Here is a 72089-nt window from a genome sequence, read left to right as displayed (position 1 = left end):
TTAAGCATACACCTTCAGCTCAAAAGATTTTTAAGATCATGAGAAACATTTCAGTCAAGTGTTTCAAAACTTTTGACCGGTAGTGTGTGTATATATATATATATATTGTCAACCCTGTTACATTCAAAATGTTACAGGATTGAAGTTGGGTTGAAAAGTGAATTACAACTTTAACTAGCAAACATCATCACACCACATTATTTACAGTCATTGGGCTTTATTCATGAAATACGTGAAGAAATTGACAAGTTTTGATATTGGCTTATTAGTCATTAGTTTTTAAATACTTTTTTTTCTAAGTCCTGCAGTCAGAAAGTAAAACATTCAGATAAACAGATGGACAGACAAAAGACAAGAGAGATAGAGAGCAACTTATATGTGCTGTAAGTTATTTTTTCATGGAAAGGTATGCAAAAGATATTTCTACTCCCTGAAAGATATTCATTAAATAAGTGTTGTGAGATATCTCACCGGTCTCTGTGACAGCTCTAGACTCTTTAAACAACAAACAAAAATGTGTCTGCTGGCCACGGACAATGACCCTTTTTGCATGTCAATCATTTTGCACGTTCTCATAGTGTTGTAGTTGCAGCGAATTATTGAGACTTAATGCCATATTTATGCCATGTTGTTTATAAAAGTTGTCAGTTGAGGGCACTATTACGCTGCTGCTGTTGTATTTGACAAATGTTTCTGCTTGATGTCAGTCTCAATAAAGCTAATTTTAGAGTGCGGGTTTTTTGGAAAAAAAGGGGGCCATGGCTAATCCAACTGCTCAGTTTGACAGCTTGTGGAAACAGCACCTTTAAAGCAGATTAAAGGTCTTGTGAGTTTACATTTGAATTTTTAAAAGTTGGAGTTTGAATGGCTCAATTGAACATTCCGTCAATGTAAGTCTATGTGATTTTTCAGATTTTTCCACTGTTCGAAAACTATAAGTCTAATTGGTTAAAAAAGTCATAGCAACCAGAGTCCAAACAGTTTGGTGGATGTAGCTTGATAGCTCTAGTAGAGTTGGAGTTAGACATTTTGCTCTTGCTTAGTTATTTTGAAAAAAACATAATCACCTTAAATAGTATAACAGTATGTTGACTTGATAATGAATGTGTGTGTGTGTGTGTGTGTGTGTGTGTGTGTGTGTGTGTGTGTGTGTGTAAATTAATAAATCCATTTGTACGTAAATTGTCCCATTGAATTTCAAAATACTACACATGAAACACTTAACAATTTTGAGCTTCATGGCCCTGCACGAAAGATTTCTATTGGCTGCTCACCGTATGACTTCAGATTTGAGTCGTGGATCATCATACACTATGAGATTTCCTCTGTAGTTGTGGATACCCTTACAAAAAATATAGAGGTTTGGCAAACTTGTTGCAAACTTGCCGCAAATTTCCCACTCATTATTTTCACATGCAAATTAGCTTGGATAATGGACAATTTGCTGCTACTGGCAAAAACTTCTGTGGTGAACCTGTGGCAGCAATGAAGAGTCTGTGGCAAGTTTGCGGCAAATTGCCAGAACTCTCAATTTTTGTAAGGGTAGTCAGCTCAAAAATATAAAACATGTTTGATATCCTATGACATAGTCGAAGTGTAAGAAATTGGAATCGGTACCCATTATTCACTTTGCAATTTTCTGACAGACTGGAGCCGACTTGAGCCAATCAGGCTTAAATTGACATACTGTAAATGTCATGTAGTGTAATTAAGCCTTTACACAGAAATTTGTTCTGCTCATGTTTCATGAATTAGGCACTAATATCCTTGTACTTTTTGCCAAGAACAATTCTTTCCCTTAAAAAAATGTATCATTATGATTTTTTTTTTCAGTTAAGTAACCGGATTAAAATCATAAAGGAAAGTACACTGAACAAAAATATAAACGCAACATGTAAAGGGTTGGTCCCATGTTTCATGAGCTGAAATAAAAGATCCCAGAAATTTTCCATACGCATTGATTAGATTAGATTAGGGCCTAATGAATTTATTTCAATTGACTGATTTCCTTAAATGAACTGTAACTCTAAAATCTGTAACTGTAAAATCTTTGAAATTGTTGCATGTTGCATTTATATTTTTGTTCAGTATAAATAGAAATGCTCATATGACAATTGCTGAAAATACTTCAATGTATTTGAATAAAATATTTATAAAAGTTTGAATTGAGTGTGATGAGAGAGAACTGATCATTGAGAAATTTTAAATTCCTTATTATTCCCATCCCTAACTACGGCACACATTATATTCAGACTTTAAACACCACATAGACCTTCATCTAATCCTGAGACCTCATTTACAGTCATCTTATGAATGTGCATCACTTTCGTATTTCGACATGCAAGTCATCTGATATTCATAAAAATAAAAAAAAATACAACAAATAAAAAACTTTTATATGCATTCTTTTCAGTCAGCATTTTTCATTTACGTTTCTGTCTTTGCATTATTCTAAACTCACCTTTAACCTTATAAATTGCTTCCCTGGATTTATATGGACAGTTGTATGAGTGCCATTGAGTAATCGGTCACCTTTGAGCAGATTGGTTTATTTACCAGTTAAACAGTTTACAGAACGCTTGACAAATGTTTCGGCATTCTGCCACTGCATCGATTCAATAATGTTAGACTTTTTGCTAAGTCAGACTGTCTGTTCAGAAAGACACAAGTGTGTTTGAGTAATGACACAGTATTTGATTCAAAGATCGAAGAAAATGACCTTCGGAGCGCCACACGGCTCGACCAATCAGCAACTCGGACATCTGGTCATGTGATCACAAGTCTGACTTTGTGTCTGACAAATGTCAGTTTGCCCAGAAGTCAATACAGGATTTGATGTATAAAATGCTTGTGACATTTAAAATGGCAGAGGTCATTTTGAGATCTTTATTTAATACGATTGAACTTCTTCTTGAGCTCTGATACACTAAATTAATAAACATCACAGATGAGTCTGTCAATGGTATTTTTTAACATGTCATGAAGCTTAAAATTCCATACGTGCAAACATCATTTCAGGTCGCACTGTGCACAAACTTAATATAAATAAATGAGTACCAGTAGTTGACATGAAATACTTAATCTAAAACTAGTTTAAATCATTCTGTGAGCTCAGATTGAGAGAATACATAAAATATTTTATTGGAAATAAAAATAAAAACAAAGAATGGGTTTTTAAATTGTAATTTCTTCCTTTTAATTGATCAAATAACATTTAAAACTTAAATGTAAAGGCTTTCTTTACTGTCTGTAAAATAAGAGAAAACTCACACTAAAACTTATGAAACAGTTTTAATATCTGCTGTGTCTTTAATTGTGTTATTTAGATGTTTATATCTCCATACAGAAAATGATGCTACAGAAGTGAGTTATATTGTACAGAAGTGTTCAATATAAAGATCTGCAGCCATACAGGAGTTAAAATGATGCTCTTTAGTGAATATTTATAGTTTGAGATCTCTGTTGTATGATATGATGTGGTCACATGCAGAAGAAAAAAATCCATATGCCTGGCGTCCTCAATGCTTTTAAAGAAATGAGCCGTAGATTCCAGGCAACAAAGATGCATTGATTCATACAGGACTGCAGTCACCGCGCTGTCGCTATATTCCTCTGCCTCGATTTTTCTTTGTCTGTGTCTAACAACTTTATTATCATAATTTCATATCTATTGTGTTTGAGGAGAAACTACATTTTTACATTTTCTTGAGTGAATCTTGAATGGTGTCGCCAGTGCCAAACTCACAGCCATGACACTATAGTGTGTTGCGTTGGGGTTGCTAGGGTGTTACAAATGGTTATTAGATGGTTGCTTACTGGCCCAATTTATAAGAGCCCACCTCCAAGTCTCTGTGATATTCTGCTCTTTAGATATGACTCAAGTCTCCTTCAATATAAGTCTATGGGATTTTCTAAACATTCTGAATGCTTAGATGAGAGAGAGAGAGAGAGAGAGAGAGAGAGAGAGAGAGAGAGAGAGAGAGAGATACTGTATGTGTTTGAGGTGGTAAAGGTCAGTAACATGTCGAGACTGAAAGCAGCCTTTGAAATGCGCCCTTTCACAGTCTCTTTCACTGCAGCACAAACGCATTTCATGACATTTAAAACACTTCCATATGATTTTAACAATCGATTTTTTAACATGTTGTTGTAAATTTAAACACAATGCTCTCATTGTGAATCAAGTTTTTTCATGTAAACTCAAGTTACAGCAGAAATATGGTGGACTTAGAGCTCAAACTGTGCTTCAGCCATGACGCCCTCCTTTATGGACAGCAAGCCAAATTTGTTTAACCTTAACAACCTGTTTACCATTTCTGCTTCAAGAACTAGGTGGACATGCAAACACGTGACACATAGGTTTTTGAAATAGATAAAAGATAGAAAATAATATTTCCTCAGATTTTATGTCTTCTGCAGTCATGGGTTGGATATGGAAGATCATAGAAACAGTGATTCGATAACAGTCACTACATTCATCATTTTATTACAATTTCAATTCATGGGTTTTTCTCAATGGACAGGTTAGGAAATCTAACCTTTTCATTTTAAGAAGTCATATTTTCCCACTTCAGGACCAAAGTAACTGTAATAGACACTGGGGGACAACCACAGGCAGATGTGACATCTATAATCCAAGAAAACCATGACATTTCTGTTTCAAAACATGTTTTTGACAATACTATTACATTCAGAATGTTTAGGGGTTGAATGCTGTATGGTCATTGAAAATATATGAAAAACACATGACATGTCAGTTCCAAAAACAAATGTGACAACTTTGTTACATTCAAAATGTTTTTAGGTTTAATGTTATGTGGTAAATAAATAAAATAAATAAAAACATTACATTTCTGCTTCAAACCATGTTTTTGTCAACCCTGTTACATTCAAAATGTTTGGGGAGTAGAAGGTTATGTGGTAATTCAAAATACAGTATATGAAAAACCCATGACATTTCTGTTTCAAAACATGTTTTTGTCGATAGTGTTACATTCACAATGTTTCAGGGTTGAATGTAATCTGGTCATTGAAAATATCTGAAAAACCCATGACATTTCAGTTCCAAAACATTTTTTTTTTTAAAACCCTGTTACATTCAAAATGTTTTTGATTGTAATGTTGTGAGGTAATTAAAAGAGAGAGAGAGAGAGAGGGAGAAAGATTAAATTTCTGTTTAAAAAATATGTTTTTGTCAACACCATTAGAGTGTTTACTGTTTAACCCAAAAAACTTTCAAAATATTTTTTGTCAACATTGTTACATTCAGAATGTTTCAGGGTTGAATGTCATATGGTCATTGAAAATATATGAAAAACCCATGACATTTCTGCTTCAAACCATGTTTTTGTCAACCCTGTTACATTCCAATTGTTTCGAGAGTTGAAGGTTATGTGGTAATTAAAAAATTTATGAAAAAATAATGACAGTTCAGTTCTATCAGAAAAGACTGTGTATGATTGGAATTATTATGAATGTAGAGAAACTTATAATATTTGGTGTAAGCACCATCCTACGGTTCAGTGATCAGATACTTGCTTAAACCATCAGATCCTACCGAAGGCGATGGCGGCAGGGGAGTGGAGCTTACCTCAAAAGGAATAAGAACCTATTTAACCTATGCCCCCAAAAGAAATATAACACAAAATATTTAGACTCAGGACAACACCCAGGTCTTCAGAAAGTGAGGGATAAATCTGATAAAAGAGGAAATATCAATGAATGATGCAAACATAAGCCTGTATATGACTCAGCGACATGCTACTATTGTGCCAGACCCTGCAGAAGGGTATGCAAGCTTATTAGAATTGTTGAGCCCCTGCTTATGATTGAGCCCTTGCTTGTCATTGAGCCCTTGCAAAAAGGCAGGCATAGTTGTGCAGTGACCCTGCAAAAGGACAAACTCTGTTTGCATTTGAGCCCCACGATAGCGGCGATGTGGTTTGTGCTATACCCCTGCAGGAGAACAAAGAAGTTTGCATTTGAGCCCTGATAAGGGCGATGTTGTTTGTGCAATAATTTTGAAAAAGAATAACACAATTTGCATTTAAACAACATTTTGCGTTTGAGCCCTATGATGGGGGTGAGCATTGTTTGTGCAGAAACCCTGCAAAGATAAACAAAGCTTTGCCATGTGAAGGGAAATTAATGCTTTCTTTATAAACAGCATTTGCAGTGTTGTGGGATGCTTAGAAGCATGGCAATGTCGTACGATCATTGAAAATATATGAAAAACCCATGACATTTCAGTTCTATCAGGAAGACTCGCAGACTAGAGTGAAATTTAAGATGACGTTTATTTGATGAATATAAAACAGAAAAGTAATGTCTCTCTTTGACGTAAGCCCCGTCTGGCGGTCCGAAGAAGTTGTACTCGGAACCGTCATATCCTGCCGGAGATAGGAGGCAGGGGCGAGGAGCCTACCGCCGTGCAGGACGGGACTCAACTGGTGGTGGTGGGTTGGTGGAGGTTGCCGTGTTAGCACACTGAAACAGTAATGTGATAGATTGTGAGCAGACTTATAAAGCATTGGCTTACATGTGATTGGCTAGGAGTTACCTAGCTAATGGTGTGATGATGTACAGCTGCTAGTCTTCCCACTAGAACTATGCTGCGCTTACATTTCTATCAGGAAGACTCACAGACTTGAGTGAAATTTAAGATGACATTTATTTGATGAATATAAAACAGAAATGTAATGTCTCTCTTTAGCGTAAGCACCGTCTGGTGGTCCGAAGTAGTTGTACTCGGAACCATCATATCCTGTGAGGAGCCTACCCCAAAAGAGAGAAAAAGTAGAATACTACCCTCAAAAGAGAAGATCCAGTCAGGTACAAACCAGGTCTTGTGTTAGGTGTTCATTCTGGAGAAGAGGGAAAAAGAAAGGAGAGATGTGAACACCTCGATTTGACATGGTGCACGATATCTCTGGCATGGTTGTGCAGTACCTTTGCAATATTAAAAGCCGTGCTTTTTTTTTTTCCTGCTTGAGTTTGATTTTGTCCTTGTGTGTTTTTTTTTTTTTTTTTTGTCCTTGTCCGGTGTTTTTTCTTTTTTTTTTTAGTTTAATTTTATCCTTGTCCTTGAGTGTGATTTTGGGCTCCAAAATCTCCGTTGAGGAGCCCCTGGTTGTGCAGAATCTTTGCCAAAGATGAGCAACGTGGTATGAGGCCCTACGTAAGGCCAGCGTTGCTGTGCAGTATCTTTGTTGAAAGATAAACAACATTTGATTATGAAAACCCTCCGACGAGGGAAGAGTTGTTTGAGATATATTTGCCGAAAGATGAACAACGTAGCATAAAGCCATACGACAATGGCGATGTTGCATGCAATCCCTCCGTTGAAAGAAAACAATGTTTGATTATGAACCCTCTGATGAGGGCGGACATTGTTTAATGGTTATCTTTGCCAAGGTGAACAGCATACATAAAGCCATACGATAATGGCGATGTTGTCGTGCAATACCCTGTTGAAAGATATCCCTTGATAGTGTGAGCTTTCCAGCGAGGGCGAGCTGGCTTGTGCAATACCTATACAAAGGAAACCATGCTTGAGATTATGGAAGCCCTGGCGAGGAGGGTAGACATAGTTATGCGTTATCCTTGCAAAATTATGGACGTGCTTCAATTGAATCATTGTGTAGGGAAAGATGTGATGAGAGAGAGCCAACAACCACCACCAAATAGGTATGAAAACTTATGGCTGATGGAGAGTTGAGCTTGTTTGATGATTTGGGTTAGGTCAACTATATTTCAGGTAGGATGAGGAAGACCAATGGCCGAGCATCTTGACAGTGGACTCCAGTATACCTCGAAGAGCAGCAGTAGTAGCTGCTCCGATGCGAAAAAGAGTGCCCCGAGAAGACATGAGGGGAGAGACCACAATGTTTTATGGTAGCGGTGCGGTGGCTTCTGAACCAGTAACGCAACATGGGGGCTAGGGATGGAGTGATGAATAGGGGAGGAAATTTGAGATGTCTAATGTGAAAGCAAAAGGAAATTAACACACACACTGAAAGATCAGAACGGAAAATAGAGGAGTACTGTGTGATTAGCAGGAGGAGGAATAGTGGGCCCAGGCGGAGTTGTAGGAAGTAAGTGTGGACTGTGCAAGTCCTTTCTGCATGAGAGTTGGAGCAGAATTTAAATGGGGAAGTAAGGAGGAACTGCTGATTCTTTTTTTTTTTTTTTTTTTTTTTTTTGCTGGTGGGGGGGCATGGTCTGTGGAACTCCTGGAAGCAAAACGAAAGATGGAGTCAGCGATTACATTGAAAAACCCAGGAATGTGTCTGGCTGAGATAATGAAGTTGCAGGAAATACTCTGCCATGTCAGACGTCTCATAAGGGACATGATGGCTAGAGGAGGACCGGCCTAATTGATTATAGTGATGACTGCTGAATTGTCGCAAAACTACGATGTGTTTGCGTGTCCAAAGGGAACCCCATATAATGCTGGCCATGATGATGGGATAAATTTCAAACAGTGGATGAGGGAGCATAGAAAGCTATATTAAAAAATTTGTCTGGCCATTTCCCTGTGAACCATGATCCCCCGAATCTTAAGGAGGGAATTATTATTTCTTTTTGTGAAAAAAGGAAATTAATTAATAGCTGTGACCAGAAGAGGAGGTCCGAGCAGCAGCCGTCATCGACTGATATGTAGGAGAGGTTGTCTACGGAATGGGCTGAGGAGGCAGGAAACGAAGGAGCGGCCTTGAGGAATGATGCGCATTGGCAAAATTGAGGTGGCCTAATAGGGACAGGAGATCGCGTTATGAGACCCAAACTGACCAGAGAACAATGTGCAAATAGACCTGATCCTGTCGAGTTTCTTTAGGCAGGGAAGCTTGCATGTTTAGAGAATCGAGCGTGATGCCAAGAAATTCGAAAAACGTGGCGGGGCCCTTGTTTTTTTTGTGTTTTTTTAATATATATATTTTAGCCCGTAAAACCAGCAGACCATGCATGGTCCATGACATGCAGCTCCATTAAGCTGAATTTCGGTATCTGCTGCGAGAACACCTATCTGGCACTGTGATGTCCAGAGGAGTGAATCCTACTGCCTGTTACTGACAAGAGCTGCCCTGAATGCAAAATGTTTTATTTATTTATTTTATATATATATGCATACATTGAGTGGAGCAAAACGAAAACACTAATAACTTTAAAATCAATAAGGCATTTGGCAACATAGTTGAAGAAATAACGAAAGCATTAGGAGGGAGCTATGACTTGCCAGCAGGAACAGAAATTAACAGTAGCAGGATGATATTAATGAGCTTGATTCTGCACAGGTTTTATCCAATGATTGCCAAACCTACTTACCTGCTACTAAATGTAACGTCCCCGACCACGCACATTAAAAGTTAACAGCATCATACTAAAATGCATTGATACTTAAATGAAAAGTACTGTAGTTAGGCTGACATGACTGTTAAACTCATGAGCTTTGAAGTTTGGAACATTGATAAAGCCCCAATGCTTGAAGATCCCCATAGACTGAAACATGGTCCAACCAAAGATGAAAGTAAATGATTTATGAAGACATACGATACAAATTTCTGCACTTTAATGATGCCTGAATGAGTAATAAATCGTAAATATGCTGTAAAAAAGGAATTACCCCCTGTATGACCTGATCATATAGGCGATATGCATTACGCTGGTAATGAAATTATCTGATGAATAAGGGAATGCAGTGCGGAGCCTACTGCTAAGTGTCAGAGGCGCGCCACAACAGTGGTGCTTCCAAGGGAACGAGGAAGTATGTATAAATTAAGAAAACACTGCCTTTTCCGAAACGGCATTAATGAGCCCTTGAAGGCACTCAGGTAGGGAACAGCGCTCGAAATGTTGAACCCAACGAAATAAGCTAATTATTTCACTAAGGACTCTTTCACGAGACTTTAGGGAAGACTATATTAACTGTGATGTCATGCTCCCTCGGAATGCCCACATCAAGAGCTCTGTCTTTCCTAGTGAGTAGGGCATAGGGATGGTACCTTGTATTGGAAAGCGCCCGCTACATGATTTAGAGCGAAGAGTGATCAACAAAACAGGGATATCTTACTGAATGGAGTGATGAGACCCCGTACAATATGCACTGTACATCATAACATGCCTCAGTATTGATCTTAATCCCCCGATGGGGAACATTCGGGCATGCAACACAGCGAATGACATCTGAGTGAACCTGACCAAGTTACCCTCATGTGATCACGCTATGGACATGTGATTGCCTGCCGTTACTATGAGAGCGAATGCGCTGTTGACATAAAATATTGCCTTTTGATATTGATGCGGATGTGTTATGATGAACAGACAGCATATGCAACAGAAGGCCTAGACCCATGACTAAATCTGAATGCATTTGATGGATATGATGAGAACTTGAGCCGATGATTTTGACAGACTTGGCGAGGAGCGCACACCTTCCCCGCCGGGTTGTGCATTCCAATTGAGGATGTGGTGGCTCAATTGAGGGAGATCTCCTAAGTGAAAGAGATATGGATGAAGATCCAGGTTTGCTGATTGTTTACTCCCCATGGGTTTGATGCGGGCAGAAGATGAAGAGGCGGCATCGTTGGGAAGGGAAGGCAGGCTTCCAGAGATGTTCTGTGCACGGGTTCTCGTGTCGCCTGGAGAGGTCGGAACATGTCTATTATGATTCCGAGAGGGCACGATCCCACTGAGAATACGGATATTTGTGGACGTGTGATGCGCGAGGAACCGCTGATTCTGGATAAGGTAAGGAGCAGTGAATAAGTCCGTGTCCATAGCTGGATGTTAGCTAGTCGGAGAGCAAAATGGACTCGACGTCAGACAGTGCTATAGAATGATGTTGCCGTGTTAGCACACTGAAACAGCAATGTGATATATTGTGAGCAGACTTATAAAGCATTGGCTTACGTGTGATTGGCTAGGAGTTACCTAGCTAATGGCGCAATGATGTACAGCTGCTAGTCTTCCCGCAGAACTATTCTGCGCTTTTCCAAAACATTTATTGACAATCCCGTTACATTTCAAATGTTTTTGGGTTTAATGTTATGTGGTAATTAAAAAAAATGTCTTGGTTACTATTGGGAACGAGGGAACGAGACATTGTGTCGATGTAGTGACACTAGGGGTTGAAATTGGGAGCCCCAAACACCTCTGATATTTGAGAAAAGGCCAATGAGAATTGGCGAGTGGTATTTGCATGCCACTCCCCTGGACATACAGGTATAAAAGGAGCTGGTATGCAACCACTCATTCAGGTTTTATGCTGAGGAGCAGATATAAGGTCCGGCGATTTCAGCGGGTAGTTCAGCGTTGTGGCAGGAGGGACACAACGTCTCGTTCCCTCCATCAGGTAATGGAGGTTACACAAGTAACCATGATGTTCCCTATCTGTCACTCACTCGACGTTGTGTCGATGTAGTGACACTAGGGGTCCCTATACGAAAAGCCACAATTGGCTGAACTGTGTTACGTGAACTGGCAGTGTGTGGTGGGTAGACTACTGTGTGCCTCATAGCCAAGCACACCAGGTCGACACGTAACCTCACCCAACATAGTTATGAGTGTCGAACGGCCCTTTGGGGACAAGTCGACTACCCAAGACATAGAGACAGGCTTAACCCAGTCGTGGCCTCTTTTCTCTTTCTCTTTTTTCCACTCCCTAAAAAAGAAGGGGGATTATCCAACTGGTCCGCCAGGTCTAGTCGGGGGGTGTCCTATACCTCGCCCAAAGAGGGGAGGGGATATTTAAGTGGAAGAATACGTCACATGGTCTTTCCAACTGTGTGGAGAGTCTTCAAGGTAGATCCTACCCAACGGGGGAGGAGTTACTACAAACATGGAGACTGGGGCAGAGGGGCTCTGCCCAAGGTAGACGCAGTTTGCCAACAGGGAAACGAATTAGCGGAAGATATATATTGCATAGGGTTAGCCTTACAGGGAACCGCCACATGCGGAGCACCTACCCCAGAACAGGACTCTTAGTTAGCACGTGTACTGGGCCGGCAGCGAGTCTCTCCAAAAACTCGACTGCCACAGGGCTTGGAGGAAGTCAACCAGGGAACAAAACTTGTGAACACTACTGGGAATTAATGGCGCATGTCTTCAGCTTAAAAGGAGGTGGAAGGCACTATGTGCAAGCGATACACCCGACCGGCTATCCCGGGCCTATCCGCGTGTATTGCGTGCCACTATCTGGGACGAAACTGGTTCCACCCGGAGGTTGTAGAACCTTGCAAATGTGTTGGGTGTTGCCCAGCACGCTGCTCTACAAATGTCTATTAGAGAGGCACCCCTGGCCAGGGCCCAGGAAGCCGCTACACCCCTGGTAGAATGGGCTCGTAGCCCTACCGGGGGCGGCATGTCCTGGGCGTGATATGCCATAGTTATGGCGTCAATGAGCCAGTGGGTGATCCTCTGCTTGGAGACAGCGCTTCCTTTCCGTTGTGCACCAAAGCAGACAAAGAGCTGCTCAGAGATTCTAAAGCTCTGCGTGCGATCCAAATAGATGTGTACAGCGCGCACCGGACACAGCAACGACAGGGCTGGGTCTGCCTCCTCCTGGGGCAGTGCTTGCAGGTTCACCACCTGGTCCCTAAAAGGGGTGGTGGGAACCTTGGGCACATAGCCCGGTCGGGGTCTCAGGATCACGTGAGAGTAACCTGGACCGAACTCCAGGCACGTTTTGCTGACAGAGAACGCTTGCAGGTCTCCTGCGCTCTTGATGGAAGTGAGCGCAGTCAGGAGGGCAGACTTCAAGGAGAGTGCCTTAAGCTCGGCTGACTGCAAAGGCTCAAAGGGGGCTCTCTGTAGACCCTGAAGAACTACAGAGAGGTCCCATGAGGGAACGAGGCGCGGTCTGGAGGGCTTCAGCCTCCTGGCGCTTCTTAGGAACCTGATGATCAGGTCACACTTCCCTAAGGACTTACCGTCGACTGCGTCATGGTGTGCTGCTATGGCGGCAACGTACACCTTCAAGGTGGAAGGGGACAGCCTCCCTTCCAACCTCTCCTGCAGGAAGGAAAGCACTGATCCGACTGCGCATCTCTAGGGGTCTTCCCTTCAGGAAGAACACCACTTAGCAAACAGACGCCACTTAAAGGCATACAGCCGCCTCGTAGAGGGGGCCCTAGCTTGAGTGATCGTGTCTACCACCGTGGGTGGTAGACTGCTTAGGTCTTCCACGTCCCGTTCAGGGGCCAGACATGGAGATTCCAGAGGTCTGGTCGCGGGTGCCAGAAGGTGCCCCGTCCCTGAGAAAGAAGGTCCTTCCTCAGGGAAATTCGCCAGGGGGGCTGTCGCGAGGAGCGTGAGGTCCGAGAACCACGTCTGGGTGGGCCAGTAGGGTGCTACCAGGACAACCTGCTCCTTGTCCTCCCTGACCTTGCACAGGGTCTGTGCAAGTAGGCTCACTGGGGGAAACGCATATTTGCGTAGGCCAGGGGGTCAGCTGTGTGCCAGCACGTCTATGCCGAGGGGAGCATGTCTATGCCGAATTGACTCCAAATCAGCTGGACCACCTGAGGGTGGAGTCTCCACTCTCCCCTGAGGGAAACCTGCTGTGACAGCACATCCGCTGTAGTGTTGAGGTTGCCCAGGATGTGAGTTGCTCGCAGCAACTTGAAGTGCTGCTGACTCCAGAGGAGGAGACGGCGGGCGGGTTGTGACATACAACGAGAGCACAGACCGCCTTGGCGGTTGACATATGCTACCGTTGCCGTGTTGTCTGTCCGAACTAACACGTGCTTGCCCTGGATCAACGGCCGAAACCTCCGCAGGGCGAGCAGAATTGCCAACAACTCGAGGCAGTTGATGTGCCAAAGCAGTCGCGGGCCCGTCCAGAGGCCGCCAGCTGCGTGCCCGTTGCAAACAGTGTCCCAGCCTGTTTGGGAGGCGTCTGTCGTGACCACGACGCGCCTAGAGACCAGTTCTAGAGGAACACCTGCCCGTAGAATGAGAGGTCGGTCCAAGATCTGAAAAGACGGTGACAGACCAGCGTGATGACCACACGATGTGTCCCGTGGCGCCATGCCCATCTCGGGACTCGAGTCTGGAGCCAGTGCTGAAGCGGCCTCATATGCATCAACCCAAGCGGGGTGGCCACCGCCGAGGATGCCATATGCCCCAGGAGCCTCTGAAAATGTTTCAGTGGAACCGCTGTCTTCTGTTTGAACGCCTTCAAACAGGCCAGCACTGACTGGGCGCACTCGTCCATAAGGCGCGCCAACAAGGAGACTGAGAAAAGAGATGCTCTGAACCGGGAGGAGCTTGCTCTTTTCCCAGTTGACCCGAAGCCCTAGTTGGCTGAGGTGTGAGAGCACCAGGTCCCTGTGTGCGCACAACATGTCTCGAGAGTGAGCTAGGATTAGCCAGTTGAGAATGCGAATGCCCACCTACCTTAACGGGGCAAGGGCAGCCTCTGCGACCTTCGTGAAGATGCAAGGAGACAGGGACAGGCCGAAAGGGAGGACTTTGTACTGATACACCTGACCCTCGAATGCAAACCGCAGGAAGGGTCTGTGTCAAGGAAGGATCAAGACGTGGAATCGTACGCATCCTTCAGGTCTACTGCCGCGAACCAATCTTGCTCGCCAGAATGCGTTTTTGCGTCTGCATCTTGAACGGGAGTCTGTGTAAGTCCCGGTTCAGTACTCACAGGTCCAAGATTGGCCGCAACCCACCGCCTTTTTTCGGTACGATGAAGTAGGGGCTGTAAAACCCCTGCTTCATTTCGGCTGGAGGGACAGGTTTTATCGCGCCCATCCGTAGGAGGGTAGCAATCTCCACGCGCAAGGTGATTGATCCACTTCCGGGAAGAATGGCACTGGAGCGGGGCGTGGCTGCTTTGAGCGGTTTCGCAAGCCCAGGAACCAATTATCAAGCCACGAGGGTTCAGGGGAGAGCGGAGGGTTCCACTCTAACCCGACGCTCGTGGCCGCCCGTGAAAGCATGTCCATCATTTCGGCATCAGCCTGTGACTGGGCAATCGTCCCCAAGGGGGGAAGCCCAGCTGAGGCTTCTGCGTCTGACTGGACAAGCCCGCTCTACGATGCTGCGCTCGATCATCTTCATCATCTTCGCGGGCTCCGAACAAGAAACCAGACTCGCCGTGAGATGAGCCGGCGAACACATCAGGAAGCCCGATTGGGGCAGACAAGCATGCTGGGGAATGGGAGGTCCGCGGGGGGATACCCGGCAGAGGCGATCCCATTGGGGTCCCCAAATCGCCCCCAGTACTAGCCGCGCTGGCCTCATACCTGTAGGTAGAAGGACCGAGGCGGGGAGCTGCTGGGGTGGCTTGCTTTCTTACGAAAGCAAGCCGCGACCGCAACATTGCCATGGTCATGTTCTCGCAATGAGAACATGAACCATCCACAAACGCTGCCTCCATGTGGGTCGCGCCCAGACACGAAAGACAGCGATCATGACCATCTGAAGTTGAGAGATAACGACCACAACCAGGAATAACACACAATCGGAAAGGCATCTTTAAAAAGACGTGTCTTTAAAAAGACGTTCCTTGTGTGCCGCTCTTTTAGAGAAATATATACTCTTTTAGAGGAAAAAAGCTCTTTCAGAAAATATACTCTCTTGTTTTCTGCCGAAGCGCCCAGGGGCATTCTCTGCAGTGCACCAGTGCAGACGAGGGAGAAGCCACTGAAATGCGCCGTCAGATCCAGCAGAGGTGAATGAACAGTAGTAGTTCAGCTCAATGAGCATGACCGTTTGGCTCCGAAGAGAAAATCTGAATGAGTGGTTGCATACCAGCTCCTTTTATACCCGTATGTCTGGGGGAGTGGCATGCAAATACCACTCGCCAATTTTCATTGGCCTTTTATCAAAGACCAGAAGTATCTCGGGCTCCCAAGAGTGACCCCTAGTGTCACTACATCGACACATCGAGGGACCCCATCGAGTGAGTGACAGATAGGGAACAGCCAATATCATTGCACCAGGCATGCATTTGCTGATAATCCATTGAAATTTGTCACTGTTTAATAATTATTTTCTGATTTAGTCAAGACAAAGCTTCTAATTGTGTTTCTACAATCAGAGGATTGAGGTGACTAATAGTAACTCATTAACACAACAAATATGTTTAAATTTGACTGCAGTTTGTTTTTGTTTTAGTGTAAATAAGGGTGTCATCACTGTCTGAAGAGCTTCTGCAGAATACCTCCACACCTGTGTGTGTGTATGTGTGTGTGAGTGTTTGTGTGTGTATGTGTGTGTGAGTGTTTGTGTGTGTGTGTGTGTGTGTGTGTGTGTTATAAATAAACACTACCTCCCTCAGGCTGTCATGTATTAGAGGGAGTGAATGTGAGAATTTGGCTTTTCCCACACAAACAGCAACATCTCCAGAGATATCTCTTCCAGAAAAACCTGCAGCTCCTATAGAAATGTTGCTCACAAACTATTTCCATCACTTAAAAATATTGTGCTCGTTATGTATAAACTCCAGAATTCAAACTGTTGACCTTGTTGAGGTTTGCTGCTGTTCTAAAATAAAGTCTGTCATATTGTGTCAGTAAGTGGATTGATTATTATAATTCAAATATGTATCATGTATATACAGTGTTCCAGACAGGCTGTCAGCCTGTGTGTTGCTCATCGACATGAAATGGATGATCCTGCTTTGGCACTGTTTGCAACAAATTTCACTGGCAGAATATATACAAAGTTTTTTTGCTCAATATGATCTTCTTGTTTATAGAACTGTATAGAACCGCTGCCTTGTGCCTACACCCTAATTATACATACACACACACACATACATATATATATATATATATATATATATTATATATATACACACACACACAGTGGCAAGAATTAGCTGGTTTTCTGCATTAACTGGTCGTAAAATGTGATATCATCTTCATCAAAGTCACAAGTATAGACAAACACAATGTGCTTAAGATAACAACACACAAACAATTATAATCTTTCATGTCTTTATTGAACACATCCCATTAAACATTCACAGTGCTGTGTAAAAAGTAAGTGAACCCTTGGATATACTATTGGTCAATCCTCCTTTGGCAACAATAACCTCAACCAAGCATTTCCGGTAGCTGCGGATTAGACCTACACAATTCTCAGAAGGAATTTTAGACCATTCCTTCTTAAAGAGCTGCTTCAGCTCAGCCATATTCTTTTTTATTTATTTTTTTATCCCCTTTTCTCCCAATTTGAAATGTCCAAATCCCACTACTTAGTAGGTCCTCGTGGTGGCACAGTTACTCACCTCAATCGGGGTGGCATAGGACAAGTCTTAGTTGCCTCCGCTTCTGAGACCATCAATCCATGCATCCTATCATATGGCTCGTTGTGCATGACACTGCGGAGACTCCGCATGTGGAAGCTCATGCTACTCTCCGAGATCCACACAGAGGTTACCCCATGTGACTCTACACTCCCTAGCAACCAGGCCAATTTGGTTGCTTAGGAGACCTGGCTGGAGTCACTCAGCACCCCCTGGATTCCAACTCGCAACTCCAGGGGTGGTAGAGACATATTCTTAGGATGTCTGGTCTCTTGAGTTCATTCCACAGCATCACAAAACATTTTCCTAGTAGCATTGTAAAGTGTCGAGGTGGTCTTTGGCAAACTTCAGGTGTGCAGCAATGTTTTTGTTGGAAAGCAGCAGCTTACTTTGCGATGTCCTGCCAGTTTAATGTTTTCTGTATAGTAGACTCATGAACAGAGATGTTAACCAGTTCCAATGATTCCATCAAGTCTTTAGCTGTCACTCTACGGTTCTTTTTTACCTCACTGAGCATTCTGCGGTGTGCCCTTTGAGTCATCTTGGCTGGACGGCCACTTCTAGGGAGAGTGCCCACAGTACTAAATCATCTCCATTTAAAGACAATTTGTCTAACTGTGGACAGATGAATATTTAAGCTCTTCGTGATAACTTTGTAACCCTTTCCAGCTTTATGCAAAGCAACAATTCTTGATCGTTGGTCTTCTGAGTTCTCTTTTTGTGAGTCATAGTCCACATCACCAGATGCTTCTTGTGAATAGCAAACTCAAAATGATTGAGTGTTTTTATAAGTCAAAGTAGTGCTAACCCACACTTCCAATCTAATTTCATTAACTGGATGACAGGTTTGCCAGCTCCTGACTCTAGCTTTTTTTGACATCATAAGCCTAGGGGTTCACTTACTTTTTCCACAGCACTGTGAATCTTTAATTGGATGTGTTCAATAAAGACATGAAAGATTATAATTGTTTGTGTGTTGTTAGCTTAAGCACATTGTTTTGTGTCTATACTTGTGACTTTGATGAAGATGAGATCACATTTTATGACCAATTAATGAAGAAAACCAGCTTATTTCAAAGGGTTGAAATACTGTGTGTGTGTGTGTGTGTATATATATGTAGAGCCGAGGAGGGCGGGGCCGGGCTGGAATGAGACACACCCAGTCCCAATCAGCCTGATTGGGGATCGGGTGTGTCTCATTCCAGCCCGGCCCCGCCCTCCTCAGCTCTACAATATATATATACCCCCTCCTGCTTCTCAACCTTCACTTATGGTCTGTGAGGAGAATGTGTGCAGGGTATTCAATAAACAGAAGACTAGGAAAGCTTCAGGCCCAGACGGTGTTTCACCTGCCTTACTGAAAGTCTGTGCTGACCAACTGGCCCCCATCTTCACACAGATCTTCAATTGATCATTGGAGCAGTGTGAAGTTCCCTGTGGCTTCAAACACTCCATCATTCCAGTCCCCAAAAAACCCAAAATCACAGGACTTAATGACTACAGACCTGTCACTTTCATGTCTGTGGTCATGAAGTAATTTGAGAGACTGGTTTTGGCCTACCTGAAGGACATCACTGGACCCCTGCTAGACCCCTTTCAGTTTGTTTACCGAGAAAATAGGTCTGTGGATGATGCTGGCAACATGAGAATGTGTTATATCCTGCAACACCTCGACAGACCTTGGGCTTATGCAAGGATTATATTTGTGGACTTCAGTTCAGCCTTCAATATCATCAAGCCTGATCTTCTCTCAACCAAACTGACTCAGCTCTCCATGCCAACCAAAATCTGTCGATGGATCAACAGCTCACTGAAAGATAGGCAGCAGCTAGTGAGACTGAGGAAAATCACATCCGGGACACTCACTATCAGCACTGGTGGAGCAACATGCGCTAAAGTGTCTTTGCTCAAGACACATTGTCTTCACTCTGTCACACAATTACACACTCCTCTATAAACACACACACACACACACACACACACACACACACACACACGCAAGTCAAGTAATTTAACTCAGTTGAGCAGGACATCCATTTATAGTGCGTAAAAGAAATGTTCACACACACAGGAATCTCTCTGACACCTGCAGATTCATAAGCGCTCTAAAACCAGCGCGCTCACTGCATTTGTACAAACCCGTTTAAAGGGGTCAAATATAACCATCCATCATTCCTCAAACATCATACTGAAACTGAAAAATTGCTCTTCGGTGTTCGTTTATACTCTATAATGTTCCATGGAAGAAGAAGGGGTAGAGTTATTGCGTCCTGGAAAATTTCTATCTCACCCAACCAGTTATGCATTATAAAGCAGATCCACTCAACGAAACAAGATGTAAAGCATAACTAAGCATCTACATATTTACACCAACAATATCGCTGTCGCATATTCTGTTCAGATACATGCTGTGGATTCTGCTAAATGAATCAACAGATCATGTCTGACCCATTTTGTTAAAGAGTGACTAATTTAAGTCATAAATAAAATTAATTTGTTTACCATCTCAGAAACTTTGTGGAGCTTAATTTGCCGGGTTATTCTTGGCCATCCTTTTACAATCTGATGAGGTGATTCCTTATCTTAATTACCGTAAAACTTTAAACAGTCTATCACATAATGTGCTCAAGTGTTAATAAATTGCATTGTACCATTTCAAGCTAATTAATACATTTATATACAGTGTATATATTGGGACATAATTATGTCTGCTGAAAGGGTAAGAGGGTTGACAGTTTCACAGTTTAGTTTGACAAGGTCTTGAAACTATAAGCTACTTTTTAGAAAGAGAATCTAATGTTGATATTTCTAAAAATATTTTTTTTTTATTATCAGATGCTTACTATATAAAATAATTAAATAATGGTAACAGGGTAGACATTATCTGATTGTCCCCTACTGACAACCATAACATGCATAATATAAAATTATAATAAAAGTAAAGACTATCATTTGTTCTTGAAGTGATCACTTCTTGAAAGCATTATCGTGGCATTATGACAAAGTTTTTTTTTTTTTTTTTAATAGACTAGTTCATTACTTTAAGATGATTGTAACAGGGTTGACAGAGCTCAAGGTCATGAAACTTCAAGGTGCTTCTTAAATAGCAATATTTTACAAATTAAAAATAATGGTAACAGGATTGACATCAGATTGTCCCTTTTAAAGTGGTGACAATAACTTGTTCTTGAGAGATCACTTTTTGAAAGGTTGATCATGTTGTTATAACAAAGTTGTTTTCATTATTATTACAGACTATCATTACTTTCAAATGAAGGTAATAGGGTTATGTCACGTCAGGGTTGCCAACTTTTTGTCACACGAATACAGGACGTTTGAGCCCCTTTGAACATATTGTTGATTCAATACAGGACATTTCACCATCTGATCGGGGTCCCGCTCAAGCATCTTCCTGCTGAAATACAGGACAATAGGCTTCCCATATGGGACATAATTTCCGTCGAAATACGGGATGTCCCGGCTAATACGGTACAGTTGGCAACCTTATGTCACGTGTTGTGGTAGTGAAGATGATGATGGAGGCGAGAGGCGATGGATCTATTTGCAGACTTTAATGAAGATGATGGAGATATATAATAACGTGGAGTACCATAAACTAAATAAACAGTCCATCACAACTATTACATGGACAAGAACTGACAAACAAAGAACAAAACTGAAGGGTATTTATACACAAAGGGACTAAATGAGGGACTTGAAGACAGGTGAGGGTAATCAGGAACAGATCAGGAACACATTTTTTTTTTGGCCAACATTTACAATGTTTTAGGGTTAAATGTTATATGGCAATGAGAAAAACAAAAACATTTAGAAAAACCATGACATTTCTTTTTCAAAACATGTTTTTTGTGTGTGTGTGTGTGTGTGTGTGTGTGTGTGTGTGTGTATGTATATATATATATATATATATATATATATATATATATATATATGTCTGACGAACTCTTTTGGAGCGTCACACTTTGGTTGCGTCATGTCTAACTAAAATGCTGTGTTTTTAGCATACTGTGTCAAGTTAAACATAGTTTGAAACAAGTCTCGATAGTGCTGCATTCTGTTGTTCTCGGTCCAGCTGTCTTTAAACACAAGATCCGAGGCTGTGTTGCTCTCGTTGGTTTGATGAGGCATGTTGTCTGTACAGCTGGAGTCATGCTGTCTGCCCCCTAATGACACAGATTCACCAAAACATCAAGGTGGTACATCCAGCTTGAATTGTTCTGATGGTAGGAACATTCTTCATAAGAAGAGAGAGAATAAAATCAAAATGTTAGCATTTATTTCCATATATTTGCTATATTGACAAGCAGAAATTGGTAACACAGGGTTGTGGACAGAATTCTTATGACAAAAGAAAAAATGTTCTTTAAATGTAATAAAGTTATTTAGTTTTGGTTTATGTATTTAGACAAATGTCTATATTAACACTTAGTAAATGTTTGTGTAACCGGTCCTGCTCGACTCGCTCCGAGCTGGATTTGGACAGGAGTCTCCGGCATGGAAGGCGGGCGTGCTAATGAGGAGGCTAAAGGCTACAGCCTCTAGCGTCAGTTGCTAGTGCACCTCTTGAGGCCATGGGATTGAGGTTTACACACTGCACAGCTACCTTACCAGCTGGCTAACGTTAGACTCACCCCCCTAAACCTCACTTCCATCCAGGTCATGGCACCACTGTAACTGGTCCTGCTAATACCTGCTCTGAGCGGGATTCGAACTGGGGTCTTCAGCATGGGAGGTGGGCGCACTAACGAGGCTAAAGGCTACAACCTCTAGCGTCAGATGCTAGTGTGCCTCTTGAAGCCAGGGGAGTTAGGTTTACACACTGCACAGCTACCTACCAGCTGGCTACTGTTACATTAGCATCAGCTATTCATTGTTAAAGTATTTTTTAGTAGCCCCAAAAAGTATTTTGACACTTAAGGCTTTTAAAAATGCCTGAATGATGTCAAGATTTCTAAGATAATAAGCAGATCATTTTCAACAAATCATTATGTGGCTCTTTCGCTGTGAAATATTTGTATGCTAATTGTCTGTTTTCATGCAGCAGGCTAATTAGCAGTGTGCTTGTGACATTCTGCTGTGTAAATGACCCATACCGAGGGCCCTACTGGAAACCAGGTGAAATAGAGACATGGATCTAACACAGTGTGAAAAGCCTTTAACCTTTAAGCCTTCCTTCTTTTTATAGCACAGAAACCCTGTTAGCAAAGGTTAGTGTCACTGATGTTTAGCGGCTGGACTAACTACCAGATGACTGTATCAGAGGCTCGCAATTCGAGCTGGAGTTGAGTTACAGTTACTACTGTGTCGTAAATGCAAAGTTTAAAGGTGAAGTGTGTAATTATTATCATCCCAGTTTATTGTTCTGAGTCAACTACCAGTAATCATTGTTACTTTCTGGAGAGTGTAAACACCGTGACTCTGCAGTGCTTTAAAAACAAGCTCTTTTTATCTGAGTGGTCGGACATATCAACTTCTGTGTTTGCACTGTTTGTCTATGAATAATACCTCAAATCATGTAGTTTTTGAACTGAGATGTGATATCACTTTACTAAGTAATCAAACTAACAATTTTAGAAAATATCCCATAGGCTTACATTGATCTAAATAGTGGTTTCAAGTTCTCGGCAGTCAATCATTCACAGAACAAAGTGACACAAACCATGTTTATCATCACTGCAAGTTAATCTGTTTTTAATGTACCCTAGGCTGTATTTTTTATTTACTTATGTTTTTAACTTGCATACACTGTACAAACAATAACATAATAGTTACCTTCCCTTACGAAAATTGAGAGTTCATGGCAAATTTGCTGCAAACTTGCTGCAAATTCACCACTGATCATTTTCACATGCAAATGAGCAAATTGTCCATTGTTGCCAAAGGTTTGCTGGAGGTTCACCACTACCGGTGAAGAGCTGCAAACTTCTGGCAAACATTTGCGCTGAATCAAAAGCTCATGTAGTGAAAACGCCGGGGCAGTAATGTTAAGATCCATATGCAGTTTAATAAAAATATAAACAGTACAACAAAGTAGCAAATCAAAGGGTAAACAAAAAGCAGGCAAGGGTTCGTACACAGGAAGACGGTCCAAGAAAGGCAAACCAAGTAAATCTGAGAGACAGGGGGTAATCCAGTAAACAGGCAATAGGTCCAAAAACACACAAGCAGGCTGGGAAATATGATGAACAGGCAGGAGTCAAAACACAGGGAAAACAGTAATGGTAAATAACGCTCAGAATTGCAGACTAGGCAGAACAAGACTTCATACAGAATGCGTGTAAACAGGGAACTTAAATAGACAGAGATAATGTGAAACAGGTGGGTGAGTAATCAGTCTGAGTAGAGGGTTATGGGAAATGTAGTTCATGAAGGAAGGGTTAGCACTCTGGAGATGGTGACCTCTGGCGGCATTCAGGAGAGATAGCAGGTGCTGCCGGTGTAACAGAGCCCCCCCCCCCCGTGAGCGGCTCCTGACGCGAGGAGGTTGTCTGCATCGGGGTCTACCATGACCTCTGGGAGCGGGATGATTAGGGAAATCGTGGTAGAATTCAGAGATGAGAGCAGGGTCCAGAATGTCCTCTGAGTTCATCCAGGAATGCTCTTCAGGACCGTAGCCCTCCCAGTCAACCAAGTATTGGAGAGTCCGACCCCAGCGTCGAGAATCCAGGAGCTTGTGTACCCGAAAGGCCTCCTCTCCATCAATGAGGAATGGGAGGGGTCTCTGGGGGTCTTGAGAGCCCTCCTCTCTCGGATGCACCATGGGTTTGAGCAAGGAAACATGAAAGGTGGGGGAAACATGGTAATTAGCTGGGAGCTGAAGCTTGAAGGACACAGGATTGATTTGACGAAGGATTTTGAAAGGACCAACATACTTGGGACTTAATTTCTTGCACGGGAGCCGAAGACGAAGATCTCGGGTGGATAGCCATACCCACTGCCCTGGAACATAGTTGAGGCCAGGCCACCGATGGAGATTGGCCTGCTCCCTCTGTCGGCGAATAGCATGTTGTAAGTGAATGTGAGCTTGATCCCAGATAGCCTCACTGCGCTGCATCCAGTCGTCGACTGCAGGTACATCGGAGCGGCGGTACAAACAAATTGAATAATTTCAGATTGGATAGGGGCACCCGGCAGGGTTGCCCTCTTTCCCCATTATTGTTCTGTCTTGCCCTGGAACCATTAGCAGCCACAATAAGAAGAGAAGATGATTTTCCAGGGGTGGTGGTGGGAGGTGTGGCGCATAAGCTTTTGCTTTACGCAGATAATATTTTATTATTCGTCTCTGACTCCATTAGATCTATGCCTTGCCATCATAGAATTATTCATTCCTTTTCTAGTGATGTTCTAGTTTTCGAGTTATGTGGGCAGGTGGGCTTCATTACATTTATCTATGATTGGGAAGGTTGATGTTATTAAAATGAATTGTATTCCAAAATTCAACTACCTGTTACAATCTCTCCCTGTAGATGTCCCCCTCTCTTATTTCAAGCAATTTGATAGCATAGTGAAGTCCTTCATTTGGAATGGTAAGCGTCCTAGATTACATTTTAATAAGTTACATAGGCCAATTGACAAAGATGGGCTAGGCCTACCCAAGATTTTGTTTTATTATTATACATTCGGTCTCAGACATTTGGCTCATTGGTCCCTTCCACCTGAGAGAGCCCCTCCCTGGTTTTGTATTGAACAGGAAGTTCTTGCCCCTATTTTGCCATTGAAAAGCCTTTCTATCAAACTAATTGGAGAAGTTAAGCTACACCCCGTTATCTTGCATATGCACTCGGTATGGACAAAGGTGTCCAGAATGTTTAATTCGGACATTTGTTTAAATGTTGCCTCAAGCATATGGCTGAACCCTATATTATGTATTAATAAGTCCCCTTTCTGCTGGACAGAGTGGATTGTGAGAGGGGTTACTACACTCTGTGACCTATATGAGAGTGGAGTGTTGAGATCTTTTGAAAATTTGGTTCAACATTTTGGGATTCCCAGATCTCAGTTCTATAGCTGTGCCACCTGCTCTGTATTGTTTTTGGGAGTAGCATACACCCCCCTAAAGCGGCAGATACCATGGGAGAGGTGATTACTGCTTTTGGAAAAGGTCATGAGGCATCAGTGTATTACTCCCTGCTAATTCAGAGTCTGGGGGATGGAGCTTTAACTTCTATCAAGAGATTTTGGGAGTTAGATTTAAACTTAGTATTTTAGAAAGGAGTGTGGGCTAGGATTCTAAAAAATGTCAAGTCTGTATCTAGAATCTAAAATTTTACATAGACTCTACTGGACCCTCTCTAGATTGTATAGGCTTGGTCTTAAAGACACACCCACCTGCTGGCGATGCCAATCAGAAGATGGAGACACAATCTATGTTTTTTGGGTGTGTTAAGATCCAAGAATTTTGGTTGAAGGTTCAGAGTTTTATATGTGACATTTTAGGCACATATAGGGGGAGGGGGAGGGGTTGTAGTGGGAATTAAATGTTGATTCTGTGTGTTTATATTTTGCTTTTCTGTTTTCGATGTAGGAATCAATAAAAATGTTAATAAAAAAATCATATTCACCTTGTGATTCTTTTGAAAATCTTTCGAACTGTGGTATTAGGGTAACAAAATTAAAAGTACAGCCACATTCCTGAGAGTGAGAGATTTCATTTGATATTTGACTTGTCCACTTGTCCATGTGAAGGACTTTTATATTCATATAAATATTTCTACCACAATACCTCTAGGGGACACTAATTTTCAATGGGAATATTTTGAGGCCTTGTTTTGTTATTTAAAGAAGTGATGGTTATCTCTGAAAACTTCAGATTCTAAGCTTTCAAATGATACCTCATATGCCTGACTTTTGTATACGGAGACTTTAAAGTTTTAAGCGTAAACTTTTTCGTGATATAGCACCCCTCTTTATATATAAAGTTTATATATATATATATATATATATATATATAACAAATTGGCCTACGTAACTTGTTTCACGCACATGGAAACGGAAGAGTTAAGCCTGATTTCCCTTATTAAAATCGAGTGTTCATGGCAAACAGTTTTGAGAATTTAGAGGAATTCTGACCACTACTGGGGGCGTCTCCCTCCTTGGTCTTTCATCTGAGTTATCTCCTGTATGCAGGTAAAGTGTGAACCTGGGAATGTAAAACCTATACACCCCCAAATTATTATTGTTAAACCATTTGGTCTTTGATGTTTGGGTATTTAAGGAAGGTTGACAAAGACACCAGGGAATCTATAATTAAGATCTCCTGCACAATCGCTGTGTCGTTTTGCTGTCAGGTATGCTTTTGATTCTCTTACTTACATTTTTAGATGATGTTGTATTTCATTGATCATTGATTAAATTGATTTGATTGATTCTAATTGGATTGAAATGTATGTTTTACCTACCTGGCTAATAAATTGTTAAACTTGGTTTTATTCTGACTTATTCTGAAATTCTTGGCTTTAGTAGATTATGTTTAATTCCTGTTACCGCAAATCTGTGATCAGGGTTAATACATACTAAGACCCAGCATTTGATGGGATTTTTAGCTTTCTGATTAACCATTTGGCTTTAGTTAAGTGTAATAGACTGTAAAGGCTACAGAAAGTACTATCTGGCACAATGTAATATTGATCGACCAGTCAAGATAGCACTAGTCATGACCCCTGTTTAATGCTAATTTTATTCTAGTCAAGTGTAATAGGACACTACTGAACTAAAGAAAACTACTATTTGGGTAATGGAATGTTGGTCAGCCTTATACAACTAGTATTAGTCATTTATATCTGTCTAGATATATTATATTAATTAAGTGTATACAGATCTATAGAAACTAAGCAAAACTACTAATTAGATATAGATAAGCTGCGGTAGTAATCAGTCTTTTTAGGATTAGTCATTTACCTCTGGCTAAAGATCAAACTGACAAGTTTGTGACCGTGGGATCCATGTACACGGCCGGCATGAGTCCATAAGCAACATAACTCTCCTTTGTATGTGAAAATAATCAGTGGCAAATTTGCAGCATCTTTGCCATGAACTAAGTGTTATACTATGGAAGAAGCCGAACTTTATTCTCTAAACTACACTAAATGACTGGTGGTGGTTGAGGAGAGTCCCCTGTTCACTGTGTAAAGTGCTTTGAGTGTAGTGTCAGAAAAGCGCTATATAAATGTGACGTTCATTCATTCATGACTTCATACTAATTTATCCGTAGACATCCTTATTTATTGAGTAAACAGATGTTGTGGACACATATAACACAGAAAGCTCAAGCGTGCAGGCTACGCTCGGTTTCCAGAGCATTCCAGAGTTTCTGTAAACTCCAAGCCCTCTCATTTTTCTTCAGCCCAATTGCCTGATTTTTCTCTACCTAGGGACAAACTGCTTGTATTTATTTCCGGGGAGGTGATAAAATATCCATGCTGCTCACTGTGGGCCTGGTGGCCAGCAGTCAAGCTGAAATTACATATCTATAATTCAGCTCATACTTCAGATGGCCGCCACACTCAATTTTCCACAGTTTCCTCTCAAACAAGTAGTGCATGAAATGCTCATCAGAAACCTGAGGGTGAAAAAAATGAATCGCATGATTAAAACAGATTAAACCACAATGAAGTGCAGTTTGACACAGGAACTTTGAATTCACATGGCAAAAGATGATTTTCTTTGTCTTGTTTCCAAGGAAAAATATTGAAACATCCTCTCATCACTTGAGAGCAAAACTGTCTAAGATAATAAGACTTGTTTTCAGGGTTAGTTTGTACTTACTTTGAACTCTATTGAATATTCGGTAACACTTTATTTAAACGGTCCACAATAATACACTAGTTAAGCATGAATAAGACAGTAATTAATGCATAACTGAATGTAGAGTAAGGCTATATATTTACAACATAAATGTCTTATATTTGTGTAGAAAGTACTGCAATTAATGCTATTTCAGTTATCAATATGTATCATAAATTAAGTTTACTAAACAATATTAAGCCAGTAATTAAGACTAATTAGAATTGGATTTACAAATTTGTTACAAGCAAATTGCTTAAATCTTGTATTAAAGTGTAACACTTGGGACATTTGCCCTAGCGGCCATTAGAGGTCGCTAGGTGAATTTAAGACTCTTAGTTTTAAGTTCTATGTTTTCCTCATCTAGTCATGTGATATCCTGTTTCCCTCATGTGTCTTGTTCTCATTGGTTTATTGTCTTGTTAACTTGTTATCAGTCTTGTCTTTTCATTGGGTCATGTTTTAGTAGTCTTGTTATCTTGTTATTAGTTTAGTCTTGTCATTGGTTGTCTTTGTCATGTGTTTCCCTTGTCAGTGTATTTAAGCCTTCCTGTTTGCTATAGTCCCTTGTTGAATATTGTTGGTTGTAACTCTGTTTCCATGTCCAGTCAAGTCGATTCCTAGTTAAAAAGTTTATAGTCAAATCACGTCCTCGTTCTTGTTTGTGTTTATATTCGGTTTCACCTACTGGATATGCTGTTTCATGTTTGGATACCAGCACTGTCAATAAAACTGCACATGGGTTCTACACTTCATTGTCTTGTCTTCATATTGTCTTCAGCCTGCCAGTATGTTACAGAATACTTGACCCAAAATGAACCCAGCAGTGGCACTTATTCGCCTACGTCAGGGGGATCGTCCCATAGAGGAATTTGTGGTGGAATTCTGTGGACTCTGCGACCGGGTGTGTTTCAAAGAGGTCTCCCTGAAGCTGTTTTTCCACACAGGACTAAATGAGCCCATCTATTCCTTGATTCCACCAGGGGGAATAGATTGGACTCTGCAAATATATATTGACTTTGCCCTGCTCCTGAGTAGTTCGACCTTCACTGTGGGAGTGGCTGATGAGGAACTAAGCATTCCTCCTACAGTAACCACCAAGTCAGAGTTCTCCATCATGACCCCCATTCTGACATGCCTAGTCAAGCTGCTGCACATGCCACGATCAATGAGCCAGTGCCCATGCTGCCACGGTCAACGAGTCAGCACCCATGCCTGCCATGGTCAACAAACCAGCGCCCACGCCTGCCGCGGTCAATGAGCCAATTCCTGAAGCATTGACCACGGAGGTCGTTCCCCTGTCTCTGCTGGTGCTCACGGCCACAGAGGTCGTTCCCCTGTCTCTGCCGGTGCTCACGGGCACGGAGGCCGTTCCCCTGTCACTGCCAGTGCACATGGCCACGGAGGTCATTTCCCTGTCACTGCCTGTTCTCACAGCCACGGAGGCCGTTACCGAGTCGCTGCCAGCGCTCCCGACCACAGTGGTCATCGACGAGCCTGTCCTGTGCCCCGAGGCTGTCGATGAGCCTGTCCTATGCCCCAAGAGGCTGTCGACGAGCTTGTCCAGTTCCCCAAGATTCTGCCTCCCACGGCTCCACCCCTTGAGCCTCCTACGGCTCTGCCCCTTGAGTTCCTAATGGCTCCGCCCCTTGAATCCTCAGCTTCCCTGGCCTCTGAGCTCTCCGAGTCCCCTAGTGCCCTGCTCTCCGAGTTCCCTAGAGTCTTGCTCTCCCCTGCTGCTCTTGTGTTGATACGACAAAGCAAACAAAAGTTATAGCATACAAAAATTATTTATAAAAGTGTACATAAATGTATCCACGTGTCCAAAACTCTCTCCAAACAAATAAAACATAATAATTGTACATAAGAACTAATTACACATGCAAACACATCAATGACTTAAGGTCTGCATATCATGCAGACATGATTTTAGTAATGATATTTCACAGAATGAGTTTCACTCTGTTCCATTTGAGTCATCATTTAGTTAGTCTCAGCCTCAAGCGGCATGCTCACAGTCTGTGTACTAACCGTCTGATGCTTATAGCACACATAATTGGAACTGCTTGTTCAGTCCAGTCAGGCCAAATCTGACTGGCTGACTAGTACAGGATTTCTGAGATCTTCATTTGCGCTGGTCCGGGTGGAAGAACAAGTCCAGTTCACAAGGCTGATACAATGAGCGCATCTGAGGACTAAATAATCACAGAATTTGCCCAAGTTTTCCATGTTAGTCACATCAACTCTTTTAAAGATATTCAGCATTTGGTTTGAGGCACGTAGCTGAAAGTAAAGCAGATATCTATGAGCAGCTATATATATTATATATGTATATATACAGGGTTGGGAGGGTTACTTTTGAAATGTATTCCACTACAGATTACAGAATACATGCTGTAAAATGTCATTTGTAACATATTTCGTTAGATTACTCAAGGTTAGTAACATATTCTAAATACTTTGGATTACTTCTTCAGCACTGGTAGATTTTTTCAATTGTTTTGATTATAAAACGCGACATATAAGCAACACAAATATAATTGTCAAAGACATATACTTAGCTATTACTCTGTGAGTAAAACAAATAGGCTGGTTGTATTTTACTCTTTGAGAGCTTTCCAACAACATATGACACATGGCAATTTGATCAGACTGATGTTTTTACTGATTACAATAATATGTACAGTGTAATATATATATATATATATATATATATATATATATATATATATATATAAATGATCAAAACGGAACACTTCTGATTTGTCTGCAAATTACAAAACACTTGTTCAGTTTAGGTCATAATGCCTACATGCATTGTAAAGTAGAGCTTCTAAGCTTTCAAATGAAACCTATTTTGTGTTTGTTTAGACTGTAGTTAGTAATATTTTAACGATTGTTTTTGGCAGGCCCATCTGAGCTTAAAGGGTTAAGTTTATCCTCCTGATCTGAGCATGACTGCTGTGTGCATTTTACTTTTTGATTTTTAACTAGTAGCACCAAATAAACAAGCAAAAAAAAAAAAAAAAAAGCAAATAGTTTTCCTAAACATGTATGTCCTCATATGTGGACAGTGGTGAAATGCACCTTATTTTCATCCTAACTCCATATAACTCTGTTTATGCTATAATGTGAAGCACTTTGGTCAACATGTGTTGTTTTTAAATGTGCTATAGAAATACAATTGATTGATTGATTGTTTGATTGATATAAAGCCTCTGAAAGCAAAATTATTCAGCTTTTGAATGAACCCACTGATTCTCAATGTGAAAATGCACGGTAAATATATAGGAATGTATTTACTAATGTTAATGAATAGAATCGTATTGTACAGTGACAACAGAATATAACCAAATTTATATTAAAATGAAGCGAAATTACCCACAGATGTGTTAATGCTGAAAGTTATTTAAAATAAGTAATTATGACTTAGTATTGGTTTTACTAATTTGTTATTTAAGAATCTTAAAGACAGTTTGACTCCTTGTTCTGAAGTGAAACATTTCTTACACAAGTTTTTTTTAGTTGACATTTATTAAGTGATTGCAGTATTTGCAGTAAACTTCATCTATTGTAATTGAAACGTGCAAAACAAACCCATAATTTGAGTTGGTTAAACTTTCACTTTAGAACAAGAGGTTCTAAAAGCTTTAAAGAAGTTATTAAAGAGCACCTATTATGGTTTTTAAATGTGCCTAATTTTGTTTTAAAGGTCTCACACAATAGATTTACATGCATCCAAGGTCAAAAAACACTTTAATTTGCTCATAATTTAAATTGCAGCATTACCTTTTTTTCCCAGTGTCAAAAACGACTCGTTCAATAATCCGTTCTAAAGGATTCATTCTAAACTCCTCCTTTCAGAGAGCCTACTCTGCTCTGATTGGTCAGATGTCCCAGTCTGTTGTGATTGGTCTACCGCTTAGTGTAGTGTTTGAGGGCGGGTCAAAGCTGTTCACGAGCAGCCAATGAAGACCAGAGGCGGGTTTTTGCCGCAAACTACCCTGCCCGGGCACGGTAAGTCCAGTCGTCCCCCTGGTGCTGATGTCACGGAGACTGGATGCCTGGTTAGAGCTCTCCAGCCCCTCACGGTGGCTCATCAGGACAATTTGCCTCGGCTACGCAATCCAGTTCGCCAAACGCCTGCCCCGGTTCAGTGGCATCCTCTCCACTACGGTGTAGGGCGAGGGTGCCTCCATCCTCCTGGTTGAAGTTGCCACCCTTCTGGCGAAGGGAGCAATAGAGCTGTCCCCGTAGCCGAGTTGTGCAAGGGCTTCTACAGTCCTTAATTTATCCTGCCCAAGAGAGGGGGAGGGTCGCGCCCAATCTTGGAACTGCGTGCCCTGAACAAGGCCTTACACAGGCTTCCATTCAGGATGTTAATGCAGAAGCGCATCCTGGTCAGTACGACATCAGGATTGGTTCACGGCCATCGACCTGAAGGACGCGTATTTTCACGTATCGATCCTTCCTTGATACAGATCCTTTCTTCAGTTTGCCTTCGAGGGACAAGCATACCAGTACAAGGTCCTCCCCTTCGGTCTGTCCCTGTCTCCTCGCATCTTTACTAAGGTCGCAGAGGCTGCCCTGGCCCTGCTGAGGGAGAAGGGCATTCGCATTCTCAATTATCTCGACGACTGGCTAATCTTAGCTCACTCGCAAGATCTATTGTGTGCGCACAGGGACCTTGTGCTTCAGCACCTCAACCGACTCGGGCTTCAGGTCAACTGGGAGAAGAGCAAGCTCTCCCCTGTGCAGAGCATCACTTTTCTCGGTATGGAGTTGGACTCGGTCACTCTCAGGGCCCATCTTATGACCGATGGGCATGAGACATGCTCAGTCAGTGCTGACCTGCCCGAAGACCTTCAGGCAGAAGGTAGCAGTGCCAGTGAAACAATTTCATAGGCTCCTGGGGCATATGGCATCCTCGGCGGCGGTTCTCCCCCTCGGGTTGATGCATATGAGACCACTTCAGAACTGGCTACAGACTCGAGTCCCGAGGTGGGCATGGCGCCACGGCACCTGGCGTGTGACCATCACACCAGAGTGCCATCAGACTTTCAGCCCTTGGTCGGACCTGGCATTTCTACGGGCAAGTGTTCCCCTAGAGCAGGTCTCAAGGTGCATTGTGGTCATGACGGACACCTCTAACTCAGGCTGGGGTGCCGTGTGCAACGGGCTGGCAGTGTCAGGGCTCTGGACGGGGCCCCGACTCCAATGGCACATCAACTGCTTAGAGTTGCTGGCAGTATTTCTGGCCCTGAGGAGGCTCCGTCCATTGATTCAGGGCAAGCATGTGTTGGTCTGAACCGACAACACAGCGACCGTAGCATACATAAACTGCAAAGGCGGCATACGCTCGCATCGCATGTCGCAACTCGCTCGCCACCTCCTCCTTTGGAGTCAGCAGACCTTGAAGTCTCTGCGGGCCACTCACCTTTCGGGTGTCCTCAACCATGCAGCGGACGCGCTCTCACAGCAGGTAATGCTCCGCGGGGAGTGGAGACTCCACCCCCATGTAGTCCAGCTGATTTGGGAGAGATTCGGGGAGGCACAGGTAGACCTGTTCGCCTCCCAAGACTCCTCTCACTGCCCCCTGTCATACTCCCTGTCCGAGGCCCCCCTCAGCATGGATGCCTTGGCGCACAGCTGGCCTCAGGGGCTACGCAAGTATGCGTTTCCTCCTGTGAGCCTCATTGCACAGACTCTGCAAAGTCAGGGAGGACAAGCAGCAAGTCCTGTTCATTGCGCCGTACTGGCCCAACCGGACTTGGTTCTCGGATCTGATGCTCCTGACAGTAGCACCTCCCTGGCGCATTCCCCTGAGGCAGGACCTTCTCACTCAGGGGCAGGGCACGCTCCAGCACCCATGGCCGGACCTCTGGAATCTCCAAATCTGGCTCCAAGACGAGATGCGGAAGACCTAGCAGGTCTTCTGCCAGTGGTGGTAGACACAATCACTCAGGCCAGGTCCCCCTCTACGAGGCGACTGTATGCCTTGAAGTGGTGTCTTTTAGCTAACTGGTGTTCTTCCCATGGGGAAGTGCTGTCTTTCCTTCAGGAAGTGCTGGAGAGACAGCTGTCTCCCTCTACCCTGAAAGTGTATGTGGCTGCCATAGCAGCTAACCACAATACACTGGACGGGAGACCCTCACGACAGCGCAATCTGATCAACAGGTTCCTCAAAGGCACGAGGAGGTTGAACCCTCCTAGACCGCACCTGATCCCCTTTTGGGATCTCTTTGTGGTCCTACTTGCCCTACAGAGAGCCCCCTTTGAGCCCATGGAGCAGGCCGAGCTCAGCACTCTCTCCCTGAATACGGCCCTCCTGGTGGCGCTTACTTCCATCAAGAGGGTGGGGGACCTGCAGACACTCTCTGTTACCAGCGAATGCCTGGATTTCGGGCCAGCACACTCTCACGTGATCTTGAGACCCCGGCCTGGTTATGTGCCCAAAGTTCTCACCACTCCTTTTCGGGACCAGGTGGTGAACCTGCAAGCGCTCCCTTCGGAGGAGGAAGACCCGGCCTTGTCGTTGCTGTGTCCAGTTTGCGCTCTGCGCATCTATCTGGACCGCACACAGAGCTTTAGACGCTCAGAGCAGCTCTTTGTCTGTTTTGGAGGACAGCAGAAGAGGAAAGCTGTCTCCAAGCAGAGATTAGCCCATTGGATTGTGGATGCCATTTTCCTCGCAAGTCTCAGGACTTGCTGTGTCCCTTGGGAGTCCGGGCGCACTCCACTAGAGGTGTTGCGTCCTCCTGGGCACTGGCATGGGGGGCCTCTCTTGCAGACATATGCAGAGCTGAGGGTTGGGCTACACCCAATACCTTTGCAAGGTTTTATAACCTACGCATAGACCCGGTTTCGACCCGAGTGTTATGCGGTAACAGTAGGTAGACCTGGCGGATGGTTGAGTGTACCGCTTGCATTGTGCCTTTCCCCTTTTTCAAAGGTGATAATGTGCGCTTTTTGTCCACAACAGTTGCCCGTTCCGCCGAACTCCGGACACCTCTTTAATTCTTTAGCACCGTTCAGGTGACAAACACGGCGGAGGAGTGATGCCACCAGGCCCAGTACTCGTGGTATTAACCTTTTCAGGTGAGCCCATGTGCTCGAGCTCAGTGCTCCATGCATGGTGATTTCCCCTTGGTAATCCCGTATGATGAGTTTCCACTGTTCGGTTCCCCTTAGGTGAAACCTGTGTTTCCCCTCATCAGAGCTTTCTCTGCCTAGGCCACTGTGCTGCGTACCCTCTCTATAGATAGGGTCCTCCTGTGGTATCATTCCATATGTGAACTTCCCCGTTGGTAAGTCCATGTGAGGTATTCTCCACATGCTAACTCCCTTCGGTAGGATGTGGTCTCCGTAGTGCTCTCCCTCCTGGAGAGGGAAGAGCACTTCCCAGCGCTATTCTAGAAAAGTGCTTGGCGGGACATTGCTTAACAGCAATCAGTTAAGACACCGCCTGTAGCCTCCTTGGGTAAGTGCCTCCACCCCCCTTAACGAGACTAGGGAGATGCCTTACCTTACTCGATGGAAGGTCACGACATGTTTGAGCGCTCGCTGCGAGGCATGCAGCAGCTTGCCAGTGTCTACTCTTCTGTACCTTGTGACATGGTTCAGTGCCTGTGGTGTTTCCTATAGGAACCCCTAGTGTCACTACATCGACACAATGTCGAGTGAGTGACAGACAGTTACTGATGTAACCTCTGTTCCCTGATGGAGGGAACAAGACGTTGTGTCCCTCCTGCCGTGGCGCTGAACCGGCCACTAACGTGGCCGGGACTCTCTATTGGCTCCTCAGCATAAATATGAATGAGTGATGCACGCCATCTCCTTTTATACCCGTATGTCCGGGGCGGAGAGTAGCATGCAAATTCCACTTGCCAATTTTCATTGGCCTTTTCTATTTTAAGCAAAGGTGATTGGGGCTCTCAAAATCGAACCCCTAGTGTCACTACATCGACACAACGTCTCGTTCCCTCCATCAGGGAACAGAGGTTACATCAGTAACCAAAATGTTTTCACACTATATGGGGTAAGTTGTTGTAATGAAAGCCTATTATAAGTTTTTCATTAAAAATTAAAACAGTAAATATAAAGCTATTGTTTTTGCCAACAAATATTAGTCATAGTTTATCTTATAAGGTATATGTGTGGTCATATTTTGAACACCCTTTATATTATTCCTTAATGTTTTATGTAATAACATTTAGAGAGGTTTATGCTTAAAATATGAGAAAGAAAAAGTCAGTGCTATTGTGTTTTACTGGAAACAAAACAATAAAACATTTATGAAATACAAAACAGCTGTATTGTTTTGCCCAAGAGATATGTTTTATTAAAATATTTTTTAAATGCTATTTTTGCAGTGTAGGCAGCACAGAGGAAATGTTTCCACATCACAGGACTTCAAGCGTGAATCAGGCGTGATAATGATCGTGTTCCACCTTCAGTCTTGTTTTTGTAGTTTTCTGATTTGACAAGAGGAAAGGCTTTTATTTTTGGATCAGGACACTAGCAGTTTTGGAAATTGCCTGCTCCACTTCCCCTCTGTGATCATGGCTCCTTCACCTTATTGAATTTTGGTGTCCAATAAAACTGAGCCACTCTCGACAGTCGCTCGCACCAATATTTGTACTTATTGCTCACGGACTTCCTCTGAGGGGGAAATAATGAGTAAATTATCAGCGTGGAGGGTTAGAGATTATGAACGGAGCCGACAGCAACACAGAGGCAGCAATGATTGCATGTTGGGACACTCGTTGTTATGTCAAATGATGGTTGAACCCAAATGCTGAACACAGACTCTGGGGGAGAGAGAGAGAGAGAGTTTAATGAAATAGTTTATTTACAACAGACAGGTAATTTGATGAATGATAACAGACAGATGGAAGTACTGCTGAGGCTGAGGGCTGGGCAGGAAGGAGGTTATGGCAGAGTGGAGCGGTGGGCTGAATGGTTTGGTGTGGCAGGCTTGATGGAGAGTGGATCTGGGGATGACTGAAGAGGCAAGAGGTTGAGCACAGGTAGGCTGGTTGGATAGTGGACCTGAAGCACAGGAGAACACAAATGAGTACAAGGACATATACAGAATGAGATTTGCAGAGTCGCTTGAAACTAATTGGCCTTAGCGTTAGTACCACTCTAGTAGACTGAACAGTCTGGCGATGAATGAACAGTGTGCAAGAATTTCTACACCTCTGCTTTTTCTCCTGCTTTGTTTAAAGTTTTGGCAGGCACTGCAGCGTGAACTGCACAAAGCATGTAATAGTGTCAGGTGCACTCTCAGCTGCGCTTATGTTAACAAAGATGTCTCGCGCCAGTTTCAAATGGGGGAAACAATGAATTAACACTGATATTTTGGTCGGTCCCTCACACAACATTATCGAATGGCTTCAGAAGAATTGATATAAGGCACAAGAGTTAAGGACGACTTGTATGGTGCTTTTGGAACTTGGACTGCCTATCACCATCCTCTCATCCCTCAGTCTTGTCGCTGACAGTAGTACCTGTTATTTTTCTCAGCGCTGGGCCAATCACAGTCGTTTATTCTTACTGGAAGTTTACTGGAGTTTAAAAATACTTTTATAGATACTACTGAGGCGGATTAACTTTCACAGGTATGAATCCTTGCAATTATTATTATTATCTTTTTAAAATAAAATAAAAATAAAAAACTATCCAGTGTAAATGTCTCCATTGAGAGAAAAACATTCTGCTATTTAAATGCAAATTAATGAAGGATTCGGTTTGCCCAGGGGTTGCTCCTGCAGCAGTATCACTTTTATTTATTTATTTTTCCTTCTGTTTTTGTATGGTTTTGAAAGTGTATAGGCATAATTAAAATGTTTTATGTATTTATGTAATACAGAAATTATAGACAAAACAACAGAACAATGTTGGCATTGTGACAAATGTTCATTCAGATTCTTTTTCAGTGAAGTGTAAGTTTTCATTCAGTTTTCATAGTATTTTTAAATAAAACTTTTTTACATGATATGAAGATGAAAGAAACTGCTGTTAATCTTGTACATTTTTTGAAGGGGGGGGGGGGGGGTGTTGTGACCACATAAATTTGAGAACCACTGGGTTATTTAAATAAAATTTAACTGTGTGAAATATGCACCATGTATTACTTCTGGTCTGTTTCTCACACAAAGCTATTATGCTTTTATGACACTTTTTTAGCATATTTAGTAAAAGAAAAGCATTATATATAGTAAACAGTTCTCTAAAGAAAGTCATACAGTTTTGTAGTGTAAATGCTGAGTTTTTATTTTTGAGTGAACTTTTCCCTTAACAGTAGAATAATGGCAGGTGTAATCCATGTTTAATCGGCTCTGACACACACTGAGAATGACGGCTTTGAGATTCTGAAGCATTTATCTGCAGATGAACCATCCTCTGAAGTGACTCGCTCCAGTGTGTGTGTGTTTCACAGAGATCAATATAAAGGCAATCATCGAGTGTTTTTGAGGTGTAGCACTTTTGACCTTCACTGGATAAACGCAATCTGTGAGCCGAGAGAAGATATATCAATGTGTGTGTGTTTGTGTGTGTGTGTGTGTGTGTGTGTGTGTGTGTGTGTGTGTGACTCCGTTTTCCGAACATAACTAAACCAGGGTCAATATATACAGATTGTATTCAAAATGGACCCTGTTTGCTTTCCCATTTCATGTTCCTGGTCTTATTGTTAATAATTCATCAGTGCGCTGAAAATAATAATAATAATCTAAACATCCGTTAAAAAGATAAATTGACCTGAGAAGCAAAATTGTGTAAAATATTACAAAAGGGCTAGGTTTTTCTTGTTTTAAGTATAGGCCTATGTTTTTTTTCCCCCCAAATGCTGTTAGATTTATGGTTAAAACAAAAAGCAAAAAAAATAAATAAATAAATAAATAAATAAATAAATAAAAAAAAAAAAAAAAAAAGAATTTGCCAATGAGATCAGAAAAGTAAACTTGATTCAAGATACTCCATTGAGAAAAATATTTTTTTCTCAAAGCATAAATCAGAAAAAAAAAAAAAAGAAAAAAAAATCTACTTTAAAAAACTACTATTTTTTATTGTTATTGATTTATTTGTATATTTTTGTAGTGTGCATGTTATTCAAAATAAATTAATGTTAGCCTATGTTCAGAACGGGATACTAGCTTACTATTTGTTGTGTACTGCGCAGTGTATACATGCATACTGAACATCTGCTTACTAAGTACAGTATATATACTGCAGAAACAGTAGTATGCCATTCTAAAAACACTGTATCTTGAAATTTTGTATTTGTAATCTTTCATGTGAATGTATTACCCAAAGTTTCCAAAGATATTGTAAAGCCGCCTTTTTACTGCTTATGACGAACAATGTACAAAAGACCAAAAGCCATTCATTTCCAATGGAAATTCATACAGTAATGACATTCTATACAAAATAAACATTATTATTATTATTATTAATAATAATTATATTGATCTACTGACACACAAATCATGGCTAGTATTAAAAGTGATTGATAGCTCTTTGATATCATCTGCTGGTGGAATCCAGTTTAGACTTTGTGCCGAGATTAGAAGAGGTTCTCAAACGTCTTAGTGCAATGACCTATTTCTCAGGAAAATAGCAAACTGCGCTTTGCGCCACTTCATTAACATACAATACACCCCGAGTTTGCGTGCCTACACCCACAGATAGCAGCAACACTCCCACCCACGCCCACTTGTGCTGTCATGAAAATTGCACTTAGAATAGTCCTCTCACGAAAATTGGATAAGATTTATTAAATGGTCATTCCGCCTAGCACGGTCCCAAAATGTCATCAATAACTAATTTAATATAGAAATATTAATATACAGTACAACAAACCAAACTATTGATAGCTTAATTTCCCTAACAAAAAATCTAGAGTTCTGATAAACTTCTGTGATAAAATTTCCCACTCATTATTTTCTCTTGCAAATGAGCTTGCAATTTGCCACAAATGTTTGTCAGAAGTTTGCAACTCTTCACCAGTAGAGGTGAACCTGCAGCAAACCTTTGGCAACAATGAAGGGTTTGCCTAAAAGGCCATTTGCGTGTGAAAATAATAAGTGGTGAATATGTGATAAGTGATAATCTGCGGGAAGTTTGCAGCAATTTTGCCAGAACTCTCGACTTAATTTAGGGTTAGGCTACATGTGCAATTATTTTAGGAACCATTGAAACGTGTATAGTTTTTTTCTTTTCATGTCCTATAAACTTTGTCTGATTCTACCCAAAAATTGGCTCAGATACAGACAGAAATGTGTAATACAGAATTTTGATTTTCGCCTTTATTTAACCACATGCGACCCTGATGAGTTATATTGATTATACTTTTGCAATATTTTTGTCATTATTGGAGCTTGACAATATACTTCACATTTTCCATTATATGGAAATGGGATTTATTTTTATATTTCTCCTTTTGTGTTCTGCAGAAGAAAGTCATACAGGTTTGGAATGACATAAATCATGACTGAATTTTTATTTTATTTGGGTAAACCATTTTTGAAAATATTTTTCTTTACACACTGTGTAACAAAATTTTTTGTTAAATTACCTAAAAAATATTTGTGAATTGTATTATTTAATATGACTGAATACATACACCAACTGAAGTCATTTTTAACCTTGTGCGACCTGGCATCCACATGCATGGACGTTGTATTTTGGCTTTGCTATACGCAACGCATAATTTAATGAATAAAAACCAACTGAATACTGTTCACAAGAATCTAGACTGTCATTTAAGGGTTCAACTTCTGCCGCACCGAATCATGTGACACAACAACATGATGTCGATTTCCTTGAAGTGCTCCTACGAATGCAGTGACAACAAAAGTGCCTCTGGTAAGAAATCTGGTAAGATAAAATGTTTCGATAAATTTCGATGTTCCTTAGCCGACCGCAGGCTTCTAGTGGGCACGTAGCTCTGCATAAATGATTTTAGGTATGCTGGAGCAGACCCAGTGACTGTTCTGTATGCCAGCATCAGAGCCTTGAATTTGATATATGCATCAACCGGCAGCCAGTGGAGAGAGACAAGGAGTGGTGTAACATGCGCACTTTTTGGTTCATTAAAGACCAGACATGCTGCTGCATTCTGGATCATTTGCAGGGGTCTAATTGCACATGCAGGGAGGCCTGCAATGAGAGTGTTACAGTAGTCCAGTCTAGTTATGACAAGTGACTGAACAAGAAGATGTGTGGGATGTTCAGAGAGGAAGGGTCTTATCTTCCTGATATTGTAAAGTGTAAATCTACATGATCTTGCGGTCTTTGAGATGTGGTCTGTGAAATTTAGTCTGTTGTCGATGGTTACCACTAGATTTTTGACCGATTTGGAAAGCGTTACTGTAGTTGCACCCAGCTGCACGGTGATGTTGTGTTCAACAGCAGGGTTGGCTGGAAAGACAAGGAGTTCAGTCTTGGCTGGGTTGAGTTGCAGGTGGTGCTTCTTCATCCAGGCCGAGATGTCTGCCAGACAGGCAGAAATTCGAGCAGTCACTGTGGTGTCGTTGGGCTGGAAAGACAAGTAGAGTTGCGTGTCATCAGCGTAGCAGTGGTAAGAGAAACCATGTGCCTGAATGATGGGTCCCAGTGATGTTGTGTATATAGAGAAGAGAGGTGGGCCAAACACTGATCCCTGAGGTACCCCAGTAAGTAGCTGATGTGGCTTGGATACCTCACCTCTCCAGGCTACCTTGAAGGACCTACCTGAGAGATAGGAGTTAAACCAGTCAAGCACAGTTCCTGTGATGCCCAGCGAGGAGAGGGTAGAGAGTAAGATCTGATGGTTGACTGTGTCAAAGGCTGCAGAAAGGTCCAGCAGAATCAGGACGGATGATCTGGATTCAGCTTTTGCCTGTCTCAGCGACTCAGTGACAGACAGCAGGGCAGTCTCGGTGGAGTGTCCACTTTTGAAGCCTGACTTACTGTCATCCAGCAGCTTGTTCTGTGAGAGATAGGCAGATATTTGATTGAAAACTGCCCTTTCAAGTGTTTTTGCCATGAATGGGATGAGAGAGAGACTGGTCTGTAGTGTTCCATTTGTGTGGGATTAAGTGTGGGTTTCTTCAGCAGCGGGGTTACACGAGCCTGCTTAAATGTAGTGGGAAAATTGCCTGTAAGTAGAGATGTGTTAATTATGTGTGTGAGTGCAGGTAGTATGGACGGAGAAATGGCCTGGAGAAGGTGAGAAGGAATGAGGTCAAGGGAACAGGTAGTGGGGTGGTTGGAGAGTAGGAGTTTAGAGACCTCAGTGTCAGTCAGAGGAGAGAACATAGAGACAGAAGAGTTGCATACAGGAGACAGGTGTTTGACAGGGTGTGGTGCTGAGAATGTATTGCTGATGGTTGTAACCTTATTAGTAATAAATGTGGTGAAGACATCTGCTGTCAGTGATGTGTCAGGTGGTGGAGGGGGAGGGCAGAGAAGTGTGTTGAATGTTCTAAACAAGCTGTGAGTGTCTGTGGTGCTGTTGATCTTGTTCTGGTAATAGGAGGTTTTTGCAGATTTAACGTTATCTGAAAAAGTTGCAAGCAGAGACTGATATTTACCTGGATCTTTAGATTTCCGCCATCTCCTCTCAGCTGCCCTGAGGTCAGTCCGATGTTCACGAAGGACATCAGACAGCCAGGGGCTGGGTGGTGTAGCACGTGCTGGCCTAGAGGAGATCGGACAGATGTTGTCTAGAAGGGTTTTAAAGTAGTGCTTAGTATGTCTGTGGCAGTGTTTACATTAAGCGTGGTAAATACATTTAGTGTGGGAAGAGAGGTAGAGACAGCAGTGGAAAGGCGTGAGGGTGAAAGAGAACGGAGGTTACGGCAAAAGGAAACCAAAGGTGGAGACTGTTTTAATGTAGATGGGAGGGTCATGTTGAATTGATCAAAGTAGTGATCAGAGACATGTAAAGGAGTAACAAGAATATTTGAGTTGGTACAGTTACGTGTAAAAATGAGGTCTAGCTGGTTGTCCGATCTGTGAGTTGCAGTGGTGTGTAGTCTTTCCAAGTCAAATGAGGCCAGGAGAGTATTCAGTTCAGTGGCCTGGGGCTTGTCTTGGTGTATGTTGAAATCACCAAGAACCACAAGTGGCCTACCATCCTCCAGCAAGGAGGACAGCAGGACATCCAACTCCTCAAGGAAGTCTGTCAGCTGACCTGGAGGCCGATAGATGACAACAACATGTATTTTTGTGGGTTGCATTGTAGTAATAGCATGGAATTCAAAAGTAGTATTGTTACATAGTGAAGAGTGTGGTGAAAAAGTCCAGTTGTTATGAATGAGCAAACCTGTTCCCCCACCCCTACTGGTGTGTCGAGGGGTGTGAGAGAAGGAGAAGTTGTTGGAGAGAGCAGCAGGTGTTGCTGTATCCTCTGGACGTATCCATGTTTCTGTCAGTGCCAGGATGCTGAGGGTGGACTGCGTGGCAAAGGCTGGAATGAAGTCAGCTTTGTTCACAGCTGACTGGCAGTTCCAGAGTCCCACTGAGAAAGAGAGCGGAGCAGGTGCTGAAGTGCAAAGTGGCTGAAGGTTGTGTGGGTTGCGTTTGTACTTGCATCGATATCGTGTAAATGGTCTGTAACAGATAACAGGGATGTGCTTGAAGGCATATGTTATACGTGAAGTAGACATGTTAGTATATAGAGGGAAAATAAGAAGCGTCTCTGTACAATACGGTTCTATTCATTAACATTAGTAAATGCATTCCCATATTTACTGTGCATTATCACACTGAGAATCAATTGGTTCATCCAAAAGCTGAAAAATTTTGTTTTCAGAGACTTTATATGGAGTTAGGTTGAAAATAAAGTGCATTTCAAACTGTTCTGAGACCAGTGCAGACAGACAGCACACTGGAAGTTAAGTCATTCACTAAATAGGGAGCAAGGGAGCATCCTATAGCTCTCTATGCAGCTAAGTGCATTCTCTCCTAAAATCCGACCAAAAGTTCTGCTTCAGTCTGCATATGATGTTTGGATCACTCAACATGTTTGGCAGACATGGGACAAAGATAATCAGTACATAGATTCAGAATTTATGATGTATAATTTTAACATGGTTGGGAGTGATCGGATGATGCTGGTCATTACTTTGAATCAGAATTAATTATGCTAATTTCTGATGTAATGTCTGTAACATCTCAAAAGCATGAATAATCAACACTCCTGGAAACATAATAAAACATTTCATGAAAAAAATCTGACTTTCTATAGCTTAGGGTTATTTAAAATTTCATAACTTAGTCCCGCTGTACACATATGAGGACATACATTTTTTAGGAAAACTATTTGCTCTAGAATGTTTTTTATTCTATTTATTTATTTATTTATTTATTTATTGCTTGTTTATTAGGGGCTACTAGTTACAAATCAAAAACGGAAATGGAAAATGCACACAGCAGTCACGCAGGGGTCTCAGGAGGATAATAATGTCAAAAGTGAAACAGAAGTGAGGCTGTATCTCGGCAAAGCTTTGTTCTTTTGAAGTGAAACTTGGTATGCTTCATTAGGGTGATGATCTATGGGTACATGCCAAGTTAGATGACAACACCACTTATAGGACAAAAAATGTCACAAAATTGCTATTTTTTGCATATAGCTTTTGAATAGTTTTGTCTAAAATCATGAGATTCCTTGGGTCATGAGGATTTCGATGATACCAATTTTTCCAAAATCATCCATATTGCTTCTCTGCCTTTTATTTAAAGTGATGTATCTTTTGAATGCTTTGTCGGATTTAAATAAAACTTGGTTTGCATCATCGACATCATGTCTTGGGGGTACCTGAGCAGTTTGGAGACATTGCTACTTATAGCTCAAAAGATAACTAACCAGCACATTTGTGTGCTGACTCTAACCTTGGCGGTTTTCTTTGCCATCGTTGTGATGTGTCATCTGAGGGGCACAGTGTGTAATTTTCTGGACTACAACTTCAAAGGTTGGGTGTTCGAATCCCACAAAGGATAGAATCTGTTAACCTTTGGGTCTTCACATTGGGCTTATTACAATGTATCGCATAATTCCTAATCCAATTAAAAAAAAAACCTTAGCTGTAATAACAACATTTTCTGATATAGATTATGATACATTTTGAGACTCTTAGCCTAAGAAACTGCTGAAAAATCACAAAAGAATTGAGCCAAATATTTAATTTTTTTCCCAAATTTTTCTTATTTGACATTATATAACTCTTGGTGTAAATATTGTGGATTCGAAAAACTGATTTTGTTTTTTTCCCAATCATGTTAATCTGAGAAAAATTTTGTGTTGATATGGCAAAGCAATCAAAAGTTATAGCATTACAAAAATTATTTATCATAGTGTCCAAAAACGTCTTCATGTGTCCAAAAGCCTCTCCAAGCAAATAAAATAATTGTACATAAGAACTAATTACACATGCAAACACAACAATGACTAAAGGTTTGCATAGCATGCAGACATGATTTTAGTAATGAGATTTCACAGAATGAGTTTCATTCTGTGTCATTTGAGTCATCATTGAGTCTGTGTCATGTACTTGGCGCCATCTCCTGGTGGCCATATGTAACATTGTGCTTCGTGTGGTTTATCTAATGAGCTATGCATCTGATTACCTTGTGTGTGGGCTTGTTTGAAAGATAATCACCTCCTTTAAGTAATGATATTTTATGTTCTGTTTATTTTTCAAAAAGTTATAAGTGAAAACACGCCATATAAGCAACATCAACATAACTGTCAATGACATATACTTAGCTATTACTCGCTATATTTATATCTGTATAAAAGTAAAACAAATAGGCTGGTTGTATTCTACTCTTTGAGAGCTTTCCAACAACATATGACACATGACTATTTGATGAGTTTGACGTTTTTACTGATTGCAATACAATCAAATGTACAGTACAATTTTTTTAATAAATTATGAAAACTTCTGATTTGTCTGCAAATTTCAAAGCACTTGTTCAGTTTTGGTCATAATGCCTGCATGCATTGGAAAGTAGAGCTTCTAAGCTTTCAAACAATACCTATTTTTTGTTGGTTAAGACTTTAGTTATTAATATTTAACAATTTTATTTTTTTGTCACAGGCCCAAATTTTTATGTTAATTTAATGTTTAATGCTAAATGTCCCAAATTTTGGTACCACAGAAAATGAATAGAAAATCTAATATAATATTTAGTTTGACCTCTTGAGGTTGATGATTAACATTTTCTGAAGGTTTAGTACCACCTTTCAAAGTCCATTTTTTGAATGGATATACTGTTTTAGGCCCTAATTTGTGTCCTGTTCATAGAAAGTGCCTAATGACTTTATCTTCAAGTCACCTACAGTGTTTAGTGCTCCATACACATTCTGATGTTTCGTGTAAAGGGAATAGAATAATAGAACATTCAGTCTCACATCAAAGCTATTTTGTTTTGTGTTTTTGATAGATGCTCATTAAAGCTAATCTGTCTGACAGAGGGAGCGACAGATCTGCACTCATATCAGTGCTTAAGCTTCATATTATCTGTCACGCACGATTTGAAGAAGCCACTGGTAATTTGTGATGGCACGAAAGAGTTTTTCTCTCTTTTTGGCTGTCACACTGGAAACTGAAGCCAACGCCACTCCCACACACCAGCACAAACTCGCTTAGCATCCACGTAATCTTTTTCAACAAGAGCAGTCTAAAAATACCATCCACTGTGCGATGATTGTGAGATCCTGCCAACAGCGTTTGTTTAAATGCACTGAGAACAAAAGCCACATGCCACACATCAAGAGCTGCATTAATGCAACAGAGATGCACACACGTAACCAAACTATCTGTTATCAATTATTGCTCAAGTAGGAGATGTTTGTGCACTCGACTTTTGCTGTTTGGAAACTTACAGTAAGTGTTAACATTACAACACGTCAAATGTCATAAGAGTCAGTATTCAGTATTTTCTCTGTGAGCTGCATGCAAGTCACTGTTTTATGGGATGGAAATACTCTTTCTCTGTCAGGAAATGTATCCACAACAGTTCAGCTGTTTTTAATTATTCAACATTAACACTGTTTTCTATGGCCATCAGCATTCAGTTCTGTATTGGGTTTCCAAAATATCCCCTAAAATTGATCAGTCTGCAAAAAAACCTGATGTTAGCATAAACTCCAGGAAATGTGAGGCATCACCCACCTGAGGCCCGACGCTGACCTTCAAACACACTGAAAACACCCGATCAGCTCGACTACAACCAAACATCTGTCTGTTGTATCAGTGGCTACATTTACACAAACACCAATAATCTTTTGATAGCCAATAATCACACAGATCTGTTCACCAGTTTATGCTTACATAATCATATATAATATAATATAATATAATATAATATAATATAATATAATATAATATAATGAGACTGAGGTACATGTGTGTGAATGAATCTGGTGAGGCCAGTCAGTGTGAGGCAAGGTATGTATGTGTGTGTGTGTGTGTGTGTGTGTGTGTGTGTTCTGTACCTGCTCCATCTGTTGTGTGCAGCTTCAGCTGACAGATAATTACTGACCCGCTTATGAGCTGCAGGATGAACTCTATAATACACAGCACCCAACACCTCAACATCCCTCGACCCCCGGTCAACCACAAACACACTCACTCTCTCTCTCTCTCTCTCTCTCTCTCACACACACACACACACACACACACACACACACACACACACAAACACACACACACACTCTAAAGCGCTGGAGGGTTTTGATCATTTGGCTCTATTAGAATTATATGTCTCTCTGATTCTCCTGTAGGTCTCACTCTGGTCTCAGCACCGGCTCAGACAAGCCGGGAGATCAAAGTGTGAAGGGTATGGTCATGAAGAAGTGTAATCAGAGGAAGAAGGGTGGAGTCACAGGAAGAAGGTTGCGGTCACATAAAATGGGGTGGAGTCACTGGAAGTAGAGTGGTGATACAGGAATCAAAGGAAGAAGGGTGGAGCCATGGCACAATGGGAGGGGCTTCAGGGAGAAGGGTGGAGTCACAAAACAGGGTGGAGTTGCATGAAGAAGGTTGGAATCACAGGAAAAAGGGTGTAGTCAGAGCATTAAGGGTGGAGTCATATAAAGAAGGGTGGAGTCACAGGAAGAAGGGTGGAAACAGTCACAGGAAGAAGGGTGTAATCAGTAAAAAAGGGTGGAGTCAAAGTCTGAAGGGTGCACTCACAAAAGGTGGAATCAAAGGAAGAAGTGTGGAGTCACAGGAAGAAGAGTGGAATCAGAGGAAGAAGGGTGGGATCAAAGGAAGAAGAGTAAAATCAGTAGAAAAAGGGTGGAGTCACAAGTAAAAGTGTGGACTTAAAGAAAGAAAAGTGGAAACACATGAATCAAAGGAAAAATGGTGGAGTCATGGCACAATGGGAGAGGATACAGGGAGAAGGAGTTGCAGGAGTTACAGCAAGAAGGGTGCGGTCGCAGGAAAAAGGGTAGAGTCACATAAGGAAGGGTGACAATAATCAAAGGAAGAAGGGTGGAGTCACAAAATTATAGAATGATGGGTGTAGTCACATAAAGAAGGATGGAGTCACAGCGTGAAGGGATGAGTCACAGGAAGAAGGGTGGAATCAAAGAAAGAAGGTTGGAGTCACATGTGAAGGGTTATTGCACAATAAGAGGGATCACAGGAAGAAGGGTGGAGTCATGACACAATGGGAGGGGTCACATGGAGAAGAATAGAGTCACGGGGCAAAGAGTGGTGGTCACAGTCAGACCTTATGTGTAGTCAGCTACTTTTACTTACAAGTTTGGCATCTCATTTCAGATTTTATCAAAATGTTATGCTCTGACAAAAGAACTGAATACTGCCAGCATCAGTCCTCCATCCAAACTCCATCTTTTCTCTCCAGAGTTTCAGCTTTGAGCTTCAGTTACGTCTCACATAAAGAACAAACTTGTGTAACTCTACAGAGAAGTACTGTTTTTCCTAGAGATGCTAGCTCTGTACTTACAAAGCTGTAAAAGATGAGGCGAGGAGCAGTTTTTCCTTCTTAAGGTGAGGCTTTATTTTCCCCTCTTGGCGACACCACTTTACAGTTTACCTTTACACACTAAACTGACACTAACACACACTGCGTTCATAAGTAAACTTTCACTACTAGAAAATCCTTGCTCTGGCTCGGCTCTGTCGTATCCAGTCTCTCTCTCGACTGAGTGTTGTGTCGCTCTATTTATGCCGCTCTCCCCGTGCTCACTGAAATTAGAGACAGGGGTTAGACATCATTTAGCTCAGGTGTAAGCGCCCTTTCCGCTTTCTCTCTCCGGAGAGATGCTTGACCACGCCCCTGCTGCCACATATCCCCACCGCCCGATTCAGGCCGGGGCAGCATCCGGCCTGCCTACCACTCCCCTCCCATTCCTGGAAAGGAAGTCGGCGACAGCCATCTGCGCCCCCGGTCTGTGGACCACCTTGAACTTAAACGGCTGAAGAGCCAGATACCAACGGGTGATCCGGGCATTAGTATCTTTCATGCGGTGGAGCCACTGGAGTGGGGCGTGATCTGAGCAGAGGGTGAAGGCCCGCCCCAGCAGGTAGTATCAGAGAGTGAGGACCGCCCACTTGATGGCGAGACACTCCTTTTCCACGGTGCTGTACTTAGTTTCCCTTAACGAGAGCTTATGGCTAATGTACAGCACCGGGCACTCCTCCCCCTCCACCACCTGCGAGAGTACGGCCCCCAGCCCCCTGTCTGAAGCATCTATCTGTAAAACAAAAGGGAGAGAGAAGTCAGGTGAATGTAACAGCGGCCCCCCGCAAAGTGCGGCTTTAACTTGCGTGAACGCCCGTTGACACTGCTCCGTCCACTGGACCGGATCTGGAGCTCCCTTTTTAGTCACCTGCGGACATCGCCACCAATGCCCGGCCAATAGAAACGGGCTATTAGACGGTTCAGTGTTTTCCTTTCTCCTAGATGACCTGCCATGGGATTATAATGAGCCGCCTGGAATACCATTTCCCGACGGCTCCTTGGAATCAAAAGTTGGGTTGTATCCTCTTTGGTCCGAGTGTCCTGTGTCACTCGATACAACCGCTCATTTATAATTGCAAAATAGGGGTATGAAAGTGCGATGTCCGGCTGGAGTCGTTGACCATCGATGACTCTCACTTGGTCAAAGGCGTGTTTGAGGGTTTCGTCTCGCGACTGCTCCAAAGGGAAATCCCCGTCAGGGAATTCCCTGAGAAGGGGAGGGGCTGCAGCCTCTCCCCCTCTCTCGTCATCATGACGTGGAGCTGTCGAGGATGGCCCCGGCTCCGCCTCCCCTGCCAGAGCATCGCACATCACACATCTCCCTATTTTCACACAGGACCCATCCGCGCAAATTCCCTTTAATTAAACTCTAAAATCAGGCCAATCAGTCCCCAAAATCAGCGGATGGGTGAGGCGGGAACTAACCGCAGCCTCCACTCTATGCTTTTTCCCCCGAAATTTAATTGTCAGGGTCACCACCGGATACTTGTGAATATCCCCGTGTACACACTTCACCTTCACCGTTTTGGATGTGACCAATGCCTCGGGTTGAACCAGGCGTTGGTGGATAGTGGTTTGATTACACCCGGTATCCACCAACGCTTGGTGAGTACCCCCCTTGACACTTACCGGTATCCGGTACGCTCCGGCCTGGTCGGGGGCAGCCTGTGGGAGGTCAGAGACCCGCACCACCATCCCTAGCTCCATCAGAGGGCACTGATCTCAGAAGTGGCTCAGGTCTCCGCACCTCCAGCAGGCCGGCCCAGGCGCTACGCCCGCACTTGCGTCGGCAGGCGCCCCCCCCTGAGGGGGAGAGTGGCGGGGCATTGGAGTAGGGGAAGGTGTCGCCTCCCACACCCGGGGAACTGGTCTCAGGGGCTGAGTTCCTCCTCGTCTGCGTGGGGCAGGAACGGGACCTGGAGAGAGCAGATGAGAGAGAGGGGAGGGGGAAGAAACAGAGGGAGGAGAGAAAACGTAGGAGGGATCTTCCGCACTCGGGATCGCCGCCATGTGGTCCTCCGCAAGTCAGATGGCTTCCTCCAACGACGCCGGGCGGTGGCACTGGACCCACTCCGCCGTCCCTTTTGGCAGTCGAACTATAAACTGTTCCAGTACCACCTGGTCGATAATTCCCTGGACGTCGCGATCCCCCGCTAGCAGCCATCTTCGGCAGGCGTTACGGAGCCGCTGGGCAAAGGCAAATGGGCAGTCGGAGCTTTCCAACTTCAAGCTCCGGAAGAGTTGACGACTTTCCTCTGGAGTGCGACCAACCCATTGCAAGATTGCTCTTTTTAGATCTCCGTAGGCCAGGAGGCTCGAAGCTGGCAGTTGTTGAGCCGCGAGCTGGGCTTCCCCGGACAATAGTGGGATCAATCGGGCTGCCCATTGGCCGAGCGGCCAGCCCCAGATCTCGGCGGTCCGCTCAAACAAATCCAGGAAGGCCTCGGGGTCGTCCGCCGCCCCCATTTTCTGTAATGCTGGCGGGGGTAACGGCGTGGGTGTGTCTGGGGTCGCGGCTGAGGATGCCCCCTGGCTGAGGAGGCTCCGGATCGCCTGCCGGTCCTCGGCTTGAGCATGCATGAGCTCGACAAACCGGCGGTCTTGATCTTGTCGGAGCTCAAGCAGCGTTTGTTGGTGGTTCTGATGTAGGCTGGCGAGGGCTTAGAGGATCTCTGCCAACTGGGAGGACCCTACGGGACGACCTCCATCCATCTTCAACCCAAACTTCAATCCCGGGTTTCGGCACCAGTGTAAAAGATGAGGCGAGGAGCAGTTTTTCCTTCTTAAGGTGAGGCTTTATTTTCCCCTCTTGGCGACACCACTTTACAGTTTACCTTTACACACTAAACTGACACTAACACACACTGCGTTCATAAGTAAACTTTCACTACTAGAAAATCCTTGCTCTGGCTCGGCTCTGTCGTATCCAGTCTCTCTCTCAACTGAGTGTTGTGTCGCTCTATTTATGCCGCTCTCCCCGTGCTCACTGAAATTAGAGACAGGGGTTAGACATCATTTAGCTCAGGTGTAAGCGCCCTTACCGCTTTCTCTCTCCGGAGAGATGCTTGACCACGCCCCCGCTGCCACAAAAGCATACTGTAGTTGTAACCAAATAATATATGTTAAGTATTGGCTGATTCCAGTAATCACATTTTTTTTTAAAGCTCACTATGTTGGCCTTTCATCATTGCATAATTTTAAATGTTTCTCTAGTATATCGGATCAAACCATTTAAAAGGAACCCCTGACTAACCCTCTGGTTTTATTTACTTCCAAATGGTGTTAATTATTTATCAGTGATTGAGAGGTGCTTTTAACAGCAATGACTGAGAGAGTCTGGATGCTGGTTAAGTGTTTGCTAGGATTTAATGAACAATTACAGTCAAAGACACAAGTCATTCTATGGAATGGGACTGCCTTTGCCATTTTGGAAGGGTAATTTTTGAAGTAAATTTCTTTTAAACATAGATTTTAAGCATTGTTTCAAACTAAGAATGTCTTAATATTGTTAATAAATTGATTGTGCCCTCTTGACCTAAATTAATAAAATTGTACATGGAGAGATATTCTGAACTTGTGACAGGGTGGAACATTTCAAAGCAAACTGGCTGCTGCTCCCCTGTTATAAAAGTTATGGCCTCTTATCATTAGCAAGTTCACCAATGAGAGTGTTTAAATGCATGGTCTTAAACTGATTGGGCTTAATAAGCCGACAACGTTTGTGGTCATGTAAATGCCTCAAATAGCATTTCTACATCAGGTAAGGTCTTAAAGGCTTAAGAATAAACCCAATGAACAAGATAGATTTTTGTCTATTAACCCTGTTTTTTATGTCTATTTTATTTGACAGGTTGGATATGTTATTCTTGAATGCGTAATCTTGTTAAATGTGAGAACTTGGCTTCTTTAAAAATTATATCACTTCCTCTTTATTATGTCATTTAAAATGACTTTCACTATTATTATAAGATAAACACGTGGTATGGGAGGAAAATACAAAAGTTAATTTCCTCTTAAAATGGTTAAGTTTATCATTTGGGTAAAGAGGTAACACTTTATGGTTAAGTTTATGTTTGGGTTAGGGATTAAACTTTAAATCTGAAAAATCGTTATAACATCGATTGTTGGTTTTCTCTATGGGAGTAAAAGGCATACGTTTTATCAAAGTACAAGCCAACTCCTATGATTTCTTACGATTTCACCATCTATTATTACAACTTTTCAAAATAGCAATGTTTTAGTGTTTTTAGAAAAAATAAAAAAACTGAATTTCTATGCAGATACTCCTTTAAAAATTATTATGAAAAAAAAAAAAAAAACACCATCACAATTTTGTGATTACTACATTTAAGTGTACTGGACAAAACACTTAATAGCAGATATTGTGTTTTATAGACTTCAAAATATGTGAACACAATGGTTCTGCTGACATGGAATGACTCGAATGCAGAAATCATTTAAAATCACTCAGTCCACATATGCATATGGGTCAGAGCCACACAGAACTCAAAGCCGAGAGAAAGAGTTAAACATCTATGGAGCTAAATTTATGACTAAAGTCTTTGAAGCATAAAAGCATGGTGAATTGCTCTAATCGAAAAAATAAATGCATTGTATTATCAGTGCTTGCATTTAAATGCGTTGAATTTACAGTGCTTGCATTTTGGGAGGCTGGACGTCCTGTTCCTTCCTGTTCCTGTTGCTAATGGCACGCTGCACGAGTGTTTGTAGCCTGCTAGCCTGCTTAGCATTGCTTATTCTTATTCTCATGTTCATCATTTTATTCTTTGTCATTTTACTGCGTGTTTCGGGTTTTTTCCACTTTTCTACTGTTTCATCTGTGTGTATTTTACCTATTGCTGCTGGCGCCTAGCTCGAGTCTGTGATTGTAGCCTGCTAGCTTTTTTAGCATCGCTTATCTATCTGTTTTCAGCTTTTAATCCTTAAATGGCATATGTTTTCAGCACGCATCGGATTTCTATTTTTATTGTGATTAAACTGGGTGCATTTTACAGCGCGCACACGTTTTTATCCTCTGTGTAACACGGATTATTGCATCAATCTCAAAGCACCGCTTATCAAGAACAACCATAACAACAAATCAAATCAAATCAAATCAAATCACTTTATTGTCACACAGCCATATACACAAGTGCAATGGTGTGTGAAATTCTTGGGTGCAGTTCTGATCAACATAGCAGTCGTGACAGTGATGAGACAGTACCAATTTACAATAACATCAAATTAACACAACACAATTTAAACATCTGTTATACACATAATTACACTCAACAGTATACAAATAATAACATACACTGTACAGTATACAATACGCACTATATAGATACACATTATTCAATAAAAATAAAAAATACAAATATATAAAAAAGTATATATATATAGAATGTACAGTATTGTACTGTATTGACATTCAGGCTGTCGGTTGATAGTCAGTTGTTAAGAGAGAACATAATATAATAATAATATATTTTATGACAGTCCGGTGTGAGATATAAGAGTAAGGGTAATAAAGTGCAGTGCTGATGTATTTTGATCGTGGGAGATCAAGAGTTCAAAAGTCTGATTGCTTGGGGGAAGAAGCTATCATAGAGTCGGCTGGTGCAGGTCCTGATGCTGCGATAACGCCTACCTGATGGTAGCAGTGAGAACAGCCCATGGCTCGGGTGGCTAGAGTCTCTAATGATCCAAGCTTTTTTCACACACCGCATTGTATATATTTCCTGGAGGGAGGGAAGCTCACCTCCGATGATGTGTCTGGCAGTTCGCACCACCCTTTGCAGTGCTTTGCGGTTGTGGGCTGTGCTATTGCCGTACCAGGCGGAGATACAGCCAGTCAGGATGCTCTCTACAGTGCAGGTGTAGAACCATGTGAGGATGTGGCGGTTCATTCCAAACTTCCTCAGCCATCTCAGGAAGAAGAGGCGCTGATGAGCCTTCTTCACAACGACTTAAGTGTGGATGGACCATGTGAGTTCCTCAGTGATGTGGATACCCAGGAACTTGAAGCTGCTGACTCTCTCCACTGGTGCTCCATTGATGGTGATGGGACTGTGTTCTCTGTCTTTTCTTCTGAAGTCCACCACAAGCTCCTTTGTTTTACTGACGTTGAGGGAGAGATTGTGCTCCTGACACCAGTGTGTCAGAGTGTGCACCTCCTCTCTGTAGGCTGTTTCATCATTGTCAGTGATCAGACCTACCACCGTCGTGTCATCAGCAAACTTAATGATGGCATTGGAGCTATGTGTTGCCACACAGTCATGTGTGTACAAGGAATACAGTAGTGGGCTGAGAACACAGCCCTGCGGGGCTCCAGTGTTGAGGGTCAGTGATGAGGAGATGTTGCTGCCTATTCTAACCACCTGGCGTCTGCTTGACAGGAAGTCCAGGATCCAGCTGCACAGCGAGCTGTTTAAGCCCAGAGCCCGGAGTTTCTCATCTAGCTTGGAGGGCACTATGGTGTTGAATGCTGAGCTGTAGTCTACAAACATCATTCTCACATAAGTGTTCCTTTTTTCCAGGTGGGAGAGAGCAGTGTGTATTGTAGATGCAATGGCATCATCAGTGGAGCAGTTGTTGCGGTAAGCAAACTGCAGCGGGTCAAGAGAGAGTGGCAATACAGAGGAGATGTAATCTCTGATTAGTCTCTCAAAACATTTGCTGATGATGGGGATCAGAGCAACAGGATGCCAGTCATTTAAACAAGTTATTTCTGATTGTTTTGGAACAGGCACAATGGTGGATGTTTTAAAGCATGTGGGCACTACAGACAAAGAGAGGGAAAGGTTGAAAATGTCCGTAAAAACACCAGCCAGCTGGTTCACGCACGCTTTGATGACGCGGCCCGGAATGCCGTCTGGGCCAGCGGCTTTACGGATATTCACCCGTCGGAAGGATCGGGTTACATCCGCTACAGAGACGGAGAGTGAACTTACCTCTGTAGCTTCAGCCGCGAGAGCTCTCTCCGCGAGGGCGGTGTTATTTCCCTCGAAACGAGCATAAAAAGTATTTAGCTCATCCGGTAGAGAGGCAGCGGTGTTCGTGGCGGAGTTTTTATTCCCTTTAAAGTCCGTGATGATGTTAATTCCCTGCCACATGCTTCTAGAGTTGGTGGTGTTAAACTGTCCTTCAATCTTACTCCTGTACTGGCTTGTTTATGCTCCTCCACGTTCCCAGAATTAAAAGCGGAGGTCCGCACATTAAGTGCCGCGCGAACATCGCTATTTATCCATGGCTTCTGATTCGGATAGATTCGTACAGTTCTGGTCGGAACCACGTCCTCTATGCACGTTCTGATGAAACACATTACGCTATCAGCGTAAAGCTCGATGTTGTCATCAGAGGTGGACCGGAACATCTCCCAGTCCGTGTGATCAAAACAGTCTTGTAGCGTAGAATCTGATTGGTCCAACCAGCACTGGATCGTTCTGAGGGTGGGTGCTTCCTGTTTCAATTTCTGCCTGTAAGCGGGCAGAAGCAGAATGGAAGAGTGGTCCAATTTGCCAAATGGTGGGTGGGGGAGGGATTTGTAGCCATCCCGGAACGGAGAGTAGCAATGGTCCAAAACCCGGTCCCCTCGTGTGTTGAAACTAATGTGCTGGTGATATTTTGGTGCGACTGATTTTAAACTGGCTTTATTAAAGTCCCCGGTCACAATGAACGCGGCCTCAGGGTGCGCGGTTTCCTGCTCACTTATAATCCCATACAGTTCCTTGAGTGCCCGGTCTGTGTCGGCTTGTGGGGGAATGTACACAGCTGTGATAATGACCGCTGTGAATTCCCTCGGTAGCCAGAATGGTCGACACAGAAGCATGAGAAATTCCAGATCAGGAGAGCAGAAAGACTTGATAGAATGTACGTTCCTCTGATCACACCAGGATTTGTTGATCATAAAACATACACCACCACCTCTGCTTTTACCTGAGAGGTCTTTCGCTCTGTCCGCTCGGTGCACGGAGAACCCCGCGGATTCAATGGCTGAGTCTGGAATCTCCGCAGACATCCAAGTTTCTGTTAGGCAGATAATGCAGCAGTCCCTTGTATCTCGTTGGAAAGAGATCCGCGCTTTCAGCTCGCAGAGCTTGTTATCCAGAGACTGAACATTTGCCAGTAGAATAGTGGGTAGCGGGGGTCGATTTGCGCGGCGTCTTACTCTGATGAGAACGCCGGCTCTGTTTCCCCTTTTCCTCCTGCGTTTCCGCGGCCGTGCTGCCCAGACAAAGGGCTCCGCTTGCGTGTTTGTAAACAGCGGGTCGGCATTGAGGAATGTGAAGTCCGGTTTATGGTGTGAGATTGCTGAACTAATGTCCAAAAGTGTTTGTCTGTCGTAGACAATAAGGCAGACAACATCCGAGACAAAAAACATAAGAATTGTGAACAAAACAAACAAAACATTACTATGTTGTGTCGGAGCTCGCAACGCAGCAGCCATACTCGGCGCCATCTTGAGTTCTACGAACTCAACAAACCATTGCCTGAGGGATTCACATCGATCTCAAACCCTCACCGCTCAGGTACAACCAACAACAGCAACAACAACAAACAACTGTGGTAAGTCATGGCATCCGCTCATGTTATTTCTTCTTGCATTGCATGTCACATTGTTATGGTAGCTTCTTCCGTCAGCAGTGAAGGACTCACATGTGATAAATGTAAGGAATTAGTAAGGCTGATGGAGAAGGTTAATGAGTTAGAGACATGCATCTGAACGCTAGTGGAGGTCAGTGAGAAAGAGAAACCGATAGAGACTGTTTCGGATGCGGGTAGTACAATGAGCAACACACACACTTTGGTTCCGGTTCTAGAGCCCCCACAGCAGGGCGTTTGGGTGATGTCTCGTCGGCATACTTGCTCAGCAAAGTGACACCACTCTCCCGTTCCTGTTAGGGTTTCCAATCGATTCTCCCCACTCAGTGATGCACCCACTCTTGCACTCTTTTCATGTTGAAAGAGCCCTAATAATTGGTGATTCTACTGTAAGGACGTGGAAATAGAGACTCCAGCCACTATTGTTAAATGCATTTCCGGGGCTTGAGCATCTGACATCAGATCAAATTTACAAGTGCTGGCTAATGCTAAACGTAGATTTTCTAAAATTGTTATTCATGTCGGCACTAATGATGGCCAACTTCACCAGTCCGAGATCACTAGAGATAATGTTAAAGAGGTGTGTGAACTTGCAAAAACAATGTCAGACACTGTAATATGCTCTGGCCCCCTCCCTGCATGTCGTGGTGATGATGTTTATAGTAGATTAGTGTCACTGAATGACTGGATGTCTGAGTGGTGTCCTGAGAATAGCATAGGGTTTATAGACAATTGGAAGAGTTTTTGGGGTAGACCTGACCTGATAAAGAGAGACATATTCCATCCCTCCAGGGAAGGTGTCGCTCTCCTCTTTAGTAATTTGGCTCATAGTCTTAATAATGATAGTATCTGACTAACTGGGGCCCAGGTCAGGAAGCAGACAAACTGGTTAATCCGAACGTCTGCTAGCTGCTTTGAGACGTCACACAGGTCACATAAACGACAACACATAGAGACTGTATCACCTAGATATCTCATTGAGACTGTGTCTGTTCCTCGAACTACCAAATACAAAACTCTCACTAAATCATTTAGAATTGTTTTTATTAAGGTCAAACTTAAAAAAAATACATAAATAAATAGATAAACATCATATGAAGGTAGGGCTACTAAACATTAGATCTCTTTCAACCAAAGCACTAATTGTAAATGAAATTATTACAGATCATAATTTGGATGTGCTCTGTTTGACCGATACCTGGCTTAAACCGGATGAATATATTAGTTTAAATGAATCTACTCCCCCAGGTTATTGTTATAAACATGAGCCTTATCTGCAGGGTTGAGGAGGAGGTGTTGCTACAATTTACAGTGAAGTTTTTGGTGTTACTCAGAGGACAGGATATAAGTTTAAGTCTTTTGAACTAATAATGCTAAAAATGACACCGTCAGATATAAATAAAAAAACTCTGTCGTCTTTTGCCCTTGCTACAGTATATAGATCACCCGGGCCATATTCTGATTTCCTTGGTGAATTTGCTCATTTTTTATCAGATCTTGTAGTTACTGTAGATAGAGCTTTAATTGTTGGTGACATTCACATAGATAATGAAAATGACACATTGGGATTAGCATTTATCGATATTCTCAACTCTCTTGGAGTCAGACAAAATGTGACAGGACCAACTCATCATCATAATCATACACTAGATTTAATTCTGTCATATGGAGTTTATGTTGATACTATAGAAATTCTTCCGCAGAGCGATGACATCTCAGATCATTACCTCATCTCTTGTATGCTGCAATCAGATAATGTTAATCAATCTACACCATGCTATCGTTCAGGTAGAACTTTTCTTTCGACCACTAAAGATAGATCTGGAAGTTTATTAGTGAAGCTATCTCATACACTCAATAAGCCCCAAAGTCTAGAAGAACTTGATGAAATAACAGAAAATATAAACACAGTCTTCTCTAGCACTCTTGATAGTGTCGCCCCCCTTCGATTAAGAAAATTAAAGAAAAAACTCCACACCATGGTACAATGATCACACTCATGCTCTCAAGAGAGCAGCTCGGAAAATGGAGCGCACGTGGAAGAATACAAAGTTAGAGGTATTTCGCGGTGCATGGAAGGATAGTGTCTGTAGCTACAGACAGGCACTAAAAGCTGCCAGGTCAGCATATTTTACCAAACTCATAGAAAATAACCACAACAATCCTAGGTGTTTATTCAGTACTGTGGCTAAACTGGCTAGGAATAAAACCTCAACTGAACTAGATATTCTGTCGCTGCACAATAGTAATGACTTCATGAATTTCTTTACTGATAAATTGAAATAATCAGAAATAAAATTGGAATTATGCAATCAACTGTCACAGTACCTCAGAAAACAGTGTCTCATAATTTTCCTCACGTGCAACTTTGCAATCCTTCACTGTCATAGGTCATGAAGAGCTAACAAAACTTGTCAAAACATCAAAAGCCACAACATGTATGTTAGGTATTCCCTGTAATCTCAGAACCTCTTCTTAATATTATTAACTCCTCGCTGTCCTTAGGACATGTCCCAAGAAACTTTAAAATGGCAGTTATCAAACCGCTTATTAAGAAGCCACAACCTGATCCTGAGAACTAGCTAATTATAGACCGATTTCAAATCTCCCATTTATGTCGAAAATACTAGAAAAGGTAGTGTCCTCCCAACTATGTTCATTTCTACAGAGAAATAGTATACACGAACAATTTCAGTCAGTATTTAGGCCCCATCACAGTACAGAGACAGCACTTATCAGAGTTACAAATGACTTGCTCTTATCATCTGATCGCGGCTGCATTTCACTTCAAGTGTTTTTAGATCTTAGTGCTGCCTTCGACACGATAGATCATGATATTCTCTTGAATAGGATAAGGAATTTCGTTGGCATTTGTGGACTTGCATTAGCATGGTTTAGGTCCTGTTTAGCGGACCGCTATCACTTTATCTATGTAAATGAGAATTGTCAAACCAAACAAAAGTATTAAGTGCCACAGGGATCAGTTTTAGGGCCTCTGCTTTTCTCCTTATATATGCTTCCCCTAGGAGATATTATCAGGAATCGTGGAATAAATTTCCACTGTTATGCCGACGATACCCAACTTTATATTTCTTCAAAACCTGATAAAATTTCACAAGTCTCCAAATTAGCAGAGTGTATCAATGAAATCAGTGATTGGATGGCCAGAAATTTCCTTCTACTCAATTCCGACAAAACAGAGGTACTATTTATTGGACCAAAAACCTCTAAAAACAAGCCGCTAAAATATAATTTGACTCTCGATGGATGTACTGTTACATCGCCTTCTACAGCAAAGAACTTAGGTGTTATATTTGATACCAATCTGTCCTTTGAAAATCTAATTACCAATGTTTGTAGAACAGTATTCTTCCACCTAAGAAATATTGCTAAATTATGACACATGCTCTCTTTTGCTGATGCAGAAAAACTAATTCATGCGTTCATGACCTCAAGACTAGATTATTGTAATGCATTACTGGGAGGATGTCCAGCAAAATCAATAAATAAACTTCAATTGGTTCAAAATGCAGCAGTCAAAGTACTGACTAGAACCAAGAAATATGATCATATTAGCCCCATTTTATCGTAGTTACATTGGCTACCTTTAAATTTCGTATTAATTTTAAAATTCTGTTAACTACGTACAAAACTTTGAACGGTCTAGCTCCACAGTACTTAAGTGATCTTCTACCACGCTATATTCCATCACGTTCATTATGATCGCAAAATTCTGGCCTGTTAATAGTTCCTAGAATATCAAAATCCACAAAAGGAGGTAGATCTTTTTCATATTTGGCTCCTAAACTATGGAATAGTCTCCCTAACACTGTTCGGGATGCAGACACACTCACTGAGTTTAAGTCTAGACTAAAGACTCCTCTATTTAGCCAGGCATACACCTAATTTATCCATCAACTCACAATTAGGCTGCTGTAGTTATGTCTGCCAGAACCAGAAACCAGAAACTTTGATCATGATCTATAACTCTGCAATAAATTGAATGTCATCTATGTAAATATTATTCTATTTGTATCCCTGTCTCAACCTTGGAGCTCCTATCCTGAGGTCACCAGAACCGGTGGCTGGATCCAGCTCCATTCCTGCTTCGTGTTGGACTCCATTGCTATGTGTCTCTGAGTAATGACGACTAAATGCAGCCGGTGCCAGCCAAACATCACTTCAGTCTATTACGATGGATTTCAGAGGATGAACTGATGCCAACTCCAACCATAAGACATGGGATACATCATATGCCATTGCCTGAACCTTGGACTTTGATAGACCTCACCGAAATTACTGGCCAGTTGAACTGCGATGCACCTCATTGATCTCTGCCTGCATCACCTCGGTCTAATAATGGACTATACTCTTATAATGGAATACATAGATTATCGATTAATTGCCAACAAAACCCTTCATCAGCCAACTAACAAAGGACAATTGCATCTATGTGAACTTCTGAAGTTAATCCAGGATGAACTTCAAAGACATTAGTCATTAATCTTACAGTTTTAACAAAATTTTGTTTAAACACTAGACCTTAACACTTACTTAGTTTAATAATTCTAAACCATGACTTGCACTGCACATAATTAAGTAATATTGGCATTATATTCATGATGTTAGCCAGAGGAGAACTAGTACCCACAGTGAGTCTGGTTTCTCCCAAGGTTATTTTTGTCCATTAACCAACATCTTATGGAGTTTTGTGTTCCTTGCCACAGTTGCCTTCAGCTTACTCACTGGGGTTCTAAATACAATTATTATTGAATTACTTATTTTTAAACACAATTCACAATCGTATTTTATCAAACTAGACAGTGATGACTCTAAGACATTACAGATATTACAGTTTTATCTTCTGTTAATGCATGATTTTCTGTAAAGCTGCTTTGAAACGATGTGTGTTGTGAAAGGCGCTATACAAATAAAAATGACTTGAAATTTAACATGGTTGTATTTTTGAGCATTGAATATTTCATTTGGAAACAATTCACAACTAATTTCATTATTAAAAATTAAAAAATAAATATTTACCTTCCAAAGTTTGTTTCCAAAATATTCAGTTCATTTGAAAATACCATCTAGATTTTTCGACAGGTAAAATTCAGCCCATTCTATTTAGCTTAACAAAATTTGCTTCCTCAAATTCAGCGGTTCAAATTCAGTTGGAAATTCAACCTTCCACAATTGCAGGAAAAGCAGCAGAGTACCAATGCACAATCTCAATCTTATGCTATTCGTTCTCACCAGTAGGTGGTGCAATGCAATCAGGTGTTGACTGCTCAAGACCAAAGCTACAGGTAGAGAGAACAGCCATGTACATATTGATAGTTTGTTTTTCAATTTGAAAAGAAATGAGCAGAAACAAGAAAACAAGAAAATTAAATACAATTATTATATATTACAATAAAAATAATACATTAATGAATGAAAAATGAATTAGGCCTAAATCAATAAACAACAGGCCTACCTTTGTGCACGAATTGGTACAAAGTGGCCTCATGATATAGTATTAAGTTCAGAAAGAATGATGTCAATGTTATACTGTATCTACAGGGACATTTTCTAACTTGCCGCGTCTTCCCACATTCCTTCTCTTTACAAACTCTTTTTCCTCTCTGACAACGAAGGGCGCTGTCACACGCATATTGTTATGCATTGATGATCAGTTTGGGCACAAAGCGCAGATCTCCGCTTAATCAGTTAATGTTTGTACATTTACCCTATGTTAGTGCTTCCACCACCCTATTGTGCACATGAAATAGGCCTGCCAACATGTTAACCTCTTTATACTTTTTATATAGTCTTCACAGACCCTAGAAGCTTGCACCCCGATGGTCGACCCACAGATGATAAATGAAACATTGCAAACGCACAAAAATAATGACAAAACTATGTATTTAACTATGTAGTTAATTAGTTTCATTATTTAAGAAAATAACTTTGAACATTTCTTAGTGAGATAAATTACAAGTATTGATAAAATTATGCACAAATCTATGAATAAGTGACACTATACGTCAGATTTCAGCACTTCACAATGGACAGCAAAGAAGCACTTAAAAAAGCGTTGCACATTCATGTTAAGTGCAGGTTTGGGAAGCGCACGAGAAAAAGGAAAGGACGTTCGCAACTTCACATGTAGAGAATGCTCTTAAGAACTAAGACCCATAGTTATCAGAAAAGCACGCAGCCTTTGTTTCTCATGATCAATGCACTTGGCTGAGAGCACTCTCTGTTTCAGTTTTAAGTGCTTAGAAGAATGGCATGTAAAGAAAATAGTGCAAAACAATGTACATAAATTAAGAGAAATGTCAAGAGATATAAGGCTCTCACTCCCTCATTACACATGCGTTTTGCGCAGTGTAGGCAGTGCTCAGGTCGCGGTTTCAGGGGCAGCAGTTGCCATATTTACAATGAACAAGAACTCCATTGCGCCAAGTCACATACACACACATTTTTATTTACTAAAACCAACGTAAATAAATACAAATTTTGTTATCAATAGTCGTTTTGGATCTGTTTTACCTTACTGTTAGATGATATAATCCTGTAATCTATGTAGTTCGACCTTTTGCGCATTTTCTTTTCCACAAGGGAAAGCTTCCAGCCACTTAGAAAATCTGTCAACAATCACAAGCATATACTTGTAGTTGTCATGAGGTGGCATGTGTGTGAAGTCTATCTGTAGATGCTGGAAAGGCAGTTCCGGATGTGGGAGGGATTCATGGGCCACTGATTTATGCCTATTCGTCTGGGTGCATACAAGCAGGAATCTAGCAAAAAAAGAGACAATCTTTCTCACATTCAGGATACAGTACAGTTTGTTAATGTTTTGAACAAATTTCTCCTTGGCAACGTGTGATATACCATGATAGTGTTTGCACAACATTACTAGAGCAGTGTTTGGAAGTGCTAGTCTGCTTTGTTTGTCTCTCAAAAATCCTGTGCATCAAGTTTTACATCATTTGCAGCCCAATGTTCTAAATCACTCTGACTTGGGTTTGCTTGTAAAACTTTAATGTCTAAATCCTCAGTTAACGTAGAATGCATCATAGGCATGTCCGTGCCCGCTTTGTCCAGAAATGGACTTACCATTTCTTCCTTAGCTGCCCATTTGGCAACCTCATCTGCAAATCTGTTTCCCTTTGCCTCATCTGAGTCTCCTGCAGCATGTCCGGCAACCTTGACTACTGCCAACTTAGAAGGCAATTGTGCTGCAGACATAAGTTCGGCCACAATGCTATGATTAGCAATTGGTTTTCCCCCTGAAGTTTTAAAGCTTCTCTCTTTCCATAATTTTTCAAAATCATGCACTACACCATATGCATATTTAGAATCAGTGTATATGTTCACTCACTTAGGGTTACATTTGCAGTAGCTAATAAAATTGCTTCATACCCTGACCTTCTTTGCGCCGTCATATCGTTATGTTATGCAGTATAGCACCTACCTGATGAAACGTGTGCACCACAAGGGGGTGTGATAAGATGATTCGCTCAGCATCTTGTACCATGAGAGCTGTGGCAGCCACTGCCCGCAGACAACCAGGAAGTCCTTTTGCAACTGCATCAAGTGTTTTGGACAAGTATGCAACAGGACTGTAGTTACCACCATGCTCTTGGGCCAGGATCCCTGCGGCTATGCCCCCACCTTCATGCACATAGAGATGAAACAATTTAGTATAGTCAGGTAGCCCTAATGCAAGTGGTTTGCTCAGTGCAGATTTGAGGTGTTTGAAAGTGGCTGTCATTTCAGTAGTCCATGTTATGTTCTCCTCTGAGCCCAGGGTAGACTCATGCAAAGTCTTATCATAGTTTGAACAGTTCGGCACCCAGGATCTGCAATAATTCACCAGTCCCAGAAAGCTTTGCATCTGTTTCTTGTTCTTTGGATGAGTGAATGTAGTGATAGTTTTCACTCTGTCTGGAGACAGGCAGACTGTGCCACCTGTGAGGATATGTCCCAAGTATTCCACTTTCCTCTGGACCCATTTAAGTTTTGCTTTAAATCCTGCAGCAGCAAGGATATTGCAAACAATGGTGGATGCAACAGCACACAAGTCTTTAGACTGTCCAGTGACCAGAATATCATCTGCGTATTGCAACAGGGCATTGTGCACTACAGCAGAAAACACAGCCGTGGAATCTCTGAACCCTTGAGGAAGGCGCGTCCACGTGTATTGGACCACACCTTGCGTGAATGCGAACAGTGGCTGTGTCACAGGATCCACCGACACACTGAAAAAGCAGAACATAAATCAATCACTGTAAAGTATTCATGATTATATGGAACAGAATTAATGGTAGTCTGCATGTCCGGAACAATAGGAGATAATGGCTTAATCAAACTATTGATCTTCCTAATGTCCTGGGTTAATCTCCAAGTACCATTTGATTTCTTTACAGGGTTAATGGGTGTGTTGTATGGTGAGTGAGTGGGAACCAGGATGCCCTGCTGGAGTAGTTCAGCAATAACTGGTCGAATACCTTCCTCTTTCTCAGCAGAGAGAGCATATTGTTTACAATATACTGGTGTATCTGTTTGTAGCGCTGCTCTGTACGGAATGACGTCAATAAGTCCTGCCTTGTCTTTGTGGGCGGCCCACAACTTTGGGTTAACGTTAGCTACTTCCTGTGTCTCTTCAGTCTGTGTGTCAGTAGCTATCTATCTCAGCAGTTCCTGTGTCTGTAGTGAGAGAAAAAACTGCAGGTAAAACGAGTTGTACAGAGTTATCATCAAATGAGATTTTTGCACCAGTCTTATGACAATGAGAATGGTGAATTAAGAATGATAACATTGTGGAGTTTTCATTGGAACCTGGATGAAAGCATGCATTTTAGAATCTGTAAATGCCCCTGCACTAGACAGTTCACGCAGCCTGCGTCCCATATCCTCAACTGAAATATCATCTAAATTAGTGGTTGTGATTCTAATTAAAGAGGCGATCTCTTTGTCCATGTTATTTAAAAGTGTGTTGAGAAACAACTGTCTATGAGCTCCCGTGATCGGTAGGGCTGATTCTTCAGTCCATGCCTGCTTAAACCTGATAAAGAACGCAGTCGGTGTTTCATTCTTCTTTTGTTTGGTATTAGCAGCATATGAAATGTCTTGTTTTGATGCTGCCTGAGTAGTCAAGAATTTATCCAAGTGTTTAAAGAAACCTTCAACAAAGGCAGTGAATGCCCATAATACTTCTGGCAGTTCAGTTACCTCATCTTTACTTCTAGTCACCACATTGTTAGTTTCAACGGGCATGTAATTTTTTGGATCTAGTGCGGGCACCTCTTTTATCAACTCACATTCATTGAATTCTGAAGGGAGAGTTTTGGAGAGTATGAAACGATAGTCTCTGCCTGTAAGCTGACTATAGGAAGTCAGACATTTAAGCACCGCCACATACTGATGTATGATACATATACATGATACATATCTTTACAGATAGCCATTGCTTCTGTCACCAAGAGAGGAGATATTTTGTAACCATTTGGGACTTGTGCGAATGGAAACGCATGGACAGCTCTAACAGGTGGGGGATCGACAGTCTGTGTAAGGAGTGTTTTTTCAACACTCGATATCTCATGAGAGATGTTTTGACTCTTCAACAGCGTGTTTAGATTAGGGTACAGCTGTTGTTTTACAACAAACTTATACAGCAGCAGCCGATCCTGTGTGTCTCCCACCTCCGTGCACTGAGGGGGAGAGACACAAAGAGGGGCACTTGGTGGAGAGGTTAGACCTAGAGCAACTTGCGCAGTGGACGTGTGCTGGGCCCATGACCCAGAGATTGATTGTTGATTCTGACTACTGTTCTTTTTTCTCTCTGGGCCCTTCTCCCAAAACAGCTTCATGTCTTTCCATATAGAAAATGAAGTTTTCATGTAACTATAATCCCACGCTGGGTCTCCCCAGCCTCCTGTGACCATAGATTTCATGCTAGCCATGTCTGCGGTTTTAAATGAACCTTCCCTTGGATAAGGATCTATTTGAGTTTTACACTGACCATCCTGCCAGATTACTCAAAAACAGTTCTGTGTTGAAGCCTTTATTATTTCTGAACATCCAGTCTCTGGGTGTTTCCCCCGGCATTGGCTGACTTATCTTTTTCCCCATTCTCACAACTCAACAAAGATGTTTCCTCCTGAGTGATACAATAGAGACAATCAATTTGATGACCAAATGTTGGGCCTCATGTATTCAGATAGAAGACAAAGGCAGGCCTAACACAGTCATAAAAAACTAACTCAAGCCCCCACAATCCAAGTCGTAAATCTTACTGATAAAAATCATGCCAAAATCAAACAAAGGGAGTCCAAAACAGACTACAAATCCATGAAGCCTTGCTCACTAAAGGATCGAACTCTCAACTCCTATTGGATGAGGCACACAACAGAATGTCCCTCAAACATGACATCATCAGGAGTTGAAATACCTCTGAAATGCTTTCAAGATTTGCTTCCAGCGACTTTGCTTGCAGTATGTGGACACAGTTTAACGCTGCTCTCATGTGCAACCTCGTGGCAAAAGGAAGTAACGTCCGACTTGAAACTGTAGCCATACAATCTCCATCTCGCTGGACGAGTTGAGATTACTCTGTGTTCAACCGAACACTCTAACGGATCCGAAGGAGACTGCCGAGCAATCTTCATCCGTTTGCTTACAGAAGTGAAGAGATTAAAGATTTCTCTTCCATCTTCAATCAAGTCGACATTTCTGAGTTCTCCACCAGCCCGCCGAGAATCAACAGCCGTACCGCCCGCCGACAGAGCGAGGAAACGGCCTCCCATCATCACCCGAGCCTCAAGGAACCGGGTCAGAGTTTAAGGACGGAGGAAAACACATTCTACCTGTGTCCTCCTGCGATTCAAGTAAGAGCTTTACGTCTGGACAGAGATAGAATATTATAGTGTGTTATTCTTGTGTTTCAAGGTTTTTGCTTGTACAGTTTACGGACTGCCATGTTCGCTCATTATTAATACTCAGGGTATTAATTATCACAAATTTGTTTTGCTGTATTGTGGTCCAACCAAATTGGATTGTTGTGCAATTTTGCCATTGCGGGTGAGACAGCAACTGAGCTCATCCATTAAAGAGTCAAATAACATGGGACTGTTTATGAGCCGTCCACCATATCTCTGAGTGATGAACTAACAGCTGTTTTCTCTCCCACGATCGCGAAATCGGCTTTAGGGCTGTCACTTCTCTCTCTCGTCTCTCTGCAGTTCCCTATCTGTCACTCACTCGACATTGTGTCGATGTATTGACACTAGGGGTCACTCTTGGGAGCCCCAAACACCTCTGCTTTTTGAAAAAAGGCCAATGGGAATTGGTGAGTGGAATTTGCATGCCACTCCCCCAGACATACGGGTATAAAAGGAGCTGGTATGCAACCACTCATTCAGATTTTCTCTTCACAAGGGACCCTTGTGGAGACCACCTCTCACCATCCCAGCTCACGGAGGTGGCCAAGTTGCAAAAAGAATTTGTGGATATGTTCTCTCCTCTTCCCGGTCGAAATGGATCGGCTTTGAACTTCACCTCTGGCCCGAGCTTGATCAAGGGTGGTCTGTGTCCCCACCTCCCTTACTGGACACCGATCTTGGATGTGTCTCGGCTCCCCGCAACTCCAACAGACCGGCCCAGGCTCCCCAGTTGCACCCGTGGCAGCGGAGACATCATCCTGGGAAGGATGACGGAGGGGGATAGGGGAGGGGGCCGGTGCATAGTGCAGCCCACGGAAGCGGGAACCAGTCTGGGTGGAAACACTCCCCATTTCTGGGGGGCAGGTACAGGGTAAGAGGGAGGAGAGGGAGGGACAAGAGGAGGAGGAGCAGTGGGGAGAGAGAGAGAGAGGTTTGGACTGCTCGCTGCTTCCAGTTAGGCCGCCATGTGGGCTTCAGCCAGCTGGACGGCGTAATCCACCAACATGGGGCGATGGCACTGGACCCATTCTGCAGTTCTCTGTGGCAGGTGAACGGTCAGCTGCCCCAGCACCATCAGTTCGATAACATCCTCCATGCCGTGCCCTTCCTCTGCTAGCACCCATTTTCGCAAAAAAAGTCACAAATGCCTCCGGATCATCCTGGGGGCCCATCTTTGTAAGTAGGAGGTGTGGCTTCATCGCTGCCTCCGGGGTCGCGGCGGAGGATCCGCCTGGAGATAGCCAGCTCTGTAAGATCTGCCGATCCTCAGCCTGGCCTTGGAGGAGCTCTTGGAAATGGCGCTCCTGGGTGAGGAGGGCTTGATGATGGGTCTCCTGGATGCTAGCCAGGGCATGGATGACTTTGCCTAGCAGTGAGATGTCCATGGCGGCCAGTCTTCTTTGCACTCCCGGGTTTCGGCACCAGTGTAGGAAGGAAAATGGGAACCGGGGTTACAGTCCAATTAAGTGGGTTTTCTTTATTTTTCTTGTATAACTCAAAATTATGCTTTTCAGTCAGACATTTACATTTCACACACAGCTTCTATTAAACAGTTCAAGTAACATAATAATAACAACAGTTCAGCTTCACAGTGTGGCTCAGGGTGTGCGTGTGTGGCACCAACTTTCGCTCCTGGTCTGTCGCTCCGGCAGCCTTTTAAAGCCTGTCTCCGCCGTCACTGAAACGAGACACAGGTGTTTAATATCATCAATCACTAGGTGATGGTCCTCTGTCCCCACTGACAGACACACAACCATGTCCCGCTCTGCAAGGACGTTAGTAGCACTGTGGCAGCGGGGGCGTGGTCGAGTGTCCATCCGGAGAGAGAGAAAGCGGTAAGGGCACTTGCACCTGAGCTAGATTATGTGTAACACCTGTCTCTAATTCCAGTGAGCATGGGGAGAGTGGCATATAAGCAGCCACGCCACCAGCAGAGAGAGAGTCTGGCACAAGGAAGGCCACGGTGCTCCTGAAGCTGCTACGTTTAATCTGTTATGTTTATAAAGCTGATGTGTTTTAGTTACTAGTGCCTGTGAAGCTAATGAGTTTAAGTCTACTTGCCTGAAGCTGACAAGTTTGTGAATTTGTAAAGCAATGAAGTGGCTGATTAAAAGTCCTACCTGAGCCTGGAAAAACCTGCTTCCATGTGTTCTCCTTCCCTTCTGTTTGTGAGCTGTTACACTGGTGCTGAAACCCGGGATCTTGAAGTATGCCCCACGGAGTCCTCCCAGTTGGCAGAAACCCTCAAATCCCTCGCTGGCTTACACCAGTCCCACCAACAATCCCTGCTTGAGCTCCGGCAAGATCAAGATCGCCAGTTCTTCAAGATCCTTCGGGCTCAAGCAGAGGACCGGCATGCGATCCGGAGACTTCTCAGCCAGGAGAGAGCCCGGCCGCCTCCCCGGACAACCACAGCCCCATGCCCCCGCCCACGCTTCTGAAGATGGGGGCCAAGGACGACCTGGAAGCCTTCCTCAACTTATTCGAGCAGACTGCTGAGATATGGAGCTGGCCACGTGATCAGTGGGCGGCCAGGCTCCTCGATGATCCAGGGGATCGTGACATCAAGGGAATAATCGACCAGGTGGTACAGGAGCAGCTCGTCCATCGGCTACTGCGAGGAACAGCGGTCTGCTGGAGTTGCGGGGATCCGGGACATTTCCGAGATCAATGCCCTGTGATGGAGCTGGGAAAGGTGGTCCAGATCCCCGACACTCCGCAGGCTGCCCCCGATCGGGCCGGAGCGTCTAACAAAGGAAGATACAACCCAGCTCTTAATACTGCGGAGCCATTGGGAAATGGTGTTCCAGGCGGCTCTTTATAATACCATGGTGGGTCATCTAGGGGACAGAAAAACACTGAACCACCTAATAACCCGTTTTTATTGGCCAGGCATTGGCGGCGATGTCCGCAGGTGGTGTGTAGCATGCCGCGAATGCCAGCTGGTGAATCCACCGGCCACCCCAAAAGCGCCATTGCGCCCTCTTCCGCTGATCAAGGTCTCCTTCAAGAGAATTGGAATGGAACTTGTCGGGCCATTAGAGCGGTCAGCACGCGGACATCGCTTTGTATTGATGCTAGTGGACTATGCAACGCGATATCCAGAAACAGTGCCTCTGCGCAACATCTCAGCATGTAGTGTTGCGGAGGCACTCTTCAAAATAATCTCCCAGGTGGGGATTCCGAAAGAAATCCTCACCGATCAGGGCACAATCTTTATGTCACAGACACTACGCGAGCTTTACGAATTATTGGGCATTAAATCAATCCGCACCAGCGTTTACCATCCACAGACAGATGGCCTGGTGGAGCGATTTAATAAAACCCTATGATTCGTAAGTTCGTGCACGAGGATGCTAGAAATTGGTACAAATGGCTTGATCCCCTGTTATTCGCAGTACGAGAGGTCCCGCAATCCTCAACGAGATTTTCCCTATTCGAGCTGCTATATGGGCGGCGCCTGCGCTGCGTACTTGATGTTATGCGCAAAGCTTGGTAGGAGG

The sequence above is a fragment of the Myxocyprinus asiaticus genome, chromosome 2, assembly GCF_019703515.2.
Source record: "Myxocyprinus asiaticus isolate MX2 ecotype Aquarium Trade chromosome 2, UBuf_Myxa_2, whole genome shotgun sequence".
Classification (NCBI taxonomy): domain Eukaryota; kingdom Metazoa; phylum Chordata; class Actinopteri; order Cypriniformes; family Catostomidae; genus Myxocyprinus; species Myxocyprinus asiaticus.
This window is presented reverse-complemented; position numbering follows the sequence as displayed.